Below are 72089 nucleotides of genomic sequence, written 5' to 3' on the forward strand. Positions count from 1 at the left end.
CATCTCTATCAAAGTTTGGTGCGGCTAGTGCCTCACCAAACTCCAAGTTCCATGATTTCATAGCTTTGAGCTATGGCGGTTAAAGTGGTGTCGAACTGAATTAATTCTACAGTATAGATGTGCCCCTTAAGATAACCAACCATAGGGTTTTCGCGGCAATCAATGTTCAGAGGGTGTTTGTCTTTGCCTCTCTCTGAGGATGAAAGAGTGTGATCTGCCTAAGGTGACCCAGTGGGTTTTCATGGCTGAGTGGAAATTCAAACCCTCAACTCCAAAGTCCAACACTCAAATTGTTTATCTAGAAGATGTCCATCATTTATCAGGAAATACTCCAAGCTCAGGAAATCAAATAATGTTGCACCTGGTCCTAATCATCATGATATCAGAAATGCCTTAAAGAGTTTAAGCCCAAACCCTACGGGGCCCATGATGGCACAGTGCATTAAAGCGCTGAGCTGCTGAACTTGCGGACCAAAGCGCCTACTGTTAGCCCCAGCTCCTGCCAACCTAGCAGTTCGAAAACATGCAAATGTGAGTAGATCAATAGGTACCGCTCCGGTAGGAAGGTAACGGCACTCCATGTAGTCATGCTGGCCACATGACCTTGGAGGTGTCTACGGACAACGCCAGCTCTTCGGCTTAGAAATGGAGATGAGCACCAACCCCCAGAGTCGATCACAACTGCGGGGGAAAACCTTTACCTTTACCTTAAGCCCATCTTTAAATCTCTTTTCTTGTCCACCAAAATTTCATTTTCCATTCTTCACTTAGTTGTAGAGTCACTGCTTTGGGAGACAGTGATTGTAAATTCAGACAACATGACCAGTCCAGCAAAGTTGATGGTGAAGGATCATCGCTTCAAATCTGGTAGTCTTTGCTTCTTCCAACACACTGACATTTGTCTGCCTGTCTTCCAAAGAGATTTGCAGGAATTTTTGGAGGCTATACTGATGGAATCATTCCAGGAGTTGAATGTGACATCTGTAGATGGTCCATGTTTCTCAGGCATATAACAAGGTTGGGAGGGCAATAGCTTTATAAGCAAGCATCTTGGTCTCCCTATGAATATTCAGATTCTCAAATACTCTGCTTCATTTGGAAGAACGCAGCACTCGCAGAGCTCAGATGGTGTGGTATTTTAGTGTCGTTATACCATTAAGCTGTATTTCTGCCATTATAGAGGGAATGACTGGTGCCTGTTGAAAGAGCACTTTGGTTTTCTTGATGTTCAGTGAGAGGCCAAGCTTTTTGTATGCTTCTGCAAAGGCGTTTAGAATGGCTTGTAGGTCTTCTTCTGAATGAGCAAATATGGGGGTAGCAAACTGATGAAACAGAGCCCTGTCCTCCAACATTTCCTTTCCTCGTTCCTCCTCCCTGCTTCTTTAGTCCTGGCCTTGTTGAACAGGGAAGTCCTAGGGTAGGGAAGACAGTGTTTCCAAATTTCTCTAGCTAGATTTTAATAGCTGCTTGTTGCTTTATTCATGACTCTTGGTCCAGCCTTTTTTCCCACAATGCTTGGCTTGCAGATATGGTGCCTCCCTTTCATTTTACAACAACAGACAGATCTATGACTGAATACAAACTTGCCCCCCATGATCCCAGTGTTCCACCCTAACCACAAGCACACAGATCGGAAACATGTGACTTTACGGCACCTTCCTTTTGGCTACCAGGCATCTGCTGTTTGTTTCATTTCTGAGTCAGCTCCAGTTGGACCATGTGGGCCAAATTTGGCCTGCTACATTATTTTATGTGACCTGTGAGACTTTCAGTACAAGGACAACATAGTTACAACAGTCTTGCAATTACAACCAGTCCTTTGAAATCAATCATAAGGCTGATGCGGTTGTCAGTGTAAATGCGTTTGACACCACTGGCATAGTGGTTCCAATGGGGAGACTGCTGGGAGTTCATCTATTCTATGCTGTAGAATTAATTCTGTTTGAGACCAATTAACTGCCTTGTTTCAGTGTTATAGAATCCTGGGAGTTTTAGTTTGGTGAGGCACCAAAATATTTGGCAGAGTTGTAAAACTACAACTCACATCTTTCATAGCATCAAGCTGTGGCAGTTAACTTGGTCTCAAAAAGCACATATTTTACATTGTAGATTCACACTGAGGTTGGGCTGGGTGGGTTGAGATTCCAGTCCATTGAGAGCCCCTCCACAAAGCCATATAACCCAGAATATCAAGGCAGATAATCCACAATATCTGCTTTGAACTGGGTTATGTCCAAACTAGGAACTGCAGGTAGTACGTATTTCTCTGAATAAACAAGTATTAAGAAACATTTTACTTGTCTGAACAAACCATAGTTACTATATTGTGATTTGGATGACATGTCAAATTGAACATGGAAGGAGATGTTTCTCGTCCTGTCCCCAAATGGTCATTCTGGAGCTGTCCATTCTACCTTATTTCAACGCTGCCCATAGCATGGTAAATGCACCAGTATTCACATGCATTCTGAAACTATGCAGAATTTTGTGGAATTTGTGTCTGTGTGAAAAAGAACATGGTAACATTTTAGAATAACACGAATGCCAAGTTCTACAACTGGAAAATAAATTTAGAATTATCCATTTATGTTTCTTTCCTTTTTTGCATTTCCAGCTGCATCTAAAATAATGCTTTCATGTCTTTCTGCAGGTAGCTTACTAGACTTTCTTAAGGAAGGGGAAGGGAAGAATTTAAAGCTTCCACAGTTGGTGGATATGGCTGTTCAGGTATTTGTTCACAATAAAGTAAGCCATCGTGCAAGATTAGTATCAGATGACACTCAGAAAGACTGGAAATGGCTGCCATTTATAATTAGTGTATAGTCTTTTCAGTTTCTGATTATTTAATTCTGTTGCAAAATACAAATTATTCCTGCATCTGCTTGAATTGAATATATATGTTAAATGTTAAAATGTATCAGTCTTAGGACTGTAATATGTAATTTATATTAGTCACACAAGAACAAACATTTTCGAATGTGTTGAATATTTCATGAACTTAACACACATTTGTCAATGCACATTTTAAAGATTCCAGATGGTATGGGCTACATTAGAATGAACTACACTCATAGAGACCTTTGGGCAGCTAATATTCTTGTGGGAGACAACCTGGTGTGCAAAATGGCAGACTTTGGCCTCTGAATTGTTCTTGTGATGAAAACTCCATGACAAGTTTATCTTAGGGTGCATCCATACTGTAGAATTAATGCAGTTTGAGGCCACTTTAACTGCCAGGGCTCAATGCTATGAAATCATGGGATAAAGTAGTCTCAAACATCATGTAGATGTATCCATCGAGTCTCTATGAAACGGGAATGACTTGAAGGCACAAAAGCAACACCCTAGATAGAACTAGGCAGGAAGATAAGAAACTGGCATCTGGGTGCGAAAATCCTTTGGTGGTATGTTAAAATATTTCCAAATATCTCACACACATTCAGCATAAATATGCGCCCAATTTGATCTGGACATTCTGAAATGTTCGTGCAAAACTGAGGCTGGAACTACACCGTCATGAACTGCATTACATGGAACTACACTGTCAATGTAAATCCAGTCCATTACAGTGATGGCTTTTTGTGTGCGTCAGGAGCAACTTAAGAAACTGCAAGTTGCTTCTGGTGTGAGAGAATTGGCAGTCTGCAAGGACGTTGCCCAGGGGATGCCCAGATGTTTTGATATTTTACCATCAAGGGAGGCTTCTCTCATGTTCCTGCATGGAGCTGGAGCTGATAGAGGGAGCTCATCCTCACTCTCCCAAGGTTGGATTCAAACCAGCAACCTTCAGGTCAGCAACCCAACTTTCAAGTCATCAGTCCTGTAGGCACAAGGGTTTAACCCACTGTGCCACCGGGGGCTCACAACAATGGCTAATCTGGACACATTTACTTCTGAGTAAGTACAGTAGAGTCTCACTTATCCAAGCCTCGTTTATCCAAGCCTCTGGATTATCCAAGCCATTTTTGTAGTCAATGTTTTCAATATATCGTGATATTTTGGTGCTAAATTTGTAAATACAGTAATTACAACATAACATTACTGCGTATTGAACTACTTTTTCTGTCAAATTTGTTGTATAACATGATTGTTTGATCTAAATTTGTAAAATCATAACCTAATTTGATGTTTAATAGGCCTTTCCTTAATCTCTCCTTATTATTCAAGATATTCGCTTATCCAAGCTTCTGCCAGTCCGTTTAGCTTGGATAAGTGAGACTCTACTGTATTGCAATTGATGCTGCAGTTGCCAGGTTTCTGGATGAAAAAACAATAGGACGAGGAAGGGTTAGCTCTGATCCAACTGTATTGTTTGCATGCCACACTAAAATAAGTGGAAGGAAGAAAGTGAGCTTCTGGAAAAGTAACTTGTTCTAGTATAGCAGTTAATAATACAGTAGTTCAGTTGGGTATGTGACTTCAAGTCACCTGTTGAGCTATGTGACTTCAAGTCACCTGTTGAGCTATTTCATAGGGTTTTCTTAGGCTAGTAGTAGTCAGAAATGGCTTTGGAATGTCCCCCCTCTGAAATATATCCTACAGAATCTTGTATCCATTGGTGGAATCCCATCCAAGTACTAACCAGAGAGGATCTTGTTTAGCTTCCAAGATCAAATGGCGTCTTAGATCTTGTTGAGTGAGTTTTTTCCCATCTAAATCCTGCCTACCCACAAAAAGCAGGGCTAAATTCAGCCAGAGAAGTCAGCCATAGCAGAGCCCTTGATGAACCAACCGGGACACAGAATATTGTATGAGAACACAGAAATGCTGGACCAACCTAACAACCACCATGTCAGATTACCCAAAGAATCCATTGAAATCCACAAGCATGTGGACAATTTCAACAGAAAGGAGGAAACTATAAAAATGAACAAAATCTCGCTACCAGTATTTAAAAACTCTGCAATCAGGACAGTAAATAAACAACAACACTGAAAACCGGGGAATTCCAGGCATGAAACAATCAGGGCTAGCTAACACCTCCCAAGAAAGGATTCACCCAGGCAGGAAACAGCCATGCTTTGAACTGCAAGACTATTCAATGCTAGTCAAGGTGGCCAGTTGCAACATTCACACTTGCCTCAAACAGATAAAAGTTCTTTTTCCCAATCTGGACTTTCAGATACATAAACCCCACTTGTCTAGTTTCTAACAGACCTCACAACCTCTGAGGAAGCCTGTCATAGATGTGGGCGAAACGACAGGAGAGAATGCTTCATGGCCATACAACCCAGAAAACTCACAGCAACCCTCTAAATTTATATATTTTTTATTTATTATATTTATTTATTCCCCGCTTTATCTCCTCAAAGGGGACTCAAAGTGGCTTGACATTAAGATGTTGTCTTAAAAAAGAAAAGAAAAAGACTCACATTGTCATTAACGCGACTATTTCTTTGTTTGGACGGTAAGAAATCAAATACGCCCCTTTTTTGTGATTGGGTCCCCAAACTGTTTTCGTCTACGTCACAGAGGGAGAACTTAGCCCCTTTCCCTGGAGAAGAGGCGGGCGGCGGGGAGGTGCGAAGGCAAATCAGCGGTGGGCGTGGCAAGTCAAGGCGGAGCCTGTAATGACGTTCGAAGGGGCGGGGCCAAAGGGGGCTGATGCGGAAGAGAAGCAGGGAGAGTGTTTTTACTCGGCCACGTGGGATCAAAGCAGTGGCCGACAGATTGAATTCCAGCAGAGTTTTAAGGCGGGTCTCTTTGCATTTAGATGTTTGTAAAACGAGCTATTGGCCATTGATCTTGTAAAATGTTGTGTTATCATATACTATTTAAATTGGATACTTTCAGCTTTTTTCATAAGGCTTTACCAAAGTTTTTGTTGCTGCTCTTGCCCTTTCCCCTTCCCTTCCTAAATAAAATCAAGCAATATACAGTAGAGTCTCACTTATCCAATATTTGCTTATCCAACGTTCTGGATTATCCAACGCAGTTTGTCTCCCACCCCAATCCACAGCTGTTTCTCTAGGCAGCAAGGATTGAACTTTTTATGGATTTAATTTCCGACAATGTTGCTACTGTAAGTTCTATCTTATGGATGCCTGCCATAGATGTGGGTGAAACGTCAGGAGAGAATGCTTCTGGAACATGGCCACACAGCCCGAAAGACATACAACAACCCTGTGATCCCGGCCATGAAAGCCTTCGACAACACAGTTCTATCTTTATTTGTGGTCAATTTGTTAGTGGTCAATTTTTTTAGTCATTTTCAATGTATTGCAATATTTTGGTGCTAAATTCAGAAATACAGTAGAGTCTCACTTATCCAACACTCGCTTATCCACTGTTCTGGATTATCCAACACATTTTTGTAGTCAATGTTTTCAATACATCATGATACTTTGGTGCTAAATTCGTAAATAGAGTAATTACAACTTAACATTACTGCGTATTGAACTACTTTTTCTGTCAAATTCGTTGTATAACATGATGTTTTGGTACTTAATTTGTAAAATCATAACCTAATTTGATGTTTAATAAGCTTTTACTTAATGCCTCCTTATTATCCAACATATTCGCTTATCCAACATTCTGCCGTCCCGTTTATGTTGGATAAGTGAGATTCTACTGTACAATAATTACTACTGTGTATTGAACTGGTTTTTTGTTGATGTGTTGTAAAACATGTTTTTAGTGCTTAATTTGTAAAATCATAACATAATTTGACATTTAATAAGCTTTTCCGTAATCCCTCATTATCCAAGATTTGTGCTTATCCAACATTCTGCCCACGCGTTTATGTTGGATAAGTGAGACTCTACTGTATAACCAAGCCTGCCATTTCTTTAATAATTTAATGGTTCTCTTTTTCTTTGGCTGTTCTATTCACTTATTGTACTCGTTTTAAAATGGTAACTAGTTTATCCTTCCAATTTTTTTTCATTGAGTTTATTGTTTTTGTTCGCAACAGTAAGAATCTGAGCCTTTATGGACACATAGTCCACTTCTTCAGATGATTGGAGTGAGATTTTGAAAGTTCGGGTGAGGTGCAAATGGGGTACCAAGAATGACATTACATGAAGAAGAAATAGCAATGACTTTCTGTTGTCGAAGGCTTTCATGGCCAGAATCACTAGGTTGCTGTGTTTTCTGGACTATATGACCATGTTCCAGAAGCATTCTCTCCTGACATTTCGTCCACATCTATGGCAAGCATCCTCAGAGGTTGTAAGGTCTGTTGGAAACTAGGCAAGTGGGGTCCAGATATCTGTGGTATGTACAGGGTGGGTGAAAGAAATCTTGTATGTGGGAGGCAAGTGTGAATGTTGCAATTGGTCACCTTGATTAGCATTGAATAGCCTTGTAGATTCAACCAGAGAAGTCAGCCATAGCAGAGCACTTGATGAACCAACCTGGACACAGCGTGTTATTTGAGGACACAGAAATGCTGGACCACTCTCACAACTACCATGTCAGGCTACACAGAGAAGGCACTGAAATCCACAAGCACGTGGTCAATTTCAACAGAAAGGAAATAATGAAAATGGACAAAATCAGTATTTAAAAAAATCCAAAATCAGGGCAGTAAATAAAGAATGCTCTGAAAACAGGGGAATTACAGACATGAAACAATCAGGACCAGGTAACACCTCCCAACAAAGGATTCCCTCAAGGAGGAAGCAGCCAGGCTTTGAAGCTGCAAGGCTATTCAATGCTAATCAATGTGGCCAATTGCAACAGAGTTCTTTCTCCCACCCTGGACATTGCACAGATCTGTAAACCTCATATTTTGGAATGCCCTAATGTGACAACAATCTGTTCTATGATACAAACCATGCATGATATGTCCCAATAAAGCAGTTTCTCACTCAGTTTACTATACCATGGTTGTTGTACAATGTGAGAGTCCTTTAAGAATGGGAAGAGATGGGAAATATCATTCAAGAAGAGCAGGACACTGGGGCCGGGAGTTTAGATTTCTCATATTCATTTCATTTGGGGAATAATTTTTTACTCCAAGTAAGATTGGTGGACACCAGTTTTGCACAGCTAAACTTCCAACAGCCTTTGAATTGCAAGTTATGGACCAGCCACTTTGAGTCTCCTTTGTGGAGAGAAAAAGCAAAGTATAAAAAAACAGAACAAGATTACTGTGACTAAAGATGCATCTACACTGTAGACTGAATGCAATTTGATATAACTATCACTGCTGTGGCCCCATACTGTGGAATCATGGGAGCTGTAGTTCTACAAAGTCAGTAGCCTTCTCTGCCAGAATGCCGGTGTCTCACCAAACTACAAATCCCAGGATTCCCTTGCATAGCAGTTAAGTGTTGTCGATTCTCCAGTGCAAATGCTCTCAAGTTGGGAATCTTTCATCCATGTTCATCTGGAGTTGGATTTGAGAAACCAAGGATGATTGTAGCTGTATGAAATGCCTACATCATAAGCTTCCACAATTTGGGATTTCACAAACTCATTCCTGATCACAGGGCACTTCTGTTAAGGCAGGGGTGTCACACTCGTTCTCACTGAGGGCCACATCAGCCTTGTGGTTGGATGGAGAATCCGTGGATACATAGGGCCAGCTATAATTCTTTACTTAGGGGTCGGTACTCTTTAATTTTTACCCACACTGAATCTCCAGATGTTATTGAACAGCAACTCCCATAACTTTTGATTATCCGCCATGCAGACTGGAGATAACCGGAATTACAACCCAACAGCAATTGTGCCTCTGAGGTTAGAGAAATGTGAAAGGACATTTTATAATCAGACATATCCATAAGCTTTTTATCTAAATCAAAATCCCAATGTCCTGACTAAATTGAACTGCAGCTTCCAGATGTTGCAGTGTCAGTTTCTATCAGTTCTTCTCGTGATGTCTAATGATGAGGAAAAAAAGAGCTGTAGTCCAGCATCTGGAGGGCCACATAAAATGACTGGGCAGGCTGGATTTGGCTTGCAGGCCTTGAGTTTGGCATGTGTTTTAAGGCATTGGGTGTAGCTTGCAATTTCCGTGGCATTGAGGAGCTTGAACAGATATGAGACAACCTTTACTCTGACCTTAAATTATTCTTTTTTTGAAAACTGAGTATCAATGTAATTGAAAAAGAATGACTAGTGAAGTCAGCTAAAAATAGAAACCTTTCTACTTATACAGGGATGTTGCCAGATTTTTACGGGGGATTTTGAACACTGTAGGACTTCAAACCCTCTGGGAGATTTCATTTTGATGTTAACTGATTTTCCCTGGTCATGTGAAATGGCTGGATTCATTACAGGAATGATGTCAAAAGGGGATTCACAAGCAATAAGGAGAAGTATTTCCTGCTCAAGCATGCAATATAACAAGCAACATTCCTTCAATCAAAGCGCAACAATAACCACTGGTTAGGATAATCCAAAGCTACTAGCATTAGTTTGTAGAGCATTGAGCTTCTCCTGACTACAAAAACATTTTCAATTAGAAAAAGAAACAATCTGGGATTTATGTTATTGAAGGTTTTAATGGCTGGAATCACTGGGTTGCTGTGAGTTTTCTGGGCTCTATGACCATGTTCCAGAAGCATTTTCTCCTGACGTTTCACCCACATCTATGACAGGCATCCTCAGAGGTTGTGAGATCTTTTGAAGCCACTGAAATCCAAAAGGTTGTGAGGTCTGTTGGAAACTAGGCAAGTGGGGTTTATATTATCTGTGAAATGTCCAGGTTGGTAAAAAGAACTCTTGCCTGTTGGAGACAAGTGTGAATGCTACAATTGACCACCTTGATTAGCATTGAATGGCCTTTCAGCTTCAAAGTCTGGCTGCTTCCGGCCTGGGGGAATCCTTTGTTGGGAGGTGCAAGCTGTTTCATGCCTGGAATTCACCTGTTTTCAGAGAGTTGTTCTTTATTTACTGTCCTGATATTAGGGTTTTTTTTAATATTGGAAGCCAGATGTCGTTCATTTTCCTCCTTTCTGTTGAAATTGTCCACATGCTGTGGATTTCAATGGCTTCTCTGTGTAGTCTGACATAGTGGTAGTTAGAGTGGTCCAGCATTGCTGTGTTCTCAAATACTATGCTGCGTCCAGGTTGGTTCATCAGGTGTTCTGCTATGACTGACTTCTCTGACTAAGTCAGACAGCTGCATGGTATATGGTAGACTCCTGCAGAGGTGAGAGGATCCCCCTTGTCCTTTGCTGAATGTAGCGTTTGTTGGATTTTCTTAGAGGTGGACAAAACGACAGGAGAGAATGCTTCTGGAACATGACCGTACAGCCTGGAAAACTCACAGCAACCCTGTGATTCTGGCCATGAAAACCTTCGACAATATTTGGTGTGGAGAGAAAGAGAACCCCCTCAACTTAAATCTGACTTTTGAGCTGGCCAACATTTAAGAATATAGATTTAAATTCACTAGCATTTTGCACAGTTGTTCTGTTCATTCAAAGGATCAAAATAATAAAACTCAATCAATGTTTCATGTAAGACAGACACCAGCAGGAGGTCACATTTGGTTTTATTTGTTGAAAGCAGCGGAATGTTCATTTCTCAAAGGCAAATGTCAGCATCAAATGTATGCAACCAATTCAAATATAAAAAAGAGTTTCTTCTGATTTAAAAAAAAATGCCACTGAAAGAAGACTTAGCAATTCAACCAATCTACAAATACTGTGTTTAGACTATCTAAGGCTCTTTCCATTTGTAGAGGTGCACTTTCAAGTCTTACCTCTGCCTAGAAATCTTAAGGTTGAGAAGTGATTTTGTACATGAACCCAAACAACAGCCCTTTATATCTTGATATTCTCTCCTCGTGTCAATTAAGCATGATGATTACATATTTGCGATTAAAACTCATACCCTGTGGGATGTCACTTCCTCTAACTAATTCAGGCTCAGCCTGGCAGGAATTGTCTTTTCCTGAACCTCTGTAGGATTTTTATGCCAAAACAAGAGTTATAGCAACAGGCAAGAATGAACAACATTGCATGTTTTCACCATATTCTTCCTGGGTGTTCTTATGTTCTCGAAATACACAGCTTCTTGCTGAGATTGAGTGCTCCTCCCTTGGTTTTCAATGTTTTGGAAGTATAACAGACAACTGCACCATACTCTGAAACACAAAGGTTGGTACAAAGAAGAAAAGCTGAATGGATAAGCAAAATCTTCAAGACTTTAAACAGTTACAAGACAGAACTTGCTCTGCAAATTGTAAATAATATGCAGTTAATTTCCCTCTAACTTTTAACACCTCCCCCAAGATCAAGTAAATGAGTACTGTAAATAGTTTACAGACTTATGTAGAAGTCTAGACATTTCAGCCAAAAATTCATTCAGACTGATCCATGGGATGAATGTGAGTACTGTACCTTAATTGTACCTAAACCCAGTTAGATGTTTCCAATTAGGGCAGATCTCAGAGATTTTATGATTCTCCTTTAGTTTAGACTAAGGGCCCTTCCAGGCAGACCCTATATCCCAGGATCTGATCCCAGGTTTTCTGTTTATACCAGATTATCTAGCAGTGGGGACTCATATAATCCTATTTAATGCAGAAAACCTGGGATCAGATCCTGAGATATAGGGCCTGTCTGGAAGGGCCCTAAGCAACTAGACAAAGCCTTTATCTGGTTTACATATAGACATACATTGTAATCTACATCCCTTTTGAAAAAGAGCTAGGACTGGGCTGTGGCACAGCTGGTTAGTAGCCAGCGGCAAGAAATCACTACTGACAAGAGAGGTCATGAGTTCAAAGCCAGCCTGGACCAGAGTGAGCTCCCGACCATAAATAGTCTAGCTTGCTGTTGACCTATGCAGCCTGAAAGAAGTTGCATCTGTCGAGTAGAAAATTTAGGTACAGCTTTATGTGGGGAGGCTAATTTAATGAATTTACAACACCATAAAACCTTCCAGCAGCATGTAGAAAGGAATGAAGAAGTACTCCATCAGGGACTCAATGTCACAAGTGGATGGTGAAGTGGCAGCTCCCTCTGTGGCCGGAATCGAGCATACCCTCATGAAGCCGGAAACTGGAATGTTAAATTGTCTCTATGTCTGTCTATATACATCATATGTCTAATGGCACTGAATGTTTGCCATGTATATGTGTATTGTGATCTGCCCTGAGTTCCCTTCGGGGTGAGAAGGGCAGAATATAAATACTGTAAATAAATAAATAGGACACAAATATAACAAATACAATAAAATAATGGTATTACTTTCAAGTTCTGCAGGGTTTCTCCCCATTCCATGGACCCAATCTGAGGTATAGAAGTCAGGAGTAAACTGGTTGCTTTATTTGCATTTTCTTTCAACGTCTTTAGCACCTTGTCCACTGAAACCTGCAAGTACAATCACAGATTCCTATAGTAACTACATGACTATAATTCAGACCTTATAATATTTTTTTTGAGTAACAGGAACACATAAAATATATTATACACATTGACTTTGGGCTAAATTTCACTGAACTCAGTGCAACTTGCTTCCAAGTAAACATACATACAATAGTGCTGTCTTAGCTATCTCAAGTCAATATTTAACATAACAGATCAGGAAGAAGTTCTTTGGACAGATACTAATTTGAATTCCTCTATGAAATTTCATAGTTTTGGCCTCACGGGAAGACACGGGCAAACCGCCTTTGAACAAATATTGCCAAGAGAACTCTGTGACGGGCTTGATTTAGGGTCACCATGAATTGGAAATTACTTAAAGATGCAAAACACCATAAAAAAAGAAAATGTTAAGAGAGTGAACCCTGGGAGATCAATACATACAGCAGTAGAAAAATAATTGTTTCCAATATCTAAATAAATATAAACAGTAAGACATATATCTCAGGAATACAGCCTTTTCTCCAATTGCAGAAATCTGGAGGTGTCTGTCTAAATAAACAGGTCTTGTTATGCTGCTCTCTCACTTTCAAACCTAACATGCAGACATGTATCTCGTCTCCTTCTTCAATTCTTTCAAAGGCAGAAACTTTTTACATTGAAAAGGCTAACTAAATAAGTTAGGAATGTTTAACCTTGAGAAGAAAGGCTTAAGAGGTAACATGATGGCAATGTTGAAATGTCTGAAAGGATATCATGTTAAAGATGTGGCTAGATAGCCAGTTTTCTGCTGCTCCAGAAACTATAACATGAAACAATGTATGCAAACATTGTTCCTTTTTTAAAGTGTTAAACCATTCAAGTAAATTCAGGTGTCTGCAGATTCTATTTACATGGATTCAACTATCCATAGCTTGAATATATTTTTAAACGTTCCCCAAATAAACTTTGATTTTACCATTTTATATAAGGGACACTATTTTACTACACCATTGTGTATAGTAGGACTGCAGCACCCACGCACTCAGGAATCCACAGGGAGGATTGGAGCCAATCCCCAGTGGATACCAAGGGCCCACTGCTGTATTGCAGTAGTGTGACCCACCCATCTACCATGTTTGCATGCCAGGTGCTCTTCAAAAATAGGTTCCTCTCATCCCACTCTTATTTATCTTCCAGAAACTCAAGTTAACCAAAACATTCACACAATAACTTTGTCCATCTGATTCCCATTATCTCAACATTTCCACTGCAAATCCAAGGATCTGTGGCGAATAAGCTGAGTTGCAAAACTGGGCAAGCATATGGCAACTCTTACATATAATGCCTACAAAAGTATCTTATATCTATTGCCTGAAAAAAAGAGGAATGCAAACACCCACTTTGGACTCAGTTGCTGACTCATTTCAAATGATTTTTACATGATGAAATACAGATTATCACGACAAAATCATTATTTACTTACTTTATGATCACCAGTTAATGAAACTGAGGCCCCTTCCACACAGCTAAATAAAATCCCACATTATCTGCTTTGAAATGGATTATATGGCAATGTGGACTCAGATAAACCAGTTCAAAGCAGATATTGTGGGATTTTCTGCCTTGATATTTTGGGTTATATGGCTGTGTGGAAGGGCCCTCCATCAATCAAATAAGAGGAATAAATCTACTGAGGATATGGCAGGAAGAAGGCACTTCTAGATTATTCAAAGATATTAAAGGAGCCTTGTTATATTCGTTTTAAATACTTCTCCCCCTACACATTTATTACCAATCTGCCTCTGCTGTCCAGAGGTTGGGAAATTACGGTTTGAACTATAGTTCCCAGGAACAACCATCTAGCATGGTTGGCTATCTGGGGGCCCTTCCACACAGCCATATAATCCAGAATATCAAGGCAGTGAGCCTACCATATAGGGCAAAGCTTTCCAAATGGTGCGTCGTGGCACATTAGTCTGTCAGCTGCAGTGTATAGGGTGTTTCGTGTAAACCTAACAGGAATCCTTTGAGTCTATATAAAATAAGCAATACATTACTTTTAAATATACAATTGAAAGGTTTTTATGAGATATGTTGTGTCCCCATACCTTTCACTATTAGAATTTATGTATGTGTCCATATCTCATATAAGGGATTGGTTTAACCTCTGGTTTGCTAGTAAATGTAAATTTCTGTGTTACGAAATGATGCATATCTCAACAGTGTGTCACCCACATGAAATGTCTGGAAAGCTATGTTATAGGAAGACAAACCAATTTTTAGCCATAATTTTAACAATGAGTTAAACATAAAAGGTGCTTTAAAAATAGCAATTTTACAAATATATTTAGTATAAAGTTTATCGTTTAGGGAGGTACTTTATTTTTCCTCTCTCCCTCCCATGCCTAAGCTAGAGCAGATGAAACATGAAGAATGATTTTCCCTATTAAACAGCTTGGAATATACTGAAGAATGCATGTGAGAGATGATGACCTATATTTATTTTTAAACTTCTACGGTAGGAACTTTTGCAAATCATCTTCACACACTACACTCATCAACAGATGCTATATTTGGACTCAGGGTTTTCACATCTGTTTGATATAGGTCAGCAGTGACTAAATATTGAAATGTACACTGCCTTCTCTAAATCTAAATTTTGTAAGTGACTCATAGTAGAAGGGTGACCATTTTGACTGGGATGGGGAAACTGCAGGCTGTAGTTCATTGGCTTCAGGAGCATTGGGGGGTGGCAAACCCTCAGCACTCCTGAACCCCTTTAAAAATCCATGGAGGGGTGAACATTGTCCGAATGGCAATGCTCCATAATGCAAATACTCCAATAAAAACACAGTGCATGCCCCATAATGGAAGTCACAATTTTTTTTTTGTCATATTACAGATTACTTCACCTAAACATTAAGAATTTCCTGACAGTAGGTGCTACATTGCAGCTATGCCTTGGAGTGTGTGGTAGAGTCTCCTTTTTGGAAGTTTTTAAACAGAGGCTGGATGATGAGTGCTTTGTTTGTCCCTGCATGGCAAAATGGTGTTGGACTGAATGGTCCTTGTGATATTTTCTAACTCTATGAATTCTACTTGTAAGGTGGTATAGGGAATGCTCCTTGTATTCTCCATCCTTGCCCACACCAATTTTTATAGTTGTCTACATTCTTCTTCATTCCTTCTAGTAACCCTGCAAAGGCTGATTGGAATTATCCCTATTTTGACAGTATAGCACAAGAGTTTCTCTCACAGGGAAGATAGGATTTAGACTGGAGATTTGCTAGTAAGGGCCATGTTCTCACACTAGGGTAACCTTTGAAAAAGTATGTCCAAAGCACTAGTCATGTTAATCTGTTGCAAAAAAGAACAAAAAAAGTGATGATATCATAAAGACTAACTTTTGTTGTTGTTAACAGTTATTAAGACAACTTAGATTTATGAGAGATCTCTAGTGATATCATCACACAGAGAAATACCAGCTTTCTGCTCCAGTTGAGCTACGGGGTCCCATGCCACCCATCACATGACATAGCCTCACTTCCAGTGGGGCTCTGTGGCTCAACTGGGGTGAAGCCTCCTAGGACACAGCGCCAACACAGGAACCTTCCCGTGTACCACCTGGAACAACGGGTCTACCGGGGGGGGGGGGGGGGGCTGCACGGTGACGCTTCCCGACGCGTGATGGGGAAGTGTCAGCTGCTGACAAGGCACAGTGCTGGGATTAACTTGCTGCCCTCAAATTCACTATGCAGGCTGGCAAATCGATCTGGAGGACCTCATCAATATGCTGAGGCCCTGAATCTCTCAGTTTCTTGTCTAAAATAGACTGAATGAATCCATCTGATTTATCTATGTGTTGACTTCTCTATCCAACATTTGACTGAATGGGCCTACTCTAGTTCGGACTAAACAACAGGATTGTACTTTTCCAAAAGGTTATGCTTTTCAAATGGTTGTGAATTCCATTTTTCTCCAAAAGGTTTTTCTGGTTTTTCAAAAAGTTATGAGCTCTAAAAAGGTCATGCCTTTCCAAAAAGAATCTGGCTTCTTCCTGAGAAGAGCCAAAAACTCATTTGAGTAAAATCTTCTCTTCAGTGGTATATATCCACATATACTTATGAAAGGCAATTTTGGCTTTTCAGTTGTTCAATTGATAACCTAGTTATCTCTGATCTAATGCATAAACTATAGCAGTTTTTCAGAAGTGTTTCTTTTCAGTGCCCCAAAACATCTAAAAAGATAAAGGTTTTCCCCTGATATTAAGTCCAGTCGTGTCCGACTCTGGGGGTTGGTGCTCATCTCCATTTCTAAGCCAAGGAGCCGCCGTTGTCAGTAGACACCTCCAAGGTCATGTTGCCGGCATGACTACATGGAACGCCATTATCTTTCCGCCGGAGTGGTACCTATTGATCTACTCACATTTGCATGTTTTCAAACTGCTAGGTTGGCAGAAGCTGGAGCTAACAGCAGGCGCTTACTCCGCTCCCTGGATTTGAACCTGGTACCTTTCGGTCTGCAAGTTCAGCAGCTCAGTGCTTTAACACACTGAGCCACCGGAGGCTCCAAAAACATCTATTCTCCCATAAAACATCTTGTTTCTATAGCATGCTCTCAAGAGACAAAAATAAAATATACTTCATTAAAAGTAGCATATCTGGTTTACTCGTAACCTTCAGCATACAGGTACATAATTTGTCAATCCAGTTATAGATAGGATTTGAAGTGGTTTCTCAGTGCAGACAACACAGGGCATTTTTCTTATAATCAACTGCAAACTGAGTTTGCTCTTAACAGTGCAAAGTCTGCATAGCATCTGACGGAGTCTGTGCTCTAATGGAGTCTGTGCTCCAAGCAGTCTGATGGCTAAAGCATTTATGTTTGAAAATGAAGTCTCAGCTCTCAGCAGCCCCAGATCTGATCATGTGGTCTGCAGCCCCTCCCACAACCTCAAGAACATAGAGTAAAGGGAAAGCTGCATACCAAAACATACATATACAATATAGTAAGCAAACAGAATAATATACAAACAAATTACTAATGGTGGTTTGAAGAAGGTTGTCATTTCCAACAGGTTTATCATGGCATTAAATTCTTGGATTAGTACCAGTTTTATCAGAAAGTAAACTTATGAGGGAATAAACAATGAGGGAAACTTCATTTCCAAAACGCAGACAGTGACAACAATGGCTAATCCCAACTAGAGTAGGCCCATTGAATAATAACAATTGTGTTGCTTTACCAAATTTCCATTGATTCACTGGAACTATGTTATAGACAGAAATCATGACAGTTGACCCCTGTATTCACAGGGGGAAATGTTTCCAGATTTTATATGGATATGTGAAACCATGGATAATAGAGAATCTTGTTGGAATGAAGGAATATTGGCCCAAGAATACAACACTCATACAGGAAGGCCTAGAAAATTTCTAAAGAGGATATATTTTGTTGGATGTGGATAAATGAAACTATGGATACTGTATAATACAACCATCAAGTGGGGGAAAGACCTACACAATTATTCCAGTTCAAGCTGTAGAAAATGCAATGTACCAATGCTAATTCAAGGCGTACAGCTCTAAATCAAAGTGTTAAATTTTAATACTCCTAGTGACGAATCCCAAAATATGTGAAATGCAAAATGCGAATGTGATAAAAACCACATCCTAGAATAAACAGATGCCTTTCATCGCTTGTTGGAATACCTCTAAATACATACCAACTATATTGTCCAAATTGACCATTAAATATGGCTATTCAGTTTGGAAGACTCAGTTGCTTTAAATAGAAACACAGATTTGAAATACAATGTAAAATATGATTCAAACACAGATAATCCTGAAGTTAACCATGCAGTTGACTCACACTTTCTTCGTGTTCTTTCCAGCAGTCGTAATCCGTTGCCATAGCAATACTTGCATAGCAGATGCCAGCTTCCTTCGCTAGAATCACTTCAGGAACTGTAGTCATATTGATGACATCTCCTCCCCAGCTGCGAAACATCAGGCTCTCCGCCCGAGAGCTAAAACGTGGTCCCTCAATTGTGATCACTGTCCCCTTGGAGTGGCATTTGATCCCAAGCTTCTTTGCAACATCCATAAGGACCTGGAAATACACCAACAGCAGAAATGGTGTGGAAAGTCATCTAGAACTTATGGCAGGCTATACCAACTCCCAAAAATTAATCTAGAAGCCTGAGTTCTTTCTTTATATAAACACCTGTAGGTGTGTTGGGTATGAAAACGGAAATATCCCGAATGTTACCTCCTTGAAGATTACAGGTACAGAATTATTGTCCAGCTGAAATTATATCAGGGAAGGGCTATAGTATCCACATGTGGATTATGGGCCATGGAGGCCCATATATATGAACTAATCCTACATTTGCCATAATAGTAAACCACCATCAATTGATCTGTTTCCATTTTGGACAAGAATTTGGGGGGGGGGGGCACAAAAATATAGGCATATTGGAAATAAATAAGAGTCATCTCTTGGTATGCACTGGGTAATGGACCATGCAACCCAAGACAACAACATTTACAGATGCTCATGTTCCATATGTGTGTGTGTGTACAGACATACATATATATACACATACACTCAAATAGCACACAAAGGGAGCAATTCTGGAGACTGATGAACTGTGAAATGGCAGGAGGCTACAGAAAGGCTATGTCTATACATAAATTCATTCATTTGGGTTCTGCATAGTACTCAGTGAAAGCAATATTCAATTTTTGTTTTTTGATGCTGATTTTAATGTTTCCCTGAATATTTTCAATCTGTGGTTGGGCAAATCCATGTATGTGAAACCCACAAATACAGAAGGTTGACCGTTGAATTCTGCACTGTAGAATTAATGTAATTTGACACCACTTTAACTCCATGGCTCAATGCTACAGAATCATGGGAGTTGTAGTTTTCCATCTTTAGCTTCCTCTGCCAAAGAGTGCTGGTGCCTCACCAAATGACAAACCTGAGGATTTCTAAGCATTGATCCCTGGCAATTAAATGTGTTAAAGTGCATTAACACAACAATGTAGATACACTGTATAATGCCCAACAAGACAGGGGGAAATTCTGAGCATGCTATTTACATTTTCCTTACTCACCATGTTGCCAATTCCTAAAAATTTCTCAACTATTTTTAAGAGCATCTTAGGCATAGTGTAAGAATAATTATGTTACAAGGATCTTAGGTACATTTCAAAGTACAAAACAATGTGTTTGATTGTGACATCACTGAAGAGATTTAAAAAGATGCCAACAACATGCCCATAAAAAATCTTACTGAGAGCATAGACTGGTGGTTTTGTGTTGTGGTAATTGAATTTTCTAAATACTGTAATCCAATCCCGAACAACTTTTAACATGCCTACAGCTATGGCTAAAAACAGACTGACCAACATCAACTTACTATTACACTCTTTTTACATGGTTACTTAGGTGGTTTGCTGTTTCCTAAGGTCAACATGTACAGTCCTTGAGCAAAGAGGTCTTCCACAAACAAATAATTCATCCTTTGAGGAAAAAATGGCCCATTGCCATACTTAAGCTTGTGGAAAACCTAGTAGTTACATCAAACAAACATAAGTGTTGACTAGCATTCAAGGGAGTGTGCATAATATTCCACATACACTCCAGACGATTTCTGGGTCTGTTTCACACCTAATCTTTCACATTCCTGCAGTGTTGCTGTGCTTTGAAACATGTATTTGGAGAAAAAAATGTGCAGCTGAAAAGCTGATAAAATTTTTGGCTAAAAAAACTGGGAATAGAATTAAACATGCTATCCACTGGAGAACAGGCATCTCAGTAGAAATCTGTAACAGCATGAACATGCAGAAATTCTGGCAGACACTTTCAAAGCATTCAAGCATTAAACTCAGAAGGAAAAATATAGTGTTTGAAAAGTACCAGATATGGGGAAATCAACAGGGAGAGACAGATAATGTTGCTACTGAATGAAGGCAGTCACTGTGCAGTTGATGATTCCTATGGAAAAACCTTCACAGATACAATATGTATAGGTGTCCTTGTGGTGCATTTGCTAGAAAATCTGCTGTAATAAATACTTTTCCAAAAGCCAACTTGAAAAACTGAGAGACCCTTTGGAGCACCATTTAGGACACTTCAGCTATAGCAAAGAATGCAAACAGGGGACACTGTAACATACTATTTTCCCTACAACTGTACATGTCCATATGAAGTTATTTTCAGCCCATGCAAAAGCTGCTCCAATCCTAACCACAGGTGCAATCTTCAGCAAGGTAAAAGTCACTAACTTCTCTTGTTTTGGCACAGAAAGGTTCAGCCATTGAAACGTGGCATACTCCCGGAAGGCAGGAATGGTTCCCATCATAAAAAGTGAGCCGTCTCTGCGTGGTTCTGGAAAGGAAAAGGAAAATGATTAAAGAAAAGGAGAAAGATGCTGGCAGAAAAGTGATAATGTACAAGGGTCAAAATATAATGGCTAGATCCATCTCAAGGAAACCCACTGGTTCATTTGTTGAATGCTGAAAGTCATCCTTTATGCATATGCTTCTGCTTTCATAAGTCTATTACAGCTGAAGCTAACAACCAGGCTGAGGTATCCCCCAGGTGCTTTGAACTACAAATCTCATAATAATCTCTCAATGTCCAAGGCAACTGACCTTGATGCAATATATCCAAATCTTATGAATATATGTATCAGTATAATACCTGTATTTTAAGTACTTTAAAGGTAGCATGACCCATGTGTGATCTTTCATAGAATCATAGAATAGTAGAGTTGGAAGAGACCTCATGGGCCATCTAGTCCAACCCCCCGCTAAGAAGCAGGAAATCGCATTCAAAGCACCCCCGACAGATGGCCATCCAGCCTCTGCTTAAAAGCTTCCAAAGAAGGAGCCTCCACCACAGTCTGGGGGAGAGAGTTCCACTGCCGAACAGCTTTCACAGTGAGGAAGTTCTTCCTGATGTTCAGGTGGAATCTCCTTTCCTGTAGTTTGAAGCCATTGTTCCGTGTCCTAGTCTGCAGGGCAGCAGAAAATAAGCTTGCTCCCTCCTCCCTATGACTTCCCTTCACGTATTTGTACATGGCTATCATGTCTCCTCTCAGCCTTCTCTTCTGCAGGCTAAACATGCCCAGTTCTTTAAACCTCTCCTCATAGGGCTTGTTCTCCAGACCCTTAATCATTTTAGTCGCCCTCCTCTGGACGCTTTCCAGCTTGTCAACATCTCCCTTCATCTGCGGTGCCCAAAGTTGGACACAGTATTCCAGGTGTGGTCTGACCAAGGCAGAATAGAGGGAGAGCATGACTTCCCTGGATCTAGACGCTATTCCCCTATTGATGCAGGCCAAAATCCCATTGGCTTTTTTAGCTGCCGCATCACATTGTAGGCTCATGTTTAACTTGTTGTCCACGAGGACTCCAAGGTCTTTTTCGCACACACTGCTGTCAAGCCAGGCGTCCCCCATTCTGTATCTTTGATTTCCATTTTTCTGATTTCCATTTTTCTTTGAAGCTAAGCAAGCTCAGTCCTGGTAAGCAGTTAAAATGGGAGGCTATATTTCAGAGGAAGGAGCTGGGAAAACATCCTGACTATTCCTTGCCTAAGAAAATTCTATGAAATGTATGGGGTAATCATAAGTAGACAGGCAACTCACATATTGATTCATCCCTGACTCAAGCTACACATCAGCAGGCTCAAAACTGTTGATTCCCTGCAAACCAAGTTCACTATGGAAAGGGGTTATTGTGCTCATCTGATGGATTTCCAAAGTGCATCTGCTGAATCTGGTAGCTTTTTGAACTGTCCCAGGACTATTCTTATGTAAAATTGATTTGTTACCCTTGAAGGTGAGACAAATGTATGACATCGAATGGGGGACTTTAAATGTCTCATTACAGATAACATTTGGTCAATATAATCTGATAAACTGAGTGGCACAGGGTGTCAAACTGCATTTATTCTACAGTGCATATGAAGCCATAGTTCATAACAGGAAGGTCACTTTTGTTAGCATTCATTAACATCATCCATTTTGCTTTCAAAGTGTGTACGAGCACCAAGAGGTTCTTTGAAGGAGCTCTTTCTGACCTGATTTCAGTATGGTATAAGTTATGGAAGAGGAATGTGTATATGTCACACTTCAGGTGCGTGTTCAGTTTGTAAATGAAGAAGCCTTAGGCCAGGTCTTACCTTCTGTCAAAACCCTAGCTTCTGTGGGCAAATATCAGTCACCAAAACAAAAAATAATATCTACAGAATTATACATGAATTTAGAGAGCTGAAGCTCAGTAACTTTCATTCCTCTTATGACTGCTCCATCTTAGCTAGAACCAACTGTCTGACTCTTCTATTTAATCTAGATGCCATCTTTCTCCAGGCACAGAACCCACATGACTTAAGACACAGATTAAAACAATATATAATGCAACCCTCATATTCATGAGGATAGGTTCCAAGACTTCTAATAGATACTGAAATAATGGGTAATAGGGAACCCTTTATTTTTATTGTATTTCAGCCAGAAGCATACCATAGAACTGCATGGCAGAACCTTGAGAATCCCACAAAGATTTCCAGAGAGGGGATATTTTTGGAGTGTGGATAAATGAAACTGTGGACACCGAATCAGTGGATAAAGGGGTCACGTTATACAGCTAAAATCCTGATGATTAAAAAATAAAAGGTTATCCTATTAAAATACATAAGCAATTAAATTATAATGATAACGATAAATGTAGAGCTCACTTCCATCCTGCACTGTGACTGGAAACAACTACTATGACAATCTTCTCAAGTATCCTCACCAGATGTGGTTGTTATATTGGTGGGACTGAACGTTGCCCCTGTGGAACTTAAGATTAGGGTGACTCATATACTGCAACAGTTTTTCAGGGAACTTTTATTAAGCTTATATGAAACTTTATTGGTCATATCCTGCACCATGAGTTGTGTCCGGAAACAAACTGGTAGGCAACTATATTGTTTCAACTAAGGAGTTATTAAGCTTCCTATGGTCAGCCCGAGTCAGCACATTTTTCATGTAGAAAAGAAACGAAACGAAAAAGACGTTCCGCAGTTGATAGCAATGTATAACAGTCCATTAATAAGAATCTGTAACCTCCGTTGTGACTCATGCAGTCTTCCAAGTTCAGCTTGGTGAGTAAACTAATTGCATTTTCTAAGAAAAAAATCATTTCCTTCCTGTATGCTACACATCCATGGGCTTGACAAAAGAAAAACGGAGGGTGGTGATGGACTCTTACTGAAGTAGGGCTGGAGAGAAAGTTTGAATAAACATTCCCATAATCATTTCCAATGGGCTTGCTGCCTGAGACTTCAGAGGATCAGGCCGGAACAATGTTTTCGATTCAATCGGTCCTGTATATCTTACAAACCAAGTCTCTGAACAGTTGGGAATTAGAGATAGACAGCAAAAGGGAGAGAACACCTGTCCTTTCTCTCAATTGGGAGAAGCACAGAAGATCTTGTAGATCTTCTCTTGGCTTTGGAAACTTTTTGGAAAGTCATACTGTTTTTGAGGCAGTGTTAAGAGATGCCAGCAGAAGACTAGAGGAATCTAATAAGATTTTTAAAAAATGTCTGCCAACTGCACTTCAGTTAAAAAACAATCCTAAATACAACTTTATGGATGTTGACTTCTGGAATTCAACCAGAAATGTATCCACATAAGTATATTTTGCAAAGGAACTTCTCACAATGATCCCAAGATCTAATTCAGTTCTTGTCTGCTCTATCTCCTCCCCCAAATGATCTTCTCTTCTCCTTTACCTGTCTATGAACTGGTCGATGATAACAATATCTCCAGGCTGAATTTCTTCTCTTAATGAGCCACAAGCAGTTGTCACTAGTAGGTGGGTGCAGCCCTCTTCCTTCAAAGCCCACATATTGGCACGGTAATTGATATTTGTTGGTATAATGGTATGATGCCTTCCATGTCTATGAAAAGAAAGATGGAGTGAAAGTGAGGACAATGGACCTAAAATATGAATTAGAAAAGCACATCAAAAAGCTACTCAGATCTGGTGTTTTTTTGGTCAAGATCCTTTAAGTCAACCAATACAAGTAGTAGTAATAGGGTGAATTCTGTAGTGCTTCTAGAGAAGTAAAGGTCAAGCTTCTGAAATATATAAATAAGCTTGGCCCCATCCAAAGAATCCATAGTCCTAATGCCTGTTTTTGTTGTTCTTCCAGAAGCTATCCAGTTTACTTCATTCAATGCCAGGGTACTTCACAATACTCCCAGTTTCTCTCAGTAGCATTCATGAGGTTCTGGATTCGAATGTTGAAATTTAACATCTTGGGATTAAGAACATCTGTCTATCTATCTATCTATCTATCTATCTATCTATCTATCTATCTATCTGAGACTTTGTTTGTTTTGCTTTGTATCACTCAAGGAAGGTGATATTCCTTTAATGTTTATGTTTTTTAAAGCTCCTTTAAGGGTAAAATTCTGACAAGGCATTGTGTAAGATAAAAGAAATGCACTCATATTATAATATTCCAATATATATTTGAGAAAACATTAAAGATATACTGTAATCTACACATTTTATATTCAAATATAATATAAGATATACTTTTTATATAATCTATGTACAAATTATATACAATACGACCCCTGTAGTCTCAAGAGTGGTACCCATGGTTTCATTTACCCATAAAATATCCCCTCTCTAAGCATTCCTTAGGTCGGGGCTTCTTAACCTTTTCCCACTTGCGACCCTTTTCCGCCAAAGAAATGTTTATCTGACCCCGGGTATATGAATATAAAAAAGGTATAAAAAATAAAACATTTGCTAATAACACTATGTAACACAATTGTTGTTCCTGGGTTATAAATGGTTCTATCATAAAAACATGGGAAAAGTTAATTAAACTGCAATTTTTTTGTTTTTGCGAGGCATCCTGCAGCACATTTTGCTATAGTTTTTCAACGAATATCTCTTTAAGAGTTTCAACCAATTCAACATAATTTGTGGCAGCCACAAAAATGAAGTTTCTGGAGTATAACTACTACTTTCAAAGTAAATACCACACAATGAAAGAGGAAATAACACATTCAAACCAGGAGCAATTTTTCCCCAAATTTTGTTACAGTTATAAGGCTTGTTAAACAGATTAATTTTCCTTTTTTGAAGTGCAGTTGAAGGATTTTTGCAGGGTTTATAATAAAAACTCCATGTTGTTGCTAACAGATGTGTGCAAAGTCTGAAACAGCCACAGGTGGTGTTCAAAAACCCTTTACAGTTGTTTCACACCCCCATTTTCTCTTACGGGATCTCATTTGGGGCCAGGACTCATACTTTTAAGAAGAAGAAGTATACTTCCACCAGAAGTTATTTGTTCGATAGGGTTCATTATTATCTGTGATTTTTACTAACTGGTTTAAGTATGGGAACATATCTCCTGCAGACATGGGGGTTGTACTGTATTTATAGGTTGTACTGTATTTATACTTTGTGAACACATTTCAGAAAAAATAATGTATATTCAATTTTAATAAAGGAATACTTTTTAATATTACTAAAATCAATAATAAAATTGGCAAACTGCTTCTGTGTTTTTCTGAAGAACTGCAAAGAAGTGAACCAACAAACTCTCAGTAGAAACTGATTTTAGGCTTGCGGTCACTATTAAAAGGGCCTTTCCCCTCATATGGATCAGCCTAACTGTACTTGGAATCCAACAAGAGAGAAGGATGCTTGCCAATGACTTTGGATTGTGGTTAGGCTGATGACCTCACCCAGGAAAAGGCAGTTTTTCAAAGAACTTCTGTGCAAAGCCCTACAATGTTCCAACAGTTAAAACCAGCCACTGAAAAAGGATGAACTCATACTGGCAGCCAGTTTGGTTGATATAGTATTGGTGTTATATAAGTGCGTTGTCTGGGCTTTGCATTAGCCATGTTAATATGTACATTGTCAAATTATAAGGTAAATGTCAGCTGAAAATTGCACTCCTGAATGCAAGGCACTGGAGTTGGAAGCTTAAAAGAAAATAAAACGAGTCAGTGACTTTGAGAGGACTCCCAGAGGATGAGTATCCCCTTCTGAAGTCATCAGCTGGAGACAAACTGGGGATCGGAGCTGATCAATAAAATCCAATATATGACCATATTAACTGAGGAACTTCCTGAATACTTCAATATAATTTCACTTTTAAAAGATCTCAAGCTTTAGATTAATATATTTCTGACATAAATACCAAATATTTCCAGTAGAAACAAAGAATGTACATACCTGGCTAGAAGCACACAGTCAACATTTTTTATCTTTCCCAAAATCAAAGCATCTGAGGGCTACAATTTCAAAAGAGAAAAACACACATTAACACCAAGAAAAATTATAAAATGCGACCAAAAAAATCTAAAATCTTAAGTGCCAGTTATTTATGATGAATGTTACAGAGAAGGATAATAGGTTTTCTTGAAAATTTCAATGAGTCATGGTGTATCACAATGCTTCATATGAAGGTCTTAAAGAGTTGGGCCCAAGTAAGTGTGCACAATATTACAGCCATAATTTGAAATAATAATAAGCACAAAATCCATAATATGTATTATTTCACAAAATCAAAATGATGGCATGTAAAGAAGTTACAAAAAGTTTTCCTTTAAGGCGCAATTACTTTTTTTTTTTTTTGCCCAAATGTCTGCTCCTTGGATTTCTTACTGCAGAATACAGGTCTCATCTCAACTGCTGGGTGACTTTGAAAAAAGGGGACATGCTATAGAGCAGTGGTTCTCAACCTGTGGGTCCCTAAGTGTTTTGGCCTACAACTCCCAGAAATCCCAGCAGTTAGGATTTCTGGGAGCTGAAGGCCAAAACACCTGGGTGCCCACAGGTTGAGAACCACTACTATAGACCATCGACAGGAAATACACAGTCCATATGCATTTTATAGTGCAACTCCCATATCCGTGGGAGACATATTCCTGAACTTACGATGAAAACAGCACATCCTGGATAATAGGAAATTGTACTGAAATGAACGATTTCCACGAGAAGTTGTGTTTGACTCATCCTGGTGGACCTAGAAAATTCTTAGAGATGTCTCACCTTTAGGAATTTGCTAGATCCTTCAATGTGGCTCTATGGTAACGTCTAACAACAAACTTCTAGTAGTAATGCTATAGCAGACCCTTCCCTTGACCAACACTACAAATATTTGAAAACTCAACCAAGCTTCCAAAGTAGCTATGAGACACCGTGTTTAAGAAGAAGTGTGGCCAGAAAGTGGATGGAAATTTCTAGGGAGTGCTCCATGTTCATAGATCTTACTATTGCAATCTGCATGTATACGAATAAAGAAAAAGACAAAAAAATTATACACACCTTTCCGTAAGGCGTATCAACATATTTTTCTGTTCGACCTTCTAATATGTCAGGATCATCCAGGCCAGTGCCTCCAATTATTCCAATCTTGCAAACATGAGGAAATATATATTAGATAGGATGATACATCAAAACCAATAAAACATTCCTGTTATTAATGTATTTTGAGTGCTGAATCTGAAAAATGCAATAAAAATATTGCAACACTCACTGTTATTACACAAATTTCATTACTAATTTTACATTTTACAACATAGAGATGTAAAAAAAATACAAGTTGTGGAAAAAATTACATGCCGGAGAAAATCTGATCACAATCATTTTTGGATTTAGAACACCGAATTCCTATAGAACGAGCACACATTTTATTAAAAAGGTTTTTTATGGCCTTGAATTGGCAGTCCTGTGATTTGTGGTATCTGCTGCCTTCTTGTGGAAGGTGTACAGAAGTACAACAGAGATAGAGAAGCTACTTCCAATATACTGTACTCCTAAAAGAAGTAAAGTAGGCTGAAGTCATTTCATCTATGGACCAATTTTCCTGAATCTTCCTGAGGGGTAAATTCAGAACTTAAAAGTTCATGAAACTGTTCTGCTAGTGGCAGGGTTGATTTGATTTAACCCACTTGTCTGCAGGTCTCATTGTAATGATTTAAATCACAGTTTAAATCACTGGCAAAAAGTTCCTATTTAATTGTGATTTTTAAAAAGTAAACATCTATTAAGATAATCTTAGAACATACTCAGAGAGGCAAATTCCATTAGAGGACAGGAAGACAATAAGGAATTATTCTGAATTATTCAATAAGGAATTATTCCCATAAGCCACGTGTTGCTGTGGCTGATGGGAATCCTTTGTTGGCCAGGTGGAATAGCAGTGAATAGCCTTGCAGTCTCAAAGCCTGGCTGTTTTCTGGAGTAGCTGGAGCTTTTTGTTGTATGAACGTAGAGGCATGGATGAGGTGTTGTGCTGCCAAGTTTAGTGTTTCTGGGATGTGTAGTTTTGTTGTTTTGTCTTAGGCCGAAATTTCATTACCCTTTTATATATATAGATAAAAATACATGTTGATAAGCAGTAACCATGTCCTAGGTTTTTCTATTATGTCAGCTTCAATCATTTGGGTAATACTTTGAGAGCTGAAGATTTGCAAATGTTCTAGTCCACAATAAGAAAGAACGTCTATGCATCAAGATACCCTGCCAAACAAACTGGCTAAGTGTCTCTGGATTTCCCACATTTGGTGACCTTTTATGTATATTGTGGGGAAAGAGATTTTTTGGCAGGAAAAAACCAAAGGTTTGAATGAAGAACACCATGTTCTATGCAAAATATGCAAGGGTTGGGGTTTTTCTGGCAAACATTACAATTATAAAAAATGTGCCAATTTTTTCCAGTCTCAGCTAGTAGGGAGAAAACTTCTGAACTTATTGATTTTGGCATGCAAGAATGAAGTAAGAAACTATTACATTCCTTAATACCAAAATGTGGGGATTGCACTAAGTTGGCATATCAGCACAATAACTAAAATATCTCTGTGGCCAAACACCAGTTTCAAACACTCGCATCTAGTACCTGAGTGGATAGATATCCAGATGAGCAAGAATAAACCAACCCTCTAACCTCCCCAGATCCTTCAGCCTATCTTGGGGCTGAAAGTACTGTATATCCAGAGCTCTATCAAACCCATTCCATTCAGCTGGTCCCCCCACATTTTGGCAACAAAATCCCCACCAGCCCATTATGTACAGAATTGTTGTTGTTGTTGTGCATGTTTTCAAGTTGTGTCTGAACAGTTCTCTGGGAAGGAGAATGTGGACTTGTCCAAAGACACTCAGTGGATTTCCATAGAATCATAGAGTTGGAAGAGACCTCATGGGCCATCCAGTCCAACCCCCTGCCAAGAAGCAGGAAAATCTTATTCAACACACCGCTGACAGATGGGCATCCAGCCTGTGTTTAAAAGCTTCTAAAGAAGGAGCCTCCACCACACTCCGGGGCAGAGAATTCCATTGCTGAACAGCTCTCACAGTTAGGAAGTTCTTCCTAATGTTCAGATGGAATCTCCTTTCCTGTAGTTTGAAGTCATTGTTCCACATCCTAATCTCCAGGGCAGCGGAAAACTAGCTTGCTCCCGCCTCCCTATGACTTCCCCTCACATGGCTATCGTGACTCTTCTCAACCTTCTCTTCTGGAGGCTAAGCATGCCCAGCTCTTTAAGCTCATAGGGCTTATTCTCCAGACCCTTGATCATTTTAGTAACCCTCCTCTGGAAACTTTCCAGCTTGCAAACATATCCCTGGACACAGTATGATTCCAGGTGTGGTCAAACCAAGGCAGAATAGAGGGGAGCATGACTTCCCTGGATCTAGACACTATACTCCTCTTTATTCAGCCAAAATCCCATTGGCTTTTTTTGTCACATTGTTGGCTCATGTTTAACTTGTTGTCCACGAGGACTCCAGGGTCTTTTTCACATGTACTGCTGTCGAGCCAGGCATCCCCCATTCTGTATCTTTGTATTTCATTTTTTCTGACTAAGTGGAGTATCTTGCATTTGTACATGTTAAACTTCATTTTGTTAGTTTTGGCCCATTTTGCTAATCTGTTAAGATCATTTTGAATTCTGCTCCTGTCTTCAGGAGTATTGGCTATCCCTCCCAATTTGGTGTAATCTGCAAACTTGATGATTGTGCCTTCTAACCCTTCATCTAAGTAATTAATAAAGATGTTGACCAGAACAGGGCCCAGGACAGAACCCTGCAGCACTCCACTCGTCACTTCTTTCCAGGATGAAGACGACGCATTGGTGAGCACCCTCTGAGTTTGTTCACTTAACCAATTACAGATCCATCTAACCATAGTTTTGCCTAGCTCACATTGGACTAGTTTGTTTGCCAGAAGGTCGTGGGGGACCTTGTTGAAAGCCTTACTGAAATCCAGATCCACGGTGTTCCCTGCATCTACCCAGTTTGTAACTCTATCGAAAAAAGGAGATCAGATTAGTCTGGCATGACTTGTTTTGATAAATCCGTGTTGACTATTAGTAATGACCACATTCCCTTCTAAGTGTTTGCAGACCATGTCAATCTCTGGTCTCCAGAGCTGTAGAACAAAATTCAAACCACTACACCACACTATCTTTCAGAATCAATTGGGGATTTTATTAAGCTGGAGGATAGGATGATAGCCTAAAAGCAACATGGAGCTCTTAGGATACTTTTATTTTCTTCCCCTAAACTGGTGAATCCAGAAGTGTGGAACCTCACCATCAACTATCACGAATGGACCTGCCACTATTACAACCTCTTGACACTTATTTTATTGACATCCCACTTTCTCCTTACAAAATACCCAAGGTGGCATATAAGCAAGCAAAAAAAGGGCCAAATGCCAGTTCTGGCTAGGGAAGGAAGACAGTGAATCTGAAAAATACGCCATGCTTGGCAGAATATAACTTCTATCTCTCACCCCTGGCTATTCCATCTCAGATGGATAGAAGATGCACTCACACAAAAAAACTGATAATTTCTGCTTGTCATTGCCTTTCTCATTATTCCCATTGCCAAGAACACTGGCAAATCAAAATGAGATGTATTCAGTATGATCTGTACAATAAAATAAAGCCCTATACAAGGGGTGCATCTACCCCACAGGATTAACATAGTTTGACACCACTTTAACTACTATCACTCAATGCTATGGAATCCCAGGAGATTTATGTTGCTAAGACACCAGCACTTTTTGGCAGACAAGGCTAAAGACCTTGTAAAACGACAGCCTCCTTGATTCTATAGGACTGAGCCATGAAAATTAAAGTGGTGTCAAACTGAATTAATTCTGTACCCAAGGTGCAACATTCTCACAACCCACTGCATCTCCCAACATCCTTTCATATTAGAAAGGACTGTGTTCAACGGTGGTTACAGGTAAGTGAATACAAGGTTCATCCCTAAACTATTTTCCCAGCTGTATTTCCCTTCTACTTGCTGCTTTTATCATAGCATTAACATTTCATGTTTTATTCAGTGCTTTTAATTTGTTGTAAGCAGTCTGAGAACTGCAAATACACTGGAAGAATGCACATTATCTTTAAAAAATACTAATTGGAAAACCATTTCCTGCTATTAAAACATTAGGAAGCATCTAGACAATACATTTGTAGGGTTTTCTCGCTCTCTGTAAAAACTAGATATTTACTTATTTGCAATTTCTGAATACTACTAGATGAAGGTCTTTGCTTTCTTTCAAAGATATGCACAGAGGTAAGTAGCAACTGGGCTGCAACCTGGACGATCTAGTTCTAGCCCCCATTCAGCCTTCATATTATCAAAGCTGATAATCCACATTATTAACTTTGAACTGGATTATCTGAGTCTACACTGCTATATAATCCAGTACAAAGCAGATAACCTGGATTTTATATGGCAGTGTAGAAGGGGCCTCAAGCCCCTCCCATACAGCTGTATAAAATACCACACTATCTGCTTTGAACAAAGTTAAATTGCAGTGTGGACTCAGATAACCCAGTTCAAAACAGATATTGTGAATTATCTGCCTTGATATTCTGGGTTATATGGCTGTGTGGAAGGTTCCTTAGAGGTATTCCACACTGCAGAATTACAGCATCGTTTGTTGTGGCACCAGAGCTCTCAAATAGAGAAGGATAAAATATCTCACAAAACCCCCACCCCTAATTCCATAACTTTGAGACATAGTAGTTAACGTAGTGTCAAACTGCTATAATTCTGCTGTGAGATTGGAAATAATTATCTGATGGAAGTTAACGGCCCTTCCACACAGCCATATAACCCAGAATATCAAGGCAGAAAATCCCACAATATCTGCTTTGAATTGGGTTATCTGAGTCCACACTGCCCTATATTCTGGTTCATAGCAGAAAATGTGAAATTTTATCCAGCTGTGTGGAAGGGGTCTCAGAATTAAATCATGTTATTTGGAAACAGAATTGCTGAATCACTGCTTATAGATGTGGCCAATCTACTGCATATCTGAAATAAATCCAGGTATGTTCAAGTGAGCTTTACTCCCATCTGGCTGTAGATACCATATGGGAGTAAAGCTCACTTAAACATACTTGGATTTATTTGACAACAAAAGCAGCAACTGACCGATCAACTATGTTTGAGTTCAGGCAATAATAAATTCTTTTAAACAGCATAATTCAGCAGTATAAGGAAAGAACAGAAGAACATCCTGAGTGAGCATGATTACTTCTCCTTGCCTCCCATCGCCTTCAATGATTGCTAGCTTGCATTACATCCAACTCACTCATATACAATCCAGGATACTGTGGCTTAATGCAAGCCAAAAACAAAATGCTGAATCTGGCACTTTTTAGCCTTGGACAGTTATCCAACTGCAACTAATGAGTGCAGATTATGAAATTTTAAAAAGAGCTTTACTCATTGATTTCTGAAGACACGTATGCTTATTAATAGAGGAATGATCTGTCCAAATCCAGATGGAAATTGAGACAATTTGGACTACAGCTGGCCTTCCACATCTGATGAGGTTAGGAGCACAGGCCCGCAAAGAAAGTGAGTAAAATGCACTTGAAGAAACATTGTTTTAAAACAGAGAGAATTCTTCTCCGGGTCCTCCAGAGAGACTCTCTAGTCAACTTTCAACAGAAGTTGATCACAAAGTTGTGCTGGAAAACCCAAATATTCTAAGAGATACAATGTTAATCAAATCTGTACATTCACCAAAAAAATCTGCAAATGTGGAAGGCCAACTGTACCAGGTCCAATTTGGTTCAGTCTCCAGAGCAGAAGACTGTATTTCCATCATAGACATATTAAGTGGAGCACAAGAGTTTGACTTTGTTTCTTGTAGCTGCAACTGTCCATTTCACCCACATTCTCCATTCACAGTACTCATAATGATAGAATTTGTTTTTTTTAACAAAATGTTGTTGTTGTTTTTTGCCATCACATAGGCCCCTTCTACACTGAAATATAAAATCCAGATTATCTGCTTTGAACTGGATTATATGGCAGTGTAGACTCATATAAACTAGTAAAAAGCAGATAATGTGGATCATCTGCTTTGATAATCTGGTTTATATGGCAGTATGAACCCTAGTCCTCAACTGTCCTGCTCAAGTCTTGCAAATGTAGGACAGTGGATTCCTCAATTGAATCTATTCACGTGTAGCGTGGTCTCTTTCTTCTCCTATTGCCTTCCGCTTTACCAAGCATTATTGATTTTTTAAGTGATTTTCACATTTTTTATGTCACTCACTTTTGAGAATGAGCTTTCCACTTAAACTTGTACGGATAAGGAGATAATACTTTTTCAAATGACACACTGAAAACAAAGCCACATAAGAGACCTGCATAGTAAATCATCCCAAAGAACAATGACAGCGATCTGCCAAGAATCAATTATTTTTTCTGGATACAAAGATAATGGCACATTCTTGGACCTACAAATTTGAAAACAAAACTCAAAAAATCAAGTGCATCCTTGCCTGAATTCCCTTGTAGGGACCCAGGCTACACCAGTGGTTCTCAACCTGTGGGTCCCCAGATGTTTTGGCTTTGAACTCCCAGAAATCCTAACAGCTGGTAAAAGTCTGGGATTTCTGGGAGTTGTAGGCCAAAATACTTGGGGACCCACATATTGAGAACCACTGATCTACGCCATCTGACATAACTTTAACTTATATAGCTCAATCTTACAGAAACTGCAATATAATCAAAATCATCAAAGCAGATAATCAACATTATCTGCTTTGAACTGAATTATATGACTTTACACAGCCATATAATCCAGCTCAAAGCAGATAATCTCATTTTATATGGCCATCTAGAAGGGGCCTGAGGGCCCTTCCACACAACTATATAACCCAGAATATCAAGACAGAAAATCCCACAATATCTGCTTTGAACTGGGTTATCTGAATCCATTCTGCCATATATTTCAGTTCAATGTGGATTTTATAAAGCAGGTATTTCCCCTTCTTCCACAGAGCCATGTGACCTGGCAGAACAGTTATGGCTCTTTCACACTGTGCAATTATCGCATATTTGAGACCAACAGTTTAGTATTCCCACCAAGAGAGCTCTACAAATTATAAACCTCTGGTTCCATGGTTGAATCTTACAGAATCCTGGAATTTCCAGTTTGAAATGCCAGACACCGTAGGCTATATTTCATTGGATGGCAATGATAAACCACCTCTAGAGCCCCCAGTGGCATAATGAGTTAAAGCCTTGTGACTTGAAGGTTGGGTTGCTGACCTGAAGGCTGCCAGGTTCGAATCCAACCTGGGGAGAGCGTGGATGAGCTCCCTCTATCAGCTCCAGCTCCATACGGGGACATGAGAGAAGCCTCCCACAAGGATGGTAAAAACATCAAAAACATCCGGGCATCCCTGGGCAACGTCCTTGCAGACGGCCAATTCTCTCACACCAGAAGCGACTTGCAGTTTCTCAAGTTGCTTCTGACACCAAAAAAACCCCACTTCTGAGTATTCCTTGCATAAGAAAATACAGTAGACTCCTAGGGCCCTTCCATACAGCCATATAACCCAGAACATCAAGGCAGATAATCCACAATATATGCTTTGACCTGGATTATCTGAGCCCACACTGCCAGTTCATTGTGGATTTTATACAGCTGTGTGGAAGGGGCCATAGTTAACCAGCACCCACAAGAATTGGTAGATGCTAGTTTCTGACTGCTTGAAAGTTACTATTAAAGTAGGCCTAACTAATACTATACTATAAACTCTGTATTGACTCAGCATTAATATTGAAATACAGTAATTAAAAGCAAATTAAGACCAATTAACAGAAACGTAATATAACACAGGGCCCTTCCACACAGCCATATACCCAGAATATCAAGGCAGAAAAATCCAACAATATCTTCTTTGAACTGGGTTATCTGAGTTCACACTGCCATTTATTCCAGTTGAAAGCAGAACATGTGGGAATTTATTCTGCTGTGTGGAAGGGGCTACAGATTTACAGTATTATAAAATGAATTTTACTGTATTATAAAAAATGATTTCATTTTAATTTTTATTTCAAGTATTATTTCTACAATTTTTTTTACCAGTTGCTTGAAAGTTCCGGTTAGTTTTGCTCCAATTAACTCAGAATCTAATGTATTAAATTCATGCAGTTGATTTAAGTTGACAGACAGCTTGAAGACACACACCAAAACAAACGGTGAATGCCAGGAATCCATAGGACTCTGCAACATCAGTTAAAATGGAATGAGACTGCTACCGTGTTTTCCCGAAAATAAGACAGTGTCTTATATTAATTTTTGCTCCCAAAGATGCTCTAGGTCTTATTTTCAGGGGATGTCTTATTTTTTCATGAAGAATAATTCACATTTATTGTTGAACAAAAAATGAACATTAATTATATACTGTACAGTAGTTGTCATCACAAACCAGCATAACCAGACAAACTGTGAATCCTATCAAGAATTTCTTGTTACTACCATTATTTCCATGTACAACACTCTATGGTATGTACATTTACCGATCCTGCATGCTCTGGTGTTCTATTTGGCGGGCATGCTTCCAAACAAAACCTTTGCTAGGTCTTACTTTCAGGGGAGGCCTTATATTTAGCAATTCAGCAAAACCTCTACTAGGTCTTATTTTCTGGGGATGTCTTATTTTAGGGGAAACAGGGTATACAGCACAAACCCCTTATTCACAGACTCAATATCCTTAATTTCACTTACATTCCAAAAAATACCCCCTCCAAGAAGGGTTTGTGGGCCTTTCTGGGTTCTCTAATGCGATTCTATGACATGATTCTGGCCTAAAAGCATTGCCGTTTCACAAAATCTTTAGCCTTCTCTGCCCAGGAAGGCTAGTGCCTACCCAAACTACAAATCCTAGGACTCCATAGCAATGAGCCATGGCAGTTAAAGTGGTGTCAAACTGCATTAGTCCTACAGTGTGGAAGTTCCCTAAGATCTCTGCAACTTCACCTCAACAGAACCGTCATACTCAAACTTCGCACAAAAACAAAAAATGGACTGCAGTCTGTCAAAACTGTGAAATGTTTTCAATAAACACAACCTTTGCCAGAAATAGTAGACCAGAGGCAAAGGAGCCAAGGTTGCCTGGGGGAGGAGGAAAGCATTTCACCCATTCAAAGAATTACTGTAAGACCAACAGATGCCCAAGGGCGCACTTTGACACCACTTTAACTGCCATGGCTCCAAAATGCAATGGGTGCATGCATCTACATTGTGTGGCATTGCCGCAGTTTGATCCCACTTAAACTGCAGAGAGTTGTAATTTCACGTGCTCTATACTCCCCTTCTCCCCACGAGTGCTGGTGCCCCAGCAAACTGTAAATCCCATTATTCCATAGCATTGAACCATGGCAGTTTAAGTAGTGCCAAACAACAGTGTAGTACAGGCATGGGCAAACTTTGGCCCTTCAGATGTTTTGACTTCAACTCCCACAATTCCTAACGGCCTACCAACTGTTAGGAATTGTGAGAGTTGAAGTCCAAAACACCTGGAGGACTGAAGTTTGCCCATGCCTGGTGTAGTCAATGTACCCCTAGTCACAGTGATGAAGATCAGCTTGGCGATGCACTGGCAAAAAAGGGTAGGTGGAGAGCAAAAGAACAACCCCCAGGATTCCCTTGAGCCATTCAGTTAAACTGTATTCATTCTGTTGTTGAAGGTTTTCATGGCACTTGGTTGCTGTGAGTTTTCCAGGCTGTATGGCCATGTTCCAGAAGCATTCCCTCCTGATGTTTCACCCACATCTATGGCAGGCATCCTCAGAGGTTGTGAGGTACATTGGAAACCAGGTAAGGGAAATTTATGTATCTGTGGAAGGTCCAGGGTGGGAGAAAGAACTCTTGTCTGTTGGATCCAAGTGTGAATGTTGCAATTGATTATCTTTATTACAACTGAAAATACTTGCAGCTTCAAAGGCCGGCTGCTTCCTGCCTGGGGGAACCCTTTGTTGGGAGGTGTTAACTGGCCCTGATTGTTTCATGTCTGGAATGGCCCTGTTTTCTGAGTGTTGTTTTTTTATTTACTGTTCTGATTTTAGAGTTTCCCCCCCCCCCCCCCCTGGTAGCCAGATTTTGTTCATTTTCCATGAGAACATAGAAATGCTGGACCACTCTAACAACCACCATGTCAGACTACACAGAGAAGTCACTGAAATCCACAAGGATGTGGACAAAGGAGGAAATCATGAAAAGGAACAAAATCTGGCTACCAGTATTTTAAAAATTCTAAAATCAGGACAGTAAATACAGAACAACATGCAGAAGACAGGGGGATTCCAGACATGAATCAATCAGGACCAGCTAACACCTCCCAACAAAGGTGGTAAAGCAGCCAGATCTTGAAGCTGCAAGGCTATTCAATGCTAATCAAGATGATTAGTTACAACATTCACACTTGCCTCCAACAGACAAGAGTTCTTTCTCCCATCCTGGACCTCCCAGATATATAAACCCCACTTTCCTAGTTTCCAACAGACCTCACAACCTCTGAGGATGCCTGCCATAGATGTGGGTGAAAACATCAGGACAGAATGCTTCTGGAACATGGCCATACAGCCCGGAAAACTAACAGCAACCCTGCTGAAAATCAGTTTGATGATGCACTGGCAAATAAGGGTGGCACAGTGTGTTAAAGCGCTGAGCTGCTGAACTTGCGGACCAAAAGGTACCAGGTTCAAATCCCGGGGGCGGAATGAGCGCCCACTGTTAGGCCCAGCTTCTGCAAACCTAGCAGTTAGAAAACATGCAAATGTGAGTAGATCAATAGGTACTGCTCCAGCGGGAAGGTAATGGCGCTCCATGCACTCATGCCGGCCACATGACCTTGGAGGTGTCTACGGGCAACGTCGGCTCTTCGGATTAGAAATGGAGATGAGCACCAACCCCAAGAGTCAGACACGACTGGAAAACCTTTACCTATAAAAGGCTAACTCCCATGATTCCCTTGAGGCATGCAGTTAAACCGCATTCATTCTGCCATGTAGATGCACCCCCACGTCGCTTGATGTTCTAAGGCAGGCATGGGCAAACTTGGGCCCTCCAGGTGCTTTGGACTCCAACTCCCACAATTCCTAACAGCCTTCGGCTGTTAGGAATTGTGGGAGTTGGAGTCCAAAGCACCTGGAGGGCCTAAGTTTGCCCATGCCTGTCCTAAGGTAAGCTTTGCAAGGTGAAAGAGCAGGGCCACATTTCCAAGCCTGAACAATAAAAGGGGGCGGAAATGGCGCGAGGCGTTGGAAGGGCAAAGAAAACTTTGCTGCCTTTTCGGCTCTTCCCTGCGGCAGGCCGCGATGGCATGGCTCTGCATCCCCGGGAAAAGCTTTGCCCTCGTGCAAAAGGCCCCGCGGGAGCAAGAGCGAGAGAAGCAAGGGGAGAAGGAGGAAGGGGCTGGATTTGAGAGGGAGGGAAGGAAGGAAGGGAAGAAAGAAGCCATACTCAAGCCCAGGCGCCTTGAAGCCAGAGCCTTACCTTCACAGGCGGAGAGGCAGCCGCCGCAGCCATGTTCGTCGGAGGCGAAGGAGAGAAGGCGGGCCCCGGTGCCCAGCTCCGGCCGCCCCTTCGTCTCCCCGCCCACCGGCACAGGGGCCGCCTCTTGCCCCCTGGAGGCTGCAGACCTGGGGAAACTACGCCTCCCAGGGTGCCTTAGCCTTGAGCCAGGGCAACCCAAGTCGGGCCAAACCGCCTACAAGGAGAAGGAGATGCACCTTGAGCTTGGGCACGGGTGGCCACCCAGACTAATCCCTTCCCATCAAACAGATATGGGCTTGCTGTGAGTTTTCCGGGCTGTATGGCCATGTTACAGAAACATTCCTTCCTAACGTTTCGCCCGCATCTATAGCAGGCGTCCTCAGAGGTTGGAGGTCTGTTAGAACTAGGCAAGTGGGGTTTATATATCTGTGGAAGGTCCAGGGTGGGAGAAAGAACTCTTGTCTGTTTGAGGCAAGTGTGAATGTTGCAATTGGCCACCTTGATTAACATTGAATAGCCTTGCAGCTTCAAAGCCTGGCTGTTTCCTACATGGGGAGAAACATAGAATCCTAGAGTTGGAAGAGGCCTCATGGACCATCCAATCCAACCCCCAGCCAAGAAGCAGGAAATCACATTCAAAGCACCCCCGACAGATGACCATCAAGCCTCTGCTTAAAAGCCTCCAAAGGAGCCTCCACCACACTCCGCAGCAGAGAGTTCCACTGCTGAACAGCTCTCACAGTTAGGAAGTTCTTCCAAATGTTCATGTGGAAATCCTTGTTGGGAGGTAATAGCTGGCCCTGATTGATTCATGTCTGGAATTCCCCTGTCTTCAGAGCGTTATTGTCTATTTAATGCCCTGATTTTAGAGGGGTTTTTTTTTAAAAAAAATACTGGTTAGATTTTGTTCCTTTTCATGGTTTCTGTTGAAATTGTCCACATGCTTTTAGATTTCAATGGCATTTCTGTGTAGTCTGACATGGTGGTTGTGTTAGAGTTGTCTAGCATTTCTTTGTTGTCAAATAACATGCTGTGTCCAGGTTGGTTCATCAAGTGCTCTGCTATGGCTGACTTCTCAGGTTGAGTTTGTCTGCAGTGTCTTTCATGTTCCTTGATTCGTGTCTGGGCAATGCTGCGTTTGGTGGTCCCTTTGTAGACTTGTCCACAGCTGCACGGTATACGGTTACCTCCTGCAGAGGTGAGAGGATCCCTATTGTCCTTAGCTGAATGTAGCATTTGTTGGATTTTCTTGGTGGGTCTGTAGATAGTTTGTAGGTTGTATTTCATCATCAGCTTGCCTAGGCAGTCAGTGATTCCCCTGATGTATGGTAAGAACACTTTTCCTTTCAGTGGATCTTTGTCTTGACTCTCATGGCTTGTTCTTGGCCTTGCAGCTCTTCCAATGTCCATGGTGGAGTATCCATTGGCCTGTAGAGCCCAGTTTAGGTGGTTCAGTTCACCTTGGAGGAGGTGAGGTTCACATATTCTTTTTGTACGGTCTGCCAGGGCTTTGATTGTGCTTCTTTTTTGACTTGGGTGATGGTTGGAGTTTTTATGTAGGTGTCTATCAGTGTGTGTAGGTTTTCTGTAAACTGTATGGCCCAATTGTTGATTGGGTTTGCAGATGACTAGGACTTCTAGAAATGACTGTGTCCCTTCATTTCCTTTTTCTATGGTGAATTGGATATTCGGGTGGATATTGTTGAGGTGGTCCAGGAACTTGTTTAGGTCTTCTTCTCCATGGCGCCAAATGCTGAAGGCGTCATTCACAAATGTGAACCATATGTTCAGATATGGGGTTACTTACTGTCTTTCATCTATTTCTCTGTCTCTCTTCCATATGCGGGCAGTCCCCAAGTTACCAGCAAGGCCCCTCCTACACACCCATATAAAATCTGCTTTGAACTGGATTATATGGCAGTGTATATTCATATAATCTGCTTCAAATAAAATAATCCAAATTATCTGTTTTGATCATCTGGATTATATGGCACTGTAGACATATAATCTGGTTCAAATATGATAATCCAGATTGTCTGATTTGATTGTCTGGATTATGTGGCAGTGTAGAAGGGGCCACATTCTGTAGGTTTTTTCTTAAATTGCATTTGTTGGAAATTACAACCTTCTTCAAGCCTCCTCTAGTAATTTGTTTGTATATAATCCTGCTGCTTACTTATTTTTTATTTTTTTTTCGTGTCAGGAGCAACCGGAGTTGCTTACTTATTGTATGTATGCTCTGATATACAGCTTTCTTTCATTGCTCTATGTTTCCTGAGAAGTTGTGGGAGGGGCTGCAGACCACATTATTAGGATCTGAGGCTGCTCAGACCTCAGACTCCATTAGACTTTGGGATTGCTTAGACCAGCATTTCTCAACCTGGGGGTCGGGACTCCTGAGGGGGGGGTCAAGAGGGCGCTTCAGAGGGGTCGCCGAAGACCATCAGAAAACACATATTTCAACCCCTTTGGCAGAGAAAGCTGAAGATCTCTCTGCCTGTCCTTTGGCCCAATTCTATCATTGATGGGGTTCAAGGAGCTCTTTGCTTGTATGTGAACTCTAAATCCCAGCAACTACAACTACCAATTGTCAAAATCTATTTTCCCCAAACTCCACCAGTGTTCACATTTGGGCATATTGAGTATTCATGCCAAGTTTGTCTAGATCCATCATTGTTTGAGTACACAGTGCACTCTGGATGTAGGTGAACTACAACTCCAAGACTCAAAGTCAATGCCTACCAAACCCTTCCAGTATTTTCTGTTGGTCATGGGAATTCTGTGTGCCAAGATAAGTTCAGTTCCATCATTGATGGAGTTCAGAATGCTCTTTGCTTGTAGGTGAACTCTAAATCCCAGCAACTATAACTCCTAAATGACAAAATCAATCCCACCCCAACCCTACCAGTATTCAAATTTGGGCGTATGGGGTATTTGTGCCAAATTTGGTCCAGTGAATGAAAATACATCCTGCATATCAGATATTTACTGTGATTCATAACAGTAGCAAAATTACAGTTATGAAGTAGCAACAAAAATAATTTTATGGTTGCGGGTCACCACAGCATGAGGAACTGTATTAAGGAGAGTCAAGAACCACTGGCTTAGACCAACACTTGTCTGCTGCTGATTGTAAAAAAGAAGCCCTGTGCCAATTTTATTTCAATAAACCATGATGCACACTGAGGAGTTTTCATTCAACAGTACCTCTTTCATCAACAGGGTACCTGAAACACACAAATGCAATGTGATTAAAATATCTGATAACCACTGAGTACATAGAACAAATCTGATTAAGATATCTTTGTAATAAAAAGAGACTTTACGGACACCCTGTATATATAAGTTTAATGTAATCTTTACTGTATAAACATTTCCTTTATGCTTCTTATGTACTGCAGTTGATTCTTGTGCAGTTTATAGCCACTCCATGTAGCTCATCAGAAACTTAGTTGTCAACAGATTTTCATTTCTTAATTAATTAATTAGAAACTTAGGGGCCCCTGGTGGCACAGTGTGTTAAAGCACTGAGCTGCTGAACTTGCGGACCAAGAGGTCCCAAGTTCAAGTCCCGGGAGCGGTATGAGTGCCCGCTGTTAGCCCCAGCTCCTGCCAACCTAGCAGTTCGAAAACATGCCAATGTGAGTAGATCAATAGGTATCGTTCCGGCGGGAAGGTAATGGCGCTCCATGCAGTCATGCTGGCCACATGACCTTGGAGGTGTCTATGGACAACGCTGGCTCTTCGGCTTAGAAATGGAGATGAGCACCAACCCCCAGAGTCAGTCACAACTGGACTTAACATCAGGGGAAATCTTTACCTTTAACCTTAATTAGAAACATATCAATTTTAGAGGTAATTACTGCGACGTAATCAACAAATTGTGCAAATTATAAAAGTTATAGCAGTACCTACACTTGAACAATCCCAGCACTCTACTTCAGTACTGATTAAACCTCTCTGTTTTGTGTGTGTGTGTGTGTGTTTTTTGGAAAGGAGGCTGGATGACCATCCAGTGGTATTTGAATGTGTCTTCCTGCCTGGCTGAAGGAGGTTCTACTGGATGCCCTGTGGGAGTCTCTTCCAATGGAGTTTAGTTCTCTGGAGGTTTTTAAACACAGCCTTTATTTGTGGGAACGGGTTGAGGGGGCGGGGGAGCATTTTCATGCAACACACCTAGGGACTATAGGCGATACACTAGGTCCCAACACACAGTTTGGAAAGCTCTGGTCTAGAGGCACATCTACACTGACCATTTGATGCAGTTTGAAAAAAATGGTTTGGCTGTTGCATATGATTACATGAGAAATCCCAGAACCAGTTTGTGGCCCAGATGGTGATTACACAAATCATCAAGCACTGATGCACATTAAGGGCTTTCTTTTGTATGCATTGGTGGGAGTTTGTGGTCTGGCCACCATAGTTTGAAACTAGCTTTGAAATGTATTAAATTGTCATCTTAGATGCAGCCAGTGCCTTCTAAAGGCTAGTATAGTGCTTTACTTATGATGATGGATTTTTGTGTGTTTCTGTGTGTGGAAATTAAAACAAGATGAAAGAAGAGCTGCACATTTTCGTATTCTGGGAGGCTTTCTTTCTATCTGCCCCTCTTGTAAATATATTGGGAAAAGGGCCTGTTTGGTGTTTCCTCCCAGCATTTTGGAATCTATTCTGAAGCCATATTTCTTTTCCACCAGTCCTTTTGTTGAGGCAGTCTTTTAACAGCTGAGTTGATAACGACAAGGAGATTTTTAATCGGAAGGGTGCTATAATCCTCTCCTAGTTTAATATTTAATGCGATCACATGTTTTATTGTGCTGCGATACAATTTCTTATGTGTTTCATTCTATATGCTTTTTAATTGTTGTGTGTTATGGATCTCACTATAGGGAGAAAGTATAGATAAAAATAAAATAATACATGCCATAAATAAGAAACTGAGGTGTATATGTACCTGCAGCTCACAATAAAGTTTGGACTGTCCCACATCATCCAAATTAATCACCAGCGGCCCTTCCAGACAGGCCCTATATCCCAGGTTTTCTGTTTATCCCAGATTATCTTGCAGTTCGGACTCATATAATCCAGTTTAAAGCAGAAAACCTGGGATCAGATCCTGGGATATAGGGCCTGTCTGGAAGGGCCCTAGGAGACCGGCTTCAAAGATGCATCACATGCTCTTGGGACAAAACAATTTTTTGCTTTAATTGAGAGCTAAAGTGATGTAGTGGTTTTCAGTGTAGAAATCCAGTTCTGGAGACCAGAGTTTAAATCCCCACCCAGCCATGGAAACTTGCTGGGTGACCTTGGATAAGTCACACTATCTCAGCCTCTGAAATCTTGGCAAGAAAGCCCCATAAGAGGTCGATCTTAAGATCACCATAGGTTGGAAACAAAGGTGCACAACAACAACAGCACAGGCCATGGAGGTAAGGAATCGATGACATCTTTCACATTAGTCTTTGGGATATCCTAAATCAGTTCCACTCAGAGTGGTGGTCCATGGACTGATCTCTGAGCCAGGAGCTTCCAGGAAACAAGCAAAAAACAAATATAGCCAATGAGCACAAATAAGAAACTGCAGTCTGGCATATTTGGAGAAACCCCTGCTGATCCATCTCATCAAATTGCTTAAGAAGCACTGCCCTAAATTATGTATCTCTGTAGTTTTGAGATTTTATAAAAAGCGAAGAAAGGCACTTTGGTCCATAAGAAAACTGGAAAATGTTCTGCTTATTCTGAGAGTCTTTAAATTCTTCCTAAGGAAATATTTCCAAACTGTGACTTTGGGAGTTTTCATATGAAGTAATAAATCTTTGCTTTCCAGATGCCTGAGAGGTGCCTCGGAGGGTACTGAATACTATTTTTATTTCTTGTTTTGTATTTCTTTTAACAGCATGGTTAGAGTTATGTTGCTTAGTATAATTGATAGGTTAATATATTGTTTAGGAACAAATGGAAATGGAAAATCTCTAGCAGAATCAATTTCATTTTTTCAGAGTGATTCCAGTGATTAGGTAACATGTAAAGTGACCATTTTTGCTTTGACTGCAAAACAGATCTGGAATAGCTAAACTGGCATAGGAGACACAAAGTATTAATTCGATTTTTATGTTGCCAATGTAGAAATTTACTTGTAATATTTTACCCTTCATACTAACTATGAAATAACTTTGGTTACAGCATGCAAAATATAAGGGTGCATTTTGTCCTTTTTGTTTTAAAGCTCTTTGTCATAGCCATTGGGTATGCATTTATTTAACTAGATCAAAATACACTTATTTACGGATCTGAGACTTATAAACAGATGTCAGCAGCCAAAGAAAGAACTGTATGGGCAACCAGAACATTTTCTAGGGTTCTACTCCTTTTATTGTTAGTGGTAAGATTTAACACTGCAGCCTTCCTCTTCAAAAACAATTATTTATCAAAAAAATTCAATAATAATATTTTTTAAAGGCCCTGTAAGTTGTTTGTTGTTTTTCTTTGACACTCTCTTATATTTTTCTTGTGGCTTCTGTGTGTATGTGCTCCTCCTCTCACACAAAAAGCCTGAGCCTATCCCCCTTCCCAAATATTATATATATAGTACATGCATAACTACGTATCTATAAATAACATATATATAAATAGGAGGATAGGCTCAGACTTCTTGTATGAGTGAAGGAGCACACACACGGAATATATATAAATAACATATATGAGATGTGTCCATGGTGTGGGTTCTGCTGGGTCAAGTAACCAGGCTTTCAAGGAAGCGAAAGTCAGAGAGAAAGGTACTACTAAATCTCAATCAAATCCTTGCACGCGATATCTTTTTGGGTTTTTTTTTAAGGAGATTTTATTTCTAGAAATTTTAAGAATGTCCTTAAAAATTAGTGGAGGACCAAACGTTCTGAAACTTGGGTGGTTAGCAGTGGTAAATGTATCCTCTAAGTGTGACATTTTCATTTTGATAGCCATAAAAATGACAGAAAGGGATGCCTTTGAAGTTCCCCCATTGCTGCCAATGGGCTAGATTTTCCCAGAGCAAAAATGGATCTTCCAACTGTTGGATCAAAAAACTGCATTTTGCCCTTCTGAATTTGGACAGCTCCAAAAAAACCGGAAAAAAAACCCCAGATTGGGGCCAACTGAAAACCGGACATTGAAAACAGCATGGGGTTTACCTGAAATGCACACCCATACTAATTAATCTTTTAGCATCTCAGCTATAAATTAATACAACTTACTGTCCAGAAGGGGGCAGGACATTCCCATATTACCTCTCTTATAAAACAGGTGTGCAATTACCTGCCCCCAAAAAAGTGTTGCTGCATTTATGTACCTGAAGGTGGAGTCTATCTCCTTAAAATTAGAATGCCAACATTCTTCATATATTTGCTTGACATACATATTACCATAGCAATTTTAGTTTCTTTCTTCCTTTGTCCTTTTTTCAACGCCCACAAAATGACAAAAATCATGACTATTTTCTTATGTTTTAACATTTTTTTAAAAAGCAATTAATTTGATTTTCCAACTCAAATGAAAATGATGGAAGTGGGATTGTAGGGGAGACTGCAACACAGAGAATGAAGACTTCCTCCCATAGCTGACCATACCACAACATTGTAGCAAAAATACTAGAACATTTGACGAAATCAGAAACTATACACTAAAACAATAGCAGAAACTAAAACAGCTTATTATTGTAGCGTATAGAGACTTTTTCATGTCAGGAGTGACTTGAGAAACTGCAAGCCGCTCCTGGTGTGAGAGAATTGGTTGTCTGCAAGGACGTTGCCCTGGGGATGCTCGGATGTTTTACCCTGTTGGGTGAGAAGGGCGGGATATAAATGTTGTAATAAAATAAATAAAATAAAGATCCATACATATTAAAATCCATCAATAAATACTCTGGCAGTACATGTAAACTCGGTCTGCAGAAATGTTTTGTGATTATATCTAACTACAGGGATATTTAATTTTATTTTTTTTTCGTGTCAGGAGCAACCGGAGTTGCTTCTGGAGTGAGAGAATTGGCCGTCTGCAAGGACGTTGCCCAGGGGACGCCCGGATGTTTTGATGTTTTACCATCCTTGTGGGAGGCTTCTCTCATGTCCCCGCATGGAGCTGGAGCTGAAAGAGGGAGCTCATCCGCGCTCTCCCCGGGTGGGATTCGAACCTGGCAGCAAATAAAAATAGTCAATTTCTGCTGAAATACTGCTAATATATATACACATACACACCATGTTTTCCCCCAAAATAAGACCTACCCTGAAAATAAGACCTATCATGATTTTTCAGCATTTCTGAGGATGCTCGAAATACAAGCCCTATTTCAAAAATAAGCCCTAGATATAGTTTGTTTAAAAAGTCAATTTGGAAAATAAGATTGCCCCTGAAAACAAGCCCTAATGTATCTTTTGGAGCAAAAATTAATATAAGACCCTGTCTTATTTTGGGGGGGGGGGGGAGTGTATATATACAATCCTTTTAGTGTGGTCCACATTCCCTACACCCTTTAATGATGACATTTACTCTATTCCAATTTCTGTTCACTCAGTTTTCTCCTTTTCTCACCAAACCCTACAGCCACTGAGCCTGCCAGTGGCTCTGCCACTTTGTGGGGGAATGAATGAGCAATTGAAATCAGCTCTGGATTTTACTATCAATTCTCCTGTTTCTCCTCTGGGTGCAATGATATCTGCTGATACTACTCCAGAGATTGATCTAGCAGAGCACTCATTGAACTGGAATACCCTGTTTCCCCAAAAATAAGACAGTGTCTTATATTAATTTTTGCTCCCAAAGATGCGCTAGGTCTTATTTTCAGGGGATGTCTTATTTTTCCATGAAGAAAAATTCACATTTATGGTTGAATTTTTAAAGAATGAAAATGTATTATCTACTGTACAGTAGTTGTCATCACAAACCAGCATAACCAAATAATAATAATAATAATAATAATAATAATAATAATAATAATAATAATAATAATAAGTTTATTTATATCCCGCCTCCATCTCCCCCGAGGGGGACCCGGGGTGGCTTACAGCAAAATCAGATACAAAACAATGATAAAGTAAAATATGAAACATCAAAGAAAAATAACAAAAACCAATAATAATATATACACAGCAACCGAAAAAAACACAACGCTGTATTAAAACATCGAATTAAAAACAATGAGGTTGCAATAGTAGATAAGCAAGGTGCACATTATGAGTTGCAAATGTTTAAATAGATAAATAGATAACCAAACTGTGAATCCTTTCAAGAATTTCTATATTATATTTTATCGCTATACTGTTTTAAAGTTAGTTTTAAATTTCTGTTCGTATGTAAATTTATGTTGTTGTTGGGCTTATCCCTGTGTAAGCCGCCCTGAGTCCCTTCTGGGAGATGGAGGTGGGATACAAGAATAAAGTTATTATCATATTATTATTATTATTATTATTATTATTATTATTATTATTACTATTATTTCTTGTTACTACCTTTATTTCCATGTACAACAATCTATGGTATGTACATTTACCGATCCTGCATGCTTCCAAACAAAAACTTTGCTAGGTCTTACTTTCGGGGGAGGCCTTATATTTAGCAATTCAGCAAAACCTCTACTAGGTCTTATTTTCTGGGGATGTCCTATTTTCAGGGAAACAGGGTAGCTGTGGATCTCAACTGGATTCACTGTTACCAGGGCTGAGAATCCATCATCTGCCCTTGTGAAGTCCTTGAATATTTTGGGGACGGTATTTATTTCAGAAAACTCAAGGCTACCTTGTAGCTTCTTAGTTACGTATGGACTCGCACCAAGAAAAAAGCAGTTGCTATTACTGTATATCAGTGATCTTGTGGCCCTAGATATTGTTGAAATCAGCATTGGTTATGTTGGCTAGGACCAATGGGAAATGGAGTTCTATAACATCTTGCAAATTGAAAACTGTTCACCCCTATGATTGATATAAAGTCAAGAACATATTGGTGACATTAATAGCATTCTAAGAAAATCCTACTCTGAGTTAAGGATTGATTCCTCATTAAACAAATGATAATCACAGAGCCACAGATTCCAGCATTCGGAATTTCAGGCAGCGGCATTTTTCTGACAGCTCTGATTTAAATCCTTACTCAGCTTTTCTACCACAACTTGGATTTCAAAAGAGCTTTAAATTGGCTGTTAAAATTACTGACACATCGAGATTTGCTCTGATAATGACTATAGATTCTCAGTTCACCATTTATTACATTACCACAGAGATGTTCTTTTCTTTCTCATTTTTCAAATGCCTCCCTTTAGGAATCTTGTTAAAAAGACAATGTAGTTATGCAATAGGGATAAACGTAGTTCTTTGAGATAGGGGATGTTGGAGTATAAATTCATTTATATTAGAATAAAAATGAGCAAGTCTTGAAACAACGTCCATTGGGAAATGCTGCTAAATGTCAAAATGCATGTGAAATAGGAGAGAAAAAGAAGATCCCCCTTTGTCAGTCAACCACTTTATTTTGCAAACATCTGTTTTATTAATAATTTCTGGTTTAGTTATACAACAGAGTGAGTTGGCAGGTGCACTGCATCAGACCAGAGGTGGTAAGACTTCATTCTGGAATGAAAAAAGTTTCTACAAATGGAAAATGGTTGTTTTAGCTTATGTGTGTTTATTCATTCAGTCACTTCTGACTCTTTGCGACCTCATGGACCAGCCTATGCCAGACCTTCCAGTAGACCTCGTCACCACCAGCTCCTTCAAGGTCAAACCAATCACTTCAAGGATAATATCCATCCATCTTGCCCTTGGTCAGCGCCTCTTCCTTTTTACTTCCATTTTCCCCAGCATCATTATCTTCTCCAAGGTATTCTCATTATGTGGCCAAAGTAATCTTTGCCTTTAATATCCTTCCCTCCAGTGAGCAATTGGGCATGATTTCCTGGAGTATGGACTGGTTGGATCTTCTTGCGGTCCAAGGCACTCTCAGAATTTTCCTCCAACAGCACAGTTTAAAAGCATCTATCTTCCTTCACTCAGCCTTCCTTAAGGTCCAGCTCTCGCATCCATAGGTTACTACGGGGAATGCCACTGCTTTAACTATTACAGTTTCTCAAGTTGCTCCTGACACACACACACACAAACTATACGAACCTTCATTGCCAGTGTGATGTCTCTACTCTTAACTATTTTATCAAGATTGGTCATTGCTCTCCTCCCAAGGAGTAAACGTCTTCTGATTTCCTGGCTACAGTCTGCGTCTGCAATAACCTTCAATCCTAGAAATACAAATTCTATAGTTGCCTCTACATTTTCTCCCTTTATTTGCCAGTTATCAATCAGTCTGGTTGCCATAATATTGGTTTTTTAAATGTTTAACTGCACCTTTGCTTTTGCACTTTCCTCTTTCACCTTGGTTATAAGGCTCCTCAGCTCCTCCTCACTTTCAGCCATCAGAATGGTATCATCTGCATATCTAAGGTTGTTAATGTTTCTTCCAGCAATTTTAACTCCAGCCTTGGATTTATCAAAACCCACATGTTGCATGATGTGTTCTGCATACAAGCCAAAAACAAAACAAAAAACTTGATGTAAATATTATTCAACTGTTGCATGATTTCAGCTTCTCAAAAACCTCAGTTTTGGAGCCTAGCATGTCAAACTTTCCAGAAGGCCAGATGAGACACAGACAGGTTGAAGGCAACATCAGAGGCTTTTTTCTCAATAGCCAGAGGGGATGTCAGCGGAGACAGTGCTCCAAAGAACTGACATAGTTCAATTGTGAACATACATTTTATTTATAGCACTCAGACAGCTAATCAGGACTGCCATGCTGGCTCCTGATTGGTCAAAAAGAGTATGGTTAGGATCCACTCCCTGATTGGTTTAAGGCTCAGTCTGACATCACTGGCTCATCACTGATTGGTTCCCACCAGGAAAGTTAATAAACTGTCATTAACTGTCATTGGATTATTTTGAAGATTGTGTCCATTTATTATTGCAACCCCCCCCCCCCCCCCCGGAGAAGGGTGAGATCAGAAAGAAATGTACTGGGGCAAAGAATAATGGGCTGAATGGGGTTTTGATATCTTGGCTCTGATCAATACAATGTGTTCCAGACCAGAGAAAAAAAGGGTGCTTTAAAATGTTGCCATTTCAATGGGTGCCCCAGGGAGAGGTCCAGTTTTGTGACAGGGATGAGGAAGTGTTCCCAGGAATAACTCAGAGCATATCTGTGCGAACCAGGAGGCTCATTGTGTGTCCCCTGAATCTTCTGGGGTATTGTGAGGGGATTGTTATTATTATGAGATTACATCCTGAGGTCTGAGCTGTGGCAGGGCAACATTCCAGGGGAAATTCATGAAAGGTTACTACAGGCAAGTGGAGAAGGCAATGCAGGCTCGCTGTATGTCCCAATGGAGCAGTGTATTATAATTCATAATTTTGGGGCCTAATTTTTGATAACGACCATCCTTCTCATGTAGCTGATGCTTGGTAAAGTGGAGTGGGCAAACAATTACAGTCATGGCAATAGTGTCAAAATTGTGACTAAGTAGCAACTGTGAATATAAAACATGACATATGAAAGTTATGGCTAAATACTTGACATTGATGTGGGCTCTCGAGAGAAGGGTGGGCCAGGTACATCACTATCTCTTGGATCCAGAGGTTGGTGAAACACTGTCCCTCCATTCCTACTGTTGCTGGTGTGGCCCCTGAGGAAGAGAAGAACAGCCATCATCTACTGGATTTAGACCCCATCTACACTGACCAGCGGCTAGACAACAAACTCCCATTAAAGAGTTCCGAAAGAAAGTCCTTAATGGGCATCAGTGCTTTGTGGTTTCTGTAATCACCATCCAGGTCTCCAACTAGTTCCAGGATTTTTATGTAATCATCTGCACAGTGAAACCACTTTCTTTGATACCAGTTTGAAACTGCATTAAATGGTCAGTGTAGGTGGGGCCCTAGTCCCTTGCCACCCCATCTCCCACCCCTTATTCATGTGTGTTAAATCTTATTAAATCATAACCTTAAGAACAAGGAAATGTCAAATTAACAATCCTGTCCTTAGTTCCCTGTTTTACCCATCAATAGTCCCCAAACCTACAATGTTTCCATCATGTAATATGCTGCAATGGGTCCGTTCAGCTTATGTAACAACATGCCGGTCGTAAAGTGATGCTGTGGGGCAGGATCCTTCTTTTCTCCTCCTCTCCTCCTCACTATTCCCAAGTTATCTATTTTTGAATTATTTTAAATTCAATCACTGGACAGCCAGGTCTGAACTCTGAAATTAACCTGCTGCTGTTCAATATTAGTATTGTGGGAGGGTTCAGCTACGAATAGAGACATTTCTGGAGCATGGAATGAAGATGGGTGGGAAGGAAACATCTTTTTATTTGCCTCAGGCAGCAAAATGTCTGAGATTGTCATTGCAATGCAGTTACAAGAGCCTACTAAAGTCCCAGTCCCGTCAGATGCTGCTGAGCCTTTGGATAAATCCCTTGTGGTTTTCTCTTCTGTACAGCAATGATAATAACAATGTGTACATGTATTTCAGACATGTGTGGATTACTGAACCAACTGTTCCTGAAGTTCTTTGAAGATGAAAAGAGTCAGATATTATTATTAATATTCTTATTTATTATAACCCAAACACAGAGACAAGATATAATTGTGCTGAGCATCACAGGGTCTTGCTTGCATGATGGTTAGTTCAAAGCAAGAATGCACATATTATTTTTTATTTTAGGAGACAAGGCGGGGTGGGGGTGGACAAACTCAAGCTATATTGACATACCTTTCACATTCATTCTGGCAGGTTCTCGTTTAGCAGGTTTTGGTATATACTGTAGTGCTATAAAAAAAACTCTTTATGTCTAGTCTGTCTCTGTAAACATGTATGGAACATATCCTGATATATACAAAATAACCGGATTGAAGCATTCATCCTTCATAGAGCCCTTGGTGGCGCAGTGGGTTAAACCTTTGTGATGGCAGGACTGATGATTTGAAGGTTGGGTTGCTGATCTGAAGGTTGCCAGTTTGAATCCAACCCGGGGAGAGCACAGATGAGCTCCCTCTATCAGCTCCAGCTCCATGTGGGGACATGAGAGAGGTCTACCACAAGGATAGTAAAAACACCAACAATATCTGGGCGTCCCTTGGGTAATGTCCTTGCAGACAGCCAGTTCTCTTATACCAGAAGCGACTTGCAGTTTCTCAAGTCGCTCCTGAGATGAAAAAAAACTTTCATCTCACATTGATGTCTCTATTAGGAGCAACAAAACAGAAAAAGGAATATTTACACCCAAAGACAAAGAGCAAGTACAAACAAGGAGCCTAAAACAAGCTATTGGAAGTGCAGCTACACTATAGAATTAATGCAGATTGACATCATTTTAGCTGTCATGGCTCAATGCTATGGAATCATAAGAGATTACTTTCACATGGTATTTGGCTTCTATGCCGAAGAGTTCTTGTGCTTGATCAAATTACAAATCCCATAGCAAAGAGTGGTGACTGGTAAAGGAGGTCAAACTGCATTAATACTGCAATGTGGATGTACCTTGGGAGATACCAAATCCAAAAGCTAGTAAATTATCACAAGATCTTTTTTAGAAAGGTACAATATTGAAATGAATGTTTACTCCAATCCTGAAGCAACTGAAGGGCCTGGCACTCAGTTAAACTCATCGCTATATTTATTTATTTGTTTGTTTGTTTTATTACATCACTTCTACCACACCCTTCTCACCCATCAGGGGACTCAGGGCGGCTTACAATATAAACATACACATAAACAGTTTTCATCAAATTTAAAAATCCATCAAGATTAAAAATTACAATAAAATGTCATGGTAAATCTTTGACATGTGGGCTTTCTTTGTAACTGTCCCCAAAAAACATATCTCCAAGACGAATCTGAAATTGTAGGCAGCTGTGATAGCTCATCCAGCCATACTTCATCTTTCTCATATATCTGGGGAACATTTACACTATATTAATTACATAATTATTGTTCCATTTTAACTTCTATGATTCTGTCTGACAGATTTCTGGAGAGTCTGGGGAGGGGTATTTAGAGTTCTTAGCCAGAGCAATCCAGTGCCCTGTTTTTGTGTGTGCAAGGCATTTCCGACTTGTGGCGTCCCTAAGGTTACCTTGTCATGGGGTTTTCTGTGACTTGCCCAAAGTCACTTAGTGGGTATCCAAGGCTTAGAGAAGAATCAAATCCCGATCTGCAGAATCACAGTCCAACATTCAAGCCACTATGCCACTCTTATTCAAATGCCCCACCAAACTATAAACTCCAGGATTCCACTGCAATTTTTTTATTGTGTCAGAAGCGACTTGAGAACATACTGCATGTTGCTTCTGATTTGAAAGAATTGGCTGTCTACAGATACATTGCCCAGGAGACGGCTGGATGTGTTATCATCCTGCTGGGAGGCTTCTCTCATGTCCCTGCAGACTAGAGCTGGCTGACGGGAGCTCACCCCATCTCATGGATTCAAACCAGCAACCTTCAGCTCAGCAACCCAACCTTCAGGAGAGCAGTCTAGCTGGCACAAGGGTTTAACCCACTGCGCCATTGCATCTCTAGGCACCACTGGGACCATAGTGGTATAATTGTGCTGTGTGAATAAGGCCCCAAGTCTTGGGTTCTCCAGACGCTATTAGTAATTCTTACAACACTATGATCTTTCTCTGACGTTATCGGAACAAACACCCATGGCATGAGCTCTCATGTTGTTGCCAGTTCTTCTGTTATCTCTCAAGATGATCCCTTGATTATAGTTTCCTTTCAATTCCTGGCGCCGATCCCTTTTAACCCAAATAGAACCACATTGCAAATCCTCCTATATAATTTACAAAACTTTTTATAAAGTTTTTTTAAAAGCCAGGGAAGGGGGTTTGTCTTGCCAGCTGCATTCCTCGTAGCTAATGTCTCCCTAACTTCCCACCAACCGAAATTCTGAATTTCTTAGAGATTTCTTTCAGAGATGGGTTTGGAACTTGGTCCCTGAAAGCTGAAATCTTGATGGTTTTGACAAATTCTATTTGGTTCTACCCTAAAGCATTCCTATCATGAATTGATATCTAAATCCACTTATCACTTCTAATCCTACTTTACAAGCAAGGGATGAAGCGATGTGTTTGATATGATTATCTACTAATTAATCTGCAGGTCTACAACATGGAGATGCATGACAACATTGATTTGTTAACAGGGCTTGCACAATAAGATGAGAGGGAATAATTTGCTCCAAGTCAGGCAATGGACCTACATACATCTCCTGGGATTTTCCCCAGTAGGTAATGCTCTCTTAGTCATGCGTCGAAAATTGCTCCTGCAACTTAGCCACAAACCTTTTTATTTATTGCATTGGATACGAACCCAACTGGCAAATCCAAGCATAACCCCTGAGCAAAGGATGACGCATAAAGTGTATTACCCCTAAAGCAAACCTGGAAGGCATTAGAGCAGTCCCAGTGCAGACTTACTGAGTCATCAGTTTCTCCCTTGCTTTGAGGTTCATCCTACTTATGTGCTGCTTCAGCTCTGCCGGCCAGCAAGTCATTAGGTACGATGCCAACATTCCTCCTTTCCATTGCCCCTGCCTGCCCGCCTGTCGGCCTGTCTCCCTGCGCACCCATTTACTTTGGCCAGGAAATACGGATTTGTGCAGGTCTGGAAAGGAGAGGTATTTTTCCATTTGAGCTGACAAAACCTGAATCACGGTGAATACTTCCTTTCATGGCACCAGCACAGGAAACAATAGGAAGGCACCAAAAAAGCAAAGTGGGAGAATATCAAGGGAACCTGTAGAGCAGTGGTTCCCAAAGTGGGTGCTACCACCCTGTGGTGGGTGCTACAGCAATCTAGGGGAGCGGTGATGGCCACAGGTACATACCATGTTTCCTCTAAAATAAGACAGTGTCTTATATTAATTTTTGCTCCCAAAGATGCTCTAGGTCTTATTTTCAGGGGATGTCTTATTTTTCCATGAAGAAAAATTCACATTTATTGTTGAACAAAAAAAAATGAACATTTATTATATACTGTACAGTAGTTGTCATCACAAACCAGCATAACCAGATAAACTGTGAATCCTATCAAGAATTTCTTGTCACTACCATTATTTCCATGTACAATACTCTATGGTACGTACATTTACTGATCCTGCATGCTCTGGTGTTCTGTTTGGCGGGCATGCTTCCAAACAAAAAACTTTGTTAGGTCTTACTTTCGGGGGAGGCCTTATATTTAGCAATTCAGCAAAACCTCTACTATGTCTTATTTTCTGGGGATGTCTTATTTTAGGGGAAACGGGGTATATCTTTCTGTTCAATTGCTATTAATTTTTTTAAAAAATTAATTTCCAGGGCGCTGAGTAATATTTTTTCTGGAAAGGGGGCGATAGACCAAATACATTTGGGAACCACTGCTGTAGAGTTTGGGAAAGTTACTTTTTGCAGCAGAACACCCAGGATCTCCTAGACCAGTGGTTCTCAACCTGGGGTCCCCAGATGTTTTTGGCCTTCAAGAAATCTTAACAGCTGGTAAACTGGCTGGGATTTCTGGGAGTTGTAGGCCAAAACATCTGGGGACTCCAGGTTGAGAACCACTGTCCTAGACAATGTAACTTATATGGCATATAAACAATAACAATCGAGTTTGTAGTCTCATGAAGCACACTTTTGAAAGATATGGTGGAGAACCAAAACTGGATATCCTCACACTAAAGTTGGATCTACACTTCCACATAATCCAGTTTTTGAATCCAGATTATCTGCTTTGAACTAGATTATATAAATCTACACTGCCGTATAATCCAGTATACCTCACAACCTCTGAGGATGCCTGCCATAGATGTGGGCGAAACGTCAGAAGAGAATACTTCTGGAACATGGCCACACAGCCCGAAAGACATACAACATCCCAAAGAAGGTTAATTTTGCATTTCACCACCACCACCACACACATACAAAATGATGTCTGCACAGGAGGAAGGTACTTTCATCACTGGAGGAGGGTAGGGTGGAAGGGAAGCAAGAAAGAGAGGAAGGAAGGAGAAAGCAGAAAGGGGAACAGGAGGAGGAATAAGAGAAAGAGAGCTGGGGATGGTTTTGCCGCCAAGGCAGCAAAGGTTGGCTCCTCGCCTCCTGATTCCCCTTTCTCTTATTCTTTCTCTTTGTTGTCGGTGTGAGAAAAAGGCAGCAGGGGCAGGATTGTGCATAAGATCTGAATTGCTGATAAGGAAAATGGAGAGGGGAAAAGGGGAGGGAAGACAAGAGGGAGAGAGAGAAAGGCTGGAAGACAACTCCTACCATTGCCTTGCTAGCTGGCGAGTTGGCTGCTTGACTCCTCACGGCTTTGCTCACCTGTTTTGGGGTCTTTTTGCAAAAGGAAAAGCAGTGTGTGTGTGTGTGTGTGTGTGTGCAACCTCCAGATTCAGTTACAAAGCCCCAAATGGGGACCCCATTGCGAATTGGCAGGGCAGCAGGGCCCTGCATGCCAGCCAGCAAGCCAGCAGCAACACTTTCCCATCACACATGGGGAAATGTTGCCACACAGCTTGTCCCTGCAGTGGCCCCATTGTTCCTAATGGAACACAGGGAGGCCTGTGTTGAGGAGCCTTGCTGGAAGTGAGGCTATGTTGTCTGATAGGCGGAGTGGGACTCTGTCGCTCAACTGGGGTGACAACATCCTAGGTAAAAACAAAGGTTTTCCCCTGACATTAAATCTAGTCATGTCCGACTCTGAGGTGTGGTTCTCATTTCCATTTCTAAGCTGAAGAGCCAGCGTTATCCGTAGATACCTCCAAGGTCATGTGTCCGGCATGATTGCATAGAGCACAGTTACCTTCCCGCCAGAGTGGTACCTATTGATCTACTCACATTTGCATGTTTTCAAACTGCTAGGTTGGGAGAAGCTGGGGCTAACAGTGGAAGCTCACCCCCACTCCCTGGATTCAAACCACCAACCTTTCAGTCAGCAAGTTCAGCAGCTCAGCAGTTTAATCCACTGCGCTATTGGGGGCTCCTTAGCATCTTAGGACACTAAAAATTCTTCATGTGATGAGGTCGTAAGAAGCTTTGTGGCACATTCAAATCTGCTTTGGAAAGTTGTATGTTGAAATTCCCTTCTCCCCCATTTCTACCAGTGAGAGCATCAAGAATATCATTCAAGGAATTTCTTCACTGGCTGAAAATAAGCTGGATCTAAGGATGTTGTGAAATATGCCACGCAGTGCAGTTCTAGATGTGTATCCTCTGAAATAAATTAATCTCTTTAATGGGCCTATTTTTCTAGTAAGTGAGCTTGAGATTTCAAGTTCAATAGCTGTAACAGATTGCATGAAGTGCTGGACTAGATGTACCCATGAGCTTTATTTCCTGTCTTTTGTTCTTGTTGTGGAGCCAGCATCACATTATGTAACTAGACCTTTCTTTGGTAAAGTCTTTGTCAACTGCTGGGCAGCAGAGTTCAGGTGCACTTGAAGAATTCTTTTACCTGAAGTCCTTTTAACAAATTGGCTCACCTAATCGCTCCTACAATCCATACCTTTTGTTCTACCAAGAGAGAGCTTCTTTTTGTCTCACCAAACTTTCAATGTGGAACTGATACCCTGTTTAGAAACAGGAGTCCTGCTTTCCTAGCTAAGTGGAAGCAACAATAGTTCAAAGCGTACAAGGAATGTGTGCAGGAGTGAGTTTAGATAAGAGAGCCTAGATGTGAAAGAAAACTAACCATTCTGCGCCAATTTGTAGATTGTAGATTGGGTGTGCGTGGACATGAGCAAGAGGCAAAATAATCTATTTTGTACAAGAGCTCATTTTATTTGTTTGTGTAATGCATTTGCTAGGTTTCAAAATTGCAGGCTTTTAAAGCATACAATTCTCCATTAATATAAGTTCTTTAAAATCCTGCACTAATCTAAATGTCCAGAAACTTGCTATGTATTGTTTTTAAAATTATGATTTGGACATTGCCAATACATATGGAATGCAGCATCTTGAAAACTATTTCTGATTTTATAGGTTCATAACAATGTGAGCGTATCAGAAGCCTCGACCCCAAATATTAATTATATATTATATTTTACATGTAATATTACTAATAATGTTACCATATATTGATACAGTACAATATAGTAATTTATTACCAGTATTATACTATGCTAATAATATAATATTGTATGTAAGTTTGGACTGGACTAAACTATGGACAAAGCATGAGGAAGAACGGATCTGATTTTATGTTTGAAATGTATATTTTTAATTCATAATGTATTTTAATAGTTTTAACTGTTTTATGTGCTGTTTTATATTGGTTTGTATGGGCACCTAATTGTTGCCACTGTTGTAAGCCGCCCTGAGTCCCTTTGGGTGAGAAGGGCGGGATATAAATGTGAGAAATAAATAAATAAATAAATTTAATTTGTAAGCCGCACTGAGTCCCCTTTGGGGTGAGAAGGGCAGCATATAAATGTTGCAAATAAATAAATAAATACTAGCAGAGTGTTAATCAACAGTCCAACAGAGGTCAATAGTCCAACAGAGGTGTAAACTTTATTATTATTATTAATACAGTAGAGTCTCACTTATCCAACACTCGCTTATCCAACGTTCTGGATTATCCAACGCATTTTTGTAGTCAATGTTTTCAATATAACGTGATATTTTGGTGCTAATTTTGTAAATACAGTAGTTACAACATAACATTACTGCGTATTGAACTACTTTTTCTGCCAAATTTGTTGTCCAACATGATGTTTTGGTGCTTAATTTGTAAAATCATAACCTAATTTGATGTTTAATAGGCTTTTTCTTAATCTCTCCTTATTATCCAACATATTCGCTTATCCAACGTTCTGCCGGCCCGTTTATGTTGGATAAGTGAGACTCTACTGTATTATTATTATCATCATCATTATTACTATTATTTTATTTACTTTATTTATACCCTGCCTTCCTCCCTGAAGATAGTGAATAGTCACACACTTTGATCAATTTAAAACAAAGAAAATACATTTTTTAAAAAAAAAATCTTTGAAACAGTATTATGTGTGTTAGGTTAAAAATACTGTTAAAATACAATAAATACAGTTAAATACAGTTTAAAATAATTTTTAAAGCACCCAATCCACCCAAAAGTCCCACCCACAAATTCCCCAGCAACATCCTCCTTAATCTTTTCCAAATGCCTGCCTGCAGAAGAAGGCCAGCAGGGTTGGGCCCATCATGGTCTCTCTTGAGAGGGAGTTCCACAGTCTGGAAGTAGCCACCAAAAAGGTCCTCTTCCATGTTCCCCATGCTTGAGCAGGTGGTGGGACTGAGAGACGGCCATCCCCAATCAATCATAAATGTCTACTAGGTGTATAGGAGATACGGTTCTTCAGATAATCTGGACCAAAGCCATACAGGGCTTTTTAGGTCAAAACCAGCACTTTGGATTGTGCCTGGAAATGTGTTGGCAGCCAGTGGAGCTGTTGCAACAAGAGATTAGCACGATATCACAAACAGAAAATACAAATGTCCATTCCAGGATCATAAGCCAAAGTGGATCATGGTTAAGGATCATAACCAAAGTGTCCAGATTCCAAGGTTGAATCAGAATCTAGAAACCAAGGTCCAAGGTCTGTCCAAGGTTCAGGAACACAAGATAGCAAGAGTCTGAGGTCGAAGCCTCTAGAACTGACATTGCAGCCAGCAACAAGGTACCACCCTTGAGCTCCTTAAATCCAAAGTCCTCAGGTGTTACCCCTTGTTGGCTCACTTCTCAGCTACTCTCAGTGCAGCTGAGATCTTTTTCTTCACAGATCAATTAAAGCTGGAATAGTTATCTTTTCCTCAGCCTACTCAGAGGAACTCGCTTTTACTTGTTCTGCAGGCTGAGAAGTAGTAGCTCCTTCCATGGGTGTTGCTTCAAAGCTTGGCTGAAGGAACTGCTGGGCACTGATGGGTTCCTGTTCATCCGCTGAGCCTTCCATCATCCTTACTTTCCATGTTATCCATGACATAGGGCTTACAGAATGTTCTATTTTAAATGACCAAGGACTACAGGAGGTGTAACGTAGGAAACTGGAAAGCAATCTAGCAGTGTTATGTTTAAGCTAAGAGTTGGATCGTATTTCAGAAACTTTGTTTGCAGTTGAAAGCTATCTTCATAATTATTATAAGCTACCTGTATTTCATTATGAAACATCAGTCTTTTGAATTCAGTTAGGTCAAGATGATCTGAAAGATCCTATTTCCGTATATGAATCATCCAGAACCTTGAGATCTTCAGGGGAAGGTGTAACCATCACAGTTTCATTCTGAGAGAAAATGGGTAAGTGCCTTCTCAGTGTCTGCTCCCATCCTCTGGAGATTAGGCTGGCCCCCTTCCCATTTTCCTTTCACTGACAGGCAAAGACATTCCTATTCAGGCAAGCTTTTAATCGTAATCACTCTCAGTGAAGTCATTCTGGTATCTGTTCTGTTTTTTTATGCTTTCAACTTTTAAAGTCCATTTAAAACTATTTTTTTTACTATTTTTTTAATTTATAGTTTTAATTATTTTTGTTTGTGAAATACTTTGGGGGAAAGCTGGCATATAAATAAATACATTTTGTCAGTGCTCTAGTTTTATTTATTCATAAAATTTATGCCCTGCCCTTCAGCCAAAAAGGCTTCCAGAATGGTTTACAAATTGTCAGTATGACAAATTCTGTATAGAAGCAGAACATTGTATGCCACCCATTGTTGGTCCATCACCTTTCCGTGACAAATACTTCTGGAGCGAATACTCCAGAAGACAGTAGCAGAATTCAAAACGATCTTAACAGGTTAGAGAGATGGGTTGAAACTAACAAAATGAAGTTCAGCAAGGACAAATGCAAGATACTCCACTTAGGAAGAAAAAATGAAATGCAATGATACAGAATGGGAGAAGTCTGGCTCGACAACAGTACATGTGAAACAAATCTTGGAGTCCTCGTGGACGAGTTAAACATGAGCCAACAATGTGATGCGGTGGCAAAAAAGCCAATGGGATTTTGGCCTGCATAAATAGGAGTCTAGTGTCTAGATCCAGGGAAGTCATGCTACCCCTCTATTCTGACTTAGAATACTGTGTCCAATTCTGGGCACCGCAATTGAAGGGAGATGTTGACAAGTTGGAATGTGTCCAGAGGAGGGCGACTAAAATGATCAAGAGTCTGGAGAACAAGCCCTATGAGGAGCGGCTTAAAGAGCTGGGCATGTTCAGCCTGCAGAAAAGAAGGCTGAGAGAAGACATGATAGCCATGTATAAATATGTAAGGGGAAGTCATAGGGAGGAGGTAGAAATCTTCTTTTCTGCTGCCCTGGAGACTAGGGCGTGGAACAATGGCTTCAAACTATAGGAAAGGAGATTCCACCTTAACATTAGGAAGAACTTCCTCACTGTGAGAGCTATTCAGCAGTGGGACTCTCTGCTGCGGAATGTCATGGAGGATCCCTCTTTGGAAGCTTTCAAGTAGAGATTGGATGGCCATCTGTTGGGGATGCTTTAAATGAGGTTTCCTGCTTCTTGGCAGGGGGTTGGACTGGATGGCCCAAATGGTCTCTTCCAACTCTCTGATTCTATGATTCTATGAAATGCATGTCCTGCTGTTGATGGGAAAAACCCATCAATAGCTCAATTGTGCCTTGGTGTCACAACTTAACTTGTGTAATGATTTTCCAGTTTCTTTTGCGCCAATATGATGACATAGACGTGACACTTGTAGGCAGGATTATCCTGCTCTCGCCTCTCCCCATTCCTTTTTCCAGTGAGGTTAAAAAATATTTTTTAAACTGACCTTTTTAAAATTGTGAATTTACTTGATTTTTTTAAACCTATGGAGCTACAGAACTGTGGGAGGGTGGAGCTCCCTCCCCTATAGGAAGTCTGACCATAGGACCATGGAGCAGTGATGCACTGCAGTTGCCGCATTATAGAGATGTGATAGTGAGCCTGACCATCTCAGTATATTGTCATGATCAGTGGTTGCATAAGTGCCACAGCATGGTGGCTTCATGCAATAAACTCCAAAGTCAGGTATGATCCCACAACAATGCAATAAGAAACATTTATTCGTAGCAAGTAGCATTGAAATGGGTTATTTAGGTGGGAATATAATCACATGTGGCACAGTGCATTAAAGCGCTGAGCTGCTGAACTTGCGGAAGGTGCCAGGTTCAAATCCCAGGAGCGGAATGAGCGCCTGCTGTTAGCCCCAGCTCCTGCCAAACTAGCAGTTCGAAAACATGCAAATGTGAGTAGATCAATAGATACCGCTCCGGCGGGAAGGTAACAGCGCTCCATGCAGTCATGCCGGCCACATGACCTTGGAGGTGTCTATGGACAACGCCAGCTCTTCGGCTTAGAAATGGAGATGTGCACCAACCCCCAGAGTCAGTCACGACTGGACTTATCGTCAGGGGAAAACCTTTACCTTTACCTATAATCACATGTGTGCCATCACACCTAAGGCATATCCCCCATCCTTGAATACACAACATAAAGGTGCACCTTTAATACAGTATATTTATAGGAGTTATACAATGGCTCTGCCTCCTTAACAAGGAAGACTATTCCAGCAAAGAGAAAGGAGAAGCTTTCACCATTGGGATCTTCTTAGTCATTATCAACACAGGATGGCTGATGTCTAGGCCAAGATATGGAGAACTATCTGATATGCCTTTTTCCCACCCATCCCTCAGGGATTAGAAATTAAAATTTCAACACCTGGAGTGTCAGATTTCCTATAACAAGTAGATAATATTTAGACAAACTTGGCTTCTCTAAAATGTCCTGAGGTGACCCAAACAAGGTTATGCAAAAACGTGTGCTTTAGAAGAAAAACAAAACAAAATTTTCCCCAAGAAGTTTGGAAAAAATAACCTGCACAATATGTTTCTTTCATCTCAGTAGAGCCGGACAAGAAGACAAAATTGACATTCTTGGAAAGAGTTAAAAGAAATACAGACCATATCTGGGATAAGATTAGGAGAAAAGAAGTTAAAATATCTAGGCGTTTATATTCCCAAAAATTTAAACAATATAATTCAATTAAATTATAACCATTTATGGAAAAAAGTAAACAATCAAATTCATAATTGGAATAATCGGAACTGGGATATGTCAAACAAAATTAAGATAGTCAAAATGATGGTTCTCCCCAAATTTCTATTCCTATTTCAAGCCCTTCCATATAGTATCCCCAGTAAAATAATTAAGAAATTGGACAACTCAATAAAAATCTGGATAACAGGTAGAAATAAAAATAGAATTCCCAATTCAGTATTCTATTCCTCGGAACAGAACCGAGGATGGGGGGCACCCAATCTACAAGACTATTATGAAGCCTGCCAATTAACAAGAATGTTAGAATTAGATTTTGATGACTCAAGAAGATGGGTCAAAATCGAAAAAACAATAAACGGATGGCACAATTGCCTATGTTTAAAAGGATGGGTAGATAATAAAATTCTAAAAGAAATTAAAGGAGGGCCAATGATCTCATCCATGGAGTGCTGGAAAAAATGGCAAGGTAAACTGCTAATAAATAAAGTAGATATACTCCCAATAGAGTTTTTAAATAATAAAAAGGAACAGATATTTGGTAAAGTGATAACAAATTTTAAACAGAATGGAATGAAATTGATAAAAGACCTCTTAAACCCAGATGGGACAATTAAGGATTGGGAAATGATAAAAGACATTTGTGGGCAAAGTAACTGGCTTCTTTGGAGTGGACTGAAACAAAGGATTATGAATTGGAAGAAAAAGGAAGGTCCAGAAACAGATTTTGACCAAATTTTAAAATGGAAATTAGAAAAGGAAAAAGGCTTGATGGGTTTTATTTATAAGATATTAACTGAAAAACAATATAAATTGAAACAAACATTGGCCGAGATATGGAAAGAGGACATGAATATTAACGACTCTGACATTGAATACTGGATCAATTCAATTAAAAAAATCAAGCAGATAAGGATAAGAGAAACCCAAAGGAAAATACTGACTAAATGGTATAGAACCCCAATCCAATTAGCTTATATAACTAAATCAACCACAAAATTGTGTTGGCACGGATGTGGGAAAACTGGATCTTATATTCATATGTGGTGGGAATGTGATAAAGTATAAAAATTTTATAACAAGGTAAAGAAGGAAATTGAAGATTTAACAGGACATAAATTGATTTTGAAAAATAAAGAATTCTTCATCCAGAAATTAGATAAGAACAAAATTACTAAGGACTGGAGGGAAATTATAAAATACATGTTAGTTGCTGCTCAAGCAACAGTTGCCTTGGGTTGGAAAGAGCAAACAAAGTGGGAAGTTAAAAAATGGTATGAATACCTAGCTGATTTTATGCTTCAGGATTATATCCTTGAAAGGAGAACTAAATATATATCAGGCATTTTTTGAAATTATATGCAGCACCTTTCAACACAAAACAGATGATGACATTTTTGTAAGCCAGATGAAAATTTGTGTCGTATAAGTGGCCCTCTATTGGATATACACTGCCATATAATCTAGACAATCTGGATTCAGAAACTGGATTACTCGTATTTACTCAAGTCTAATGTGCCATGGAATCTAATGCACACCTCAATTTTCAAAACACTGAAACCCAAAAAAGTATTTACAATATTACACCGGAGAGCCCCTGGTGGTGCAGCGAGTTAAACCACTGAGCTGCTGAACTTGCTGACCAAAAGGTCAGCAATTTGAATTTGGGGGGTGGGGTGAGCTCCTGCTGTTAGCCCCAGTTTCTGCCAACTTAGCAGTTCAAAAACATGTAAATATGAATATGAAAATGAGATGACATGAATGAAACTACACAAAATGAACAGCAATTCTATACAAATGCACACATCTAATATCCAGTCCCAGACACCTTGTAATAGATTCATCTTAAGCCCCATCTACAGTGCCATACAGTTTCTGAATGCAGATTTTCTCATTTAAATTAGGTTATATGGCAGTATAGATAAGGCCTGTGAGTCATCATACATTGGCAATGACTTGGAGACATACAAAAGGAACTTTAATTCAGTTGTAGGCCCAGAAGTGGTTGGTGGCTTACACATTATAGGAAGGTGAATCTGTTCTGGATTTTATTCTGAATATTAAAGGAGCTATTTAGGAGATTTGGATTTTTCTTCCCAGAATACCCTTGTGCCATGCATAGCTATATTTTACATCTATAGCATGTGTCAACCACACATTATCGAGGTGGATGTCATTGTTACGTTAAAACCATTCCGGAAAACCAAGGACCTAGTCAGGATGAACACAGCATTCCACCCAGGAAGGGATTGGTCATTTTATATTATATGTTTTGATTTCTAGATGGTGTTCAGCTTTACCTAAATATCTAGTTATTTAACAGCTGGGATGAGTCAGCCGGATAGAGGATTAGTTTTTTGTTTTTAAAATTGTGGTTAAAATGCTTTAATCAAAGCTACAATAGGAGAACAAGTTGGGTCATGCCAAGTAATTTTGGTTCTCCTAATGCTACTTAAAAGTGCATCATTGCTCACAGCAACAAGGTGAAATGTTCTGGCACAGCTTAACATACAGTTTTGTCAAAGCCTGAGATGGGCCCTTGACAGATAGAATAATTAGTGATTTGAAAATGCATTGCCATTTATTCGTTTTCATTTTCTTTGAATGCCTTGACTTCTTTATTTTTATTGACTGGTCAGCATCACTTTCACTCTATCTACTCAACAAAGGTTTTCATATTTCTTAGTCTCTGCGGATCCCTAGCAGTCAGTGCAGGATCCTTTTTCAGAATCAAACTGGCAGTTAATTCATGTCCTGTGTAATTAACAAGATTAATTAATATTGTTGATTGCATGGCACAATGTAATTTCCACAAGGACGCATGCTTATGCCAACAAAGTTAAAAATAATGGCCATGTTTACCTTCCAATACCTAAGCACGAAGCAAAGCACCCTAAATGCAAAATACACAATTGAGGGCAATCACATGCTATGACAAAGAGAAGTCTTTAAGTGCCTGAAGGAACATTTTATCTGAATTCTGGAACCTTACCATTTGAGGTGGGATGGGGGCCATATAATTCAGAATATGGTTCAGAGAAAATATACAGTGTGGAAAAAAAAAAGATCAGGTAAGGCAGACAGGCAAGTAGTCTTTCAGGTAATCTTTTGTGTCATTGCTTGTCAATTTACTGAAAAACACTACTACATTTCTGAAAACCTTCAAAGGATATTTAGTGCATAATTTGAGAATCAAAGGTTTAGATCAAGAAAACTATGCTGATGGAAGCAATCATTATTGGAGGGGAAGAAAACATTTGATCCTCCTTGTATAGAGACTTCAGCTCTCAGAATGAGAAACAATACGGTAAATGTTAAGAGGTTATAAAAGAAGGGCCAACGTTTCTCATTCCTGATTAAATGAAGTCTTCAAGAATCACCAGGACTGGTGGTTTGACCCATATACTGAAAGGCTAAGATTGGATCTACTCTGTCATATATTGCCGTTTCAGAATGCAGATTAACTGCATTGAACTGGATTATGTTGGAGTGTAGACTCATATAATCCAGTTCAATGCAGTTAATCTACATTCTGAAACTACATTATAGGGCAGTGTATATATCCAGCCTAAACTGTTTCTTTAATGGAAAGAATCTCTGATAGACATCACAACCCAGACCACTGTTTTGTTTAGTTTGATTCTTTTTTTTACCATTTTCAAGCCATGTTGATTGGCACCCTTTGGCACATTTTGGCAAATGGATGGACTTGCCTGAATCCAAGAAAGAAGAAAACATCATGGCATCAGGATGTAGGTGAACTACAACTCCAAAACCCAAGGTGAATGCCTACCAAACCCTTCCAGTAGTTTCTGTTGGTCACGGGAGTTCTGTATGCCAAGTTTGGTCCAATTCCATCGTTGGTGGAGTTCAGAATGCTCTTTGATTGTAGGTGAACTATAAATCCCAGCAACTACAACTCCTAAATGACAAAATCACACACACACCCCAACCCCACCAGTATTCAAATTTGGGTGTATCGGGTATTTGTACCAAATTTGGTCTAGTGAATGAAAATACATCTAGCATATCAGATATTTACATTACGATTCATAACAGTAGCAAAATTACAGTTATGAAGTAGCAACGACAATAATTTTATGGTTGGGGGTCACCACAGCATGAGGAACTGTATTAAGTAGTCACGGCATTAGGAAGGTTGAGAACCACTGTTCTATAGGTTTGTTCTTCAGTTGTATTTGTACGTAAGTCAGAACAGTTACACCTTTTAAGTGTAACTCCAGCCAATAATATGTATCTTTTAGCTTTGGATATCATAGGGAAAGGTGAACCCCCTGTGGTGTTGGTTTTTTTGTCTGTACCTCTGTTCAGAAGATTTCCCCTCACTTTCTGTACCAGTGATAATTTAATTTTGAAAAATTTGGCTTGTTTTGGAAACAAAGATTGGTGATGAAGCTTCAGTGGAGACACCTTTTCCCATGAGAACTCTTTCAGGAGTGGATTTCCCTTCCAAGGAGTAGATTTATTTCACTTCCTGTTGTCTCACCCCTACTATGAGTCGTTTCTAAGTTGGATGTTTGTAACACAGGGACTGCCTGCACTGTAATGTGAAGGGGCCTTGAAGCTCACATTTGGCACGCAATTTTGGAAAACTGCATCTTAGCAAATTAAAATGTCTCAGCCTTTCCTGTATTTGTAACAGATCTTTCAAACAACTATTTTCCTACTTTCATAGGTAAGGACAGATTTACTTTTAAATAAGACGATGAAGACGTGGTTTAATTAGTTACTTTAACATGCTATGAGGTGGTCCAGTAAAGGACTACCTCACCCGCAAATTTCATGTCACAGAAGCCTTTCACTTTGGCTCATGTGATTGTGCTAAAGTGGAAATTAACAAGTTTAAACTGCCTTTTCTATAAATGACAACTGAATTTTCATTGCAGTTGACAAGAGATGATAAATTAATAAGATATAATTTCATGCCCAAAAGTACATTAAATTCTCAGACTGCATTTAACCGAACGTTGCTTTAAAATAGAACATAAGCTAAACGTAAGACAAATCCCTAAGAGACATTGTGTATCTCCCTGGAATTTGGGATAAAATAAACTGGAACATTAAAACTGTCTAATGATGTAATTAGATAACAGAAAGCACAAGATGTTAATTAAAGCACTCGCTTTTTAATTATACTAAATTAAAATTTGGATCTGATTTTTAGTTTTCCACTCCTTTTAATTATCTTTAATTAAAGTAGAATATTTGACTCATATCAATGTAGGAAAAAATCATTGATGTTTTATCATTGAAACTGATCACCTATATTGAATGTGTGTGTGTGTGTGTGTGCATTAGTGGTGTGCATTCGTATAGAATTGCTGTTTGTTTTGTGTATGTAGTTTCATTCGTGTTGTCTCATTTTCATATTTATGTCCTGCTAACGAAAATGGGCCACAAATTTTCGTCTGGCTTACGGAAAAACGAAAATTTTCAGACCATTGGCTGAAATGGGAGGGCTTCCGAGGCTCACCCCGCCCCCCCCCCCCGGGATTTTGGGCTAGAGGGGTGTAAATCACCACACATAGAGGATATTTCGACCCCTTTTAGCCCACCAACTTTTAAAATGTTTGGGTCTTCCCCAGAGTATTATTATTATTATTATTATTATTATTATTATTATTATTATTATCAAGACCCTTTGATACACATCAGATGTAACTGGGAGGCACTGCTCTCTCAGACTCAGCTTAGGGTGCCAAAATAACTCTTGTTCTTAATATTAATATAAATATTATTATCAAGACCCATCGATACACATTGGATGTAATTGGGAGGCACTCCTCTCCCAGACTCAGCTTAGGTTATCAGAGTAACTATTGTTATTTATATTTTTATTATTATTAAAACCCATTGGTACACATCAGCTGTAATGGGAAAGTAGCCCTCTGTCCGTACCTGCTTGTTGTTATGGGGTTGAAACAAAAGGAAAACAAAAGCAAGCACGATGACTGTGCGGCTTTTATTTACGTGTCGCCTCTCGTTTCTTATGAAAATGTCATCATTTGTTTTGTGTAGACGAACGGTCAAAACAAAACAATAGCATGAAGGAAACAAAGGGAAAAAAATTTGAGCACTTTTTTAATACACACACCACATTGATGAAAACAACTCTTAACTACTGTTTTCCTTCTCAGGTATAATTATCTGGCCACTTTTCTTCCTTTTCCAGGTTTCTAAAAATGTCACACCACCTGGATCTCAAGTCTGGAGAAAATTAACATAGTTCCATCCATATACTTGAAATTAATAATAATAATAATAGACTTGTGATTTTGTGAAATGAAATCCAGCATATCTATCTTGTTTGCTGTGTCATAATAAAATAAATAATAATAATAACAATAATAATAACAACAACAACAACTTTATTTATAGACCGCCCTCTCCCCCCAAGGGGACTCAGAGTGGTTTAATTGATCTGATTCTTTAAGGAAATCTATGATTTCAGCGTTCTGCTTAAGAACAAAATGGTGGGGCAAAGTCATCAAATGGCAAGAACAAAACAACCCTAACAGAATGATGCAGGGCCGGTTCATCAGCAATTTGAAATAACCAAAATCCAATGTGCAATTATTAGAGTGTATGTTCCATCAAACCAACAGGGCTTCCAAATCTCAGACCATTGGTATGGTCTGCTGAAAAAAGAGCATTATCAAAGTCAGTTGGATTACATAACCACTTCACACCCAATCTTCGTCCTAAAGCTAGAAATAAATATTAAATATTTAAATGCTCTATAACACACAGAGGAAATAAGAAGCAGGAAATGCACACACACAGATGTTGCCTCTCCTATGTGCATTCATATTAGGATAGTGAATGTTCAGTAGGGATTAGGGTATAGAAACACCACAAAAGTGGAAAAATTATGAATATCTCTGGAGATGGGTTGAGGTTTCATCATATAGCCAGCAGATGGGGTTGGGTGGGGTACTCACCAAAGCCATGAGGTGTGGAGTAGCAGTAACTTCAGTCACCAATCACGCCCTGCACTAAAGTGTTTTGTGTGTGTGTGTATCAGGAATGACTTGAGAAACTGCAAGTCACTTCTGGTGTGAGAGAATTGGCCGTCTGCAAGGATGTTGCCCAGGGGATGCCCGGATGTTTTGATGTTTTTACCATCCTTGTGGGAGGCTTCTCTCATGTCCCCTCATGGAGCTGGAGCTGATAGAGGGAGCTCATCTGCGCTCTCCCCGGGTTGGATTCGAACCTGGTAGCCTTCAGGTCAGCAACCCAACCTTCAAGTCACAAGGCTTTAACCCACTATGCCACCGGGAGCTCCACTAAAGTGTTGATTTGTAGACTCTGGTGGGACTGATGTATGGAACCTGAAATTGCAACTGTCCCACCCCTGAAGGCACAAATACTTAAAACTACACATGCCAAATCCACAAGCCTAACCACTGACAGAGTGAGATGGCTGTCTCAGGTGGCAGATGATATAAGAACAGTTGTGACATTCTCCTTGCCAATCCCATCTTGAAAAGTGATGTGTTCCATACCACTGCCTTGCACAACCTGAGCCAAAGTTTTAGGTGTTTTGTGATTTTTTTTTTTTAGTCGTGTCAGAAGTGACTTGAGAAAATACTGCAAGCTGCTTCTGGTGTGAAACAATCGACTGTCTACAGATACGTTGCCCAGGGGATGCCAGGGTGTGTTACCATTCTGCTGGGAGGCTTTTCTCATGTCCCCGCTGACAGAAGGGATCTCACCCCAACTCGCGGATTTCAGAGCAGCAACCTTAAGGTCGGCAACTCAACCTTTAGGTCAGCAGTCTAGCTGGCACCCATTGTTCCACTGCAGCTCCTAAAATTTTGGTTAAGTGTAGAGATATATGCCATTCCACACTTGAGTAAAATCTGGTTGCATATT

The 72089-nt window shown here is 39.9% G+C and overlaps 1 protein-coding gene across 1 annotated transcript; it reads right to left on the minus strand.

Moving 5' to 3' along the window:
* Positions 1 to 10430: 10430 nt before the first annotated feature.
* mtap (methylthioadenosine phosphorylase) lies at positions 10431 to 39269 on the minus strand. The gene is made up of 8 exons (XM_003216601.4): positions 39114 to 39269; positions 27614 to 27700; positions 26519 to 26577; positions 24045 to 24212; positions 20543 to 20645; positions 18120 to 18359; positions 12150 to 12272; positions 10431 to 11041 (listed from the first exon to the last, which is right to left on the minus strand). Exons 1-8 carry the CDS (start codon positions 39144 to 39146, stop codon positions 11003 to 11005), a joined length of 852 nt encoding a protein of 283 aa, XP_003216649.1. The 5' UTR covers positions 39147 to 39269; the 3' UTR covers positions 10431 to 11002.
* Between the last annotated feature and the right edge of the window lie 32820 nt (positions 39270 to 72089).

Source organism: Anolis carolinensis, chromosome 2 (genome assembly GCF_035594765.1).
Source record: "Anolis carolinensis isolate JA03-04 chromosome 2, rAnoCar3.1.pri, whole genome shotgun sequence".
Taxonomy (NCBI): Eukaryota; Metazoa; Chordata; class Lepidosauria; order Squamata; family Dactyloidae; genus Anolis; species Anolis carolinensis.

Coding starts and splice junctions, on each gene's coding strand:
- mtap (XM_003216601.4), bottom strand. CDS start 39,146: ATGGCTGCGGCGGCTGCCTCTCCGCCTGTGAAG. Junction 27,701..39,113: donor CTGCCTCTCCGCCTGTGAAG/GTAAGGCTCTGG, acceptor CATGTTTGCAAG/ATTGGAATAATTGGAGGCAC. Junction 24,213..26,518: donor GACTGTGTGCTTCTAGCCAG/GTATGTACATTC, acceptor TTCTTTTCATAG/ACATGGAAGGCATCATACCA.